The sequence below is a fragment of the Petaurus breviceps genome, unplaced genomic scaffold, assembly GCF_028583685.1.
Source record: "Petaurus breviceps papuanus isolate PSGF00001 unplaced genomic scaffold, PetGlider_PUasm1.0 216, whole genome shotgun sequence".
Lineage (NCBI taxonomy): Eukaryota > Metazoa > Chordata > Mammalia > Diprotodontia > Petauridae > Petaurus > Petaurus breviceps.
In genome coordinates this window covers 4,254,117-4,308,636 of record NW_027185867.1, presented here as the reverse complement: position 1 = coordinate 4,308,636, position 54,520 = coordinate 4,254,117, and the positions used below count along the sequence as shown (strand labels likewise).

General features: G+C 38.7%; 1 protein-coding gene, 1 long non-coding RNA gene and 1 pseudogene across 2 annotated transcripts in view; 2 read left to right on the top strand and 1 right to left on the bottom strand.

Moving 5' to 3' along the window:
• Positions 1-12,061: 12,061 nt before the first annotated feature.
• On the bottom strand, positions 12,062-12,892 carry LOC138165897 (small ribosomal subunit protein uS11m pseudogene; annotated as a pseudogene).
• Positions 12,893-27,408: 14,516 nt separating this feature from the next.
• On the top strand, positions 27,409-32,027 carry LOC138165898 (uncharacterized). The gene is made up of 2 exons (XR_011169483.1): positions 27,409-27,497; positions 31,652-32,027. It is a non-coding gene; the product is annotated as an uncharacterized lncRNA (long non-coding RNA).
• A 12,327-nt stretch (positions 32,028-44,354) lies between these two features.
• The window catches only part of LOC138165825 (putative aldo-keto reductase family 1 member C8), a 30,625-nt gene continuing 20,459 nt past the window's right edge, over positions 44,355-54,520 (top strand). Inside the window, 4 exon segments of the mRNA XM_069094172.1 lie at positions 44,355-44,504; positions 50,353-50,520; positions 52,656-52,712; positions 52,714-52,777. Of these exon segments, the coding sequence (XP_068950273.1) occupies positions 44,418-44,504; positions 50,353-50,520; positions 52,656-52,712; positions 52,714-52,777 (376 nt within the window). The 5' untranslated portion in view covers positions 44,355-44,417.

Below are 54,520 nucleotides of genomic sequence, written 5' to 3'. Positions count from 1 at the left end.
ACAGAGACAGAGAGACAGAGACAGAGAGAGAGAGACAGAGAGAGAGAGACAGTGACAGAGAGACAGACAGATAGAGAGACAGAGAGAGAAACAGAGAGAGACAGAGAGACAGACAGAGAGACAGAGAAATTCAGCTCTTTTAGTATGTTGTCACACATTTGAGTTAACCTCAATTTTCTTTGGTGCTGGAAGAGTGAGCATAATGGGGTAAGTGAAAATCTTTTATTTGAAGTATCTGGGGGTAGCCTGAGAGGAGACTGGTAAAGGGGAGAGGCAGAAGCAAAAGTGAAAATCTGGAAGATAAGGGGTATTTGAAAAGCAGTAAGATGTGCCTTCAAGCCCATTTGCTCCTTAGATACTCCCTTCCCCCATCCCACTTTAAGGGATTGGGGATGTTAAAAAGATTAGGATCAGGGCTGGAAAGTTAAATTTGTAGCTTGCTTAATTAACTTACTGGCCAAGTTAGGGAAAGATAGAAGGAATATGTCCACAAGCCTTTCAGGATTATACTGTAGGAAGGCCTTATTAAATCTAACACTATGCAAATATCAGCTATGGTAAAGATATTGATTACTGTGTATTTTGATTCCTTAGGTATTTTTTCCTGAGCCAAACCCTTTGGCTAATCTGAATGGAACTTTTTACAAGCCTCTCAGATGAGGGGCAGTGGGGAATTGAATAATCTGAGTTCTAGGTGGGGAGACCAGACTTTAGCTGTTTGAGGGGCTATTTAGAGCTGGAATATACAGCTGAGTGTCTTTTTGGGTAGTCTATAAATTTGTGGATAATATTTCCTTTTAAAAGGCCAAGGGTTTTGGAACTTAGAAATGTATAGTTACATAATTATAAAGAACATGTTGTTATTTGGCATTAAGAGGTTGATTAGCTGGTTAGCACCAAGAAAGTTTTAGTTATCTTAGTTTACAATTCAATAAGGGGATGGTGGTGGAATCCACTTCCTAGAGGATTTTGTGGGAATCACATGATTATAAATGTCCTTGGTACAATGCTTGGCATAAAGCAAATGCTATCTGAATGTTAACTCTTTAAGTTTAAAATTATTTCTTCATGTTTGTTAACTTTATGTGGAGTTTTCCTTAGATGTGAAATTTATGCCAGTGGTTATAAGATGAATGATTTTCTGTGTAAAACAATTTGGAAATGCATTGGACTAAATTAAGGTTATCAGATTGGTAATTAATTGGTTTTGGTTTGCATAATAATTGTTTATGACACTGTTACTTGTAAACAGTTGCATTGGTGTTATAAGAGAAACAATTTCTCTTATAGTCTAAATGTTGTAAAATTAAAAAAAAAAGATGAATGGAGCGTTCAGACCATGTGTTATAGTATTTTGAAATGATGTAATTTAATTGTGTGGTGGTTAATAATATCCAGATAAGGGGGAGGCTAGGTGGCGCAGTGAGTAGAGGGCTGGCCCTTGGAGTCAGGAGAACCTGAGTTCAGATACGGTCTCAGACACTTAACACACACAAACAAAATACCTAGCTGTGTGACCTTGGGCAAGTTACTTAAACCCAACTGCCCTCCAAAAAGCAATAATAATAATAATAATAATAATAATAATAATAATAATATCCAGATAAATTGTAAGCTGTTTCTGAGTAGGGGGAAATACTCTAATGAAGAAATGTTTTGTAAAATCTTTGGCGTGATTTTTAGAGGGCCCATTAAATTTCTATTTGCAAACTAATTAGTTACAGTGATGGATATTGGTGACAATTATTCCCAAAGTGTGAATGTTCTGAATATGCTTATGGGGTAGTTTATACATTTGGAAATTTTGGTATGAGAAAGAGCAACAGATTAGCAGATGAGAAGGCTAAATGGGACCCTGGTATTTGGGAAGTGATGCTTATACAGAAGTTTCAGAATAGTGGAGTAGTTTTAGAAGTTTTGTGGGGGAAGACTGAGAATAGGATGGGAGGCACAGAGGCAAGGAAAGTTTTGTGAGCCAGGATGAGGAAAACAATCTTTTCATTCTCTTCCCTTACTCCCTCCTCTTTAGCCCTGGGAAAAAGGAAGCAAGAGGAGGAACTGCAGGTGGAGTCACCTGCCCATTAGATCAATAATTTTAATATGACCTGGAAATGCTCAAGTTAGTTGTTTGTGTTTTAATTAAAGTGATTTGGTAAAACTGTGAGTTACTGCTTTAATACTAAAACCTAAGATTGTTAATGTGTAAGAAAGGAGGGGTTAGATGGAAAACATTATCCTGATTGGTTCTGCTCATTCAGAACAGTCCTCCTGAATGTTTGGGAGTCCCAGGAAGCGGCATTAGGATCAGCCCCTCCCTGGTTTCTATGTCAATTCTCCTTATTTTATAAACTCACCAAAGCCCCTGGAAGTCATCTGTATGGGCAGGGTCATCAACCCTGGGAAAGGAACTTGTTTTAGTTATGAAGTGCCTAAGCAATGAACTTGATTTTCTGAGGAGCTGCAAGTTCATGTACAATAGATAGAAAGGATTTATATCTATTGGATTTCATACCAGGACAAGTTCAGATTTGAGAAGGGAAAGATGTTAAATGGAATCCCTGAGGCATGTGAGGCCTAGTAAATCTTTATTGCTTATTGAAATTTAATAAGAGTAAAATAACTGTACCTAACTCTAAGTTGTAATTAGTGAAACTTGATGTTTAAGGTAAAGGGTTCTTGGGACCATAACTAATTTTGTTTTGAATTTGAATTTGAGTATGGTTATCTGTATCAAATCAGTATCTGAGAGAAATGCCACAGATAATTCAGGGGGTGTGTGGTTCTCTGTTGTTAACAGGTGGAGGTCTACATTTGGCCTTTGGATGAGAATGTTTTCCATTTGACTATTCCTGAGTATAACTGTAAGGTGAATGTGATACTGCATGTGGACACTTTATCCAATCAGGTTCCCACTTTTCATCTTTATGGCAGAGTTTGATAATCAATGGAAAGTTGGGCATAATTCAAGTATGAAACTTTTCTGTTTTCAATCAAATAATTGAGTAAATTTGTAGCCTTGTATAGTCATGTGGAAGATAAGAACATTCTCTCTGAATGTTAATGGAATGATTAGATACATAAATCCATCAGCCTGAGAGGTTAGCCATTAACTTCTGTGGTTTGTTTAAGTTGGGATGCCTGTACAGAACAGTTATGTTAGTAATAGGATCAGAAGTTTGGGAAGATAAATAAAGATTTGGTTAGAAATATGGAAGGCAGATTAGAAGGTTTGGGGACAATGAGGGTTATCCAAGCCCCTCTTTTCTCTAGACAGTTCCTCTAGATTCCTTTGTGTGTCAGTTTTAGATGGTTTAAGTATGTGGGGAGAGTATGAGGAAGTATTTTAAGAAGACAGACATTAATTAATATCTCAATCAAATTTGAAAAGGAAAAGAAATAAGGATATAAATGCAATGTTGAATCATTATACTATGGGCTGAGGTTGGGATTTAAAGTTATACTAAGAGTGCATCAATATGGAATGGGGTCCTTGTGTATTTCAAAGTGATGTAAAAGCAATTGGGTATTAGTACAATTGACTGAATTAATTACTGGGACTAAATCAGAGACATCTTCAGTTTGGCAAAAGGAATTTCAGTGTAAGTTCAGATCATGGTCAGAGAAATATAGGGAAACTTGGGAAGCAGATGGAAATCTGTTAGAGTAACTTATTATCTCAATGGGAGATTTGATTTTTATGAACAAGAATGAGTTTAGAAATGAATGCAGATTATTTGAGGCGCACTTTAAGGATGTTCCTCAACCAATGTGAAGTTATAGTCATATCTGAATCTGGTTATTGAAACTTGCCATTTAAGATTCAATGGGACTGTTAACTGACTGTTTTCCTGAGTATAAATCCAGGTGTGAATATCAAGAAAGGCTAAAGTCTGTCTGAGTCCCTGTAGGGGCAAGGTAAGCCCCTCTATGAGGAATAAGATTATACAAACCAAGACCCCAATTCAATATAACCTTTCTATTACCCTGAGCTGTTTGGGAACAGGGATCCTGAGAACGTGAGGGCTGGTCCTCTCCTGGGACCCTGGCCAGGTCCTTGAGGAGAGATATGATAACTGCCCAACTCCTGGACCTAGCCATTCCAAGGAAACATTGTTCTTGGGCGTGGAGGAGGGCCCGCCTTGGAGCGATTGGCCTCCATCTCAGGCCTCACACAAGATATGGTGTTTGCTAAAAACACCTGGCAGTATGCCTTCTTTGTTCTCAGCACTACTTAAACTGTAAGATTCAGACCCCAAATTGGAATCTCATCCATGGAGGAGATGTCCTGCTTGAGACCCTCCTGTGTGGGACCCTGACAGCTGTACTGGGATTCCCCAACTTTTGTGGTCAGGTATTGGTGTTTCCCCGAAATGGTGAACCTTGTTAAAAAAAAAAAAAAAATATATATATATATATATATATATATATGTATATATATTATATATATCCACTATTAATCATAGTTGCTCTTATTCTGCTATCTTTAATCCTTTTACTCTGTTATCTCCAGTTTCTTTCTCACTTGCCTATATATACATATATTCTGAATAAATTTTCTAAAGAAATTGCATTGGGTCTTCTTGGAGTGCCAAGTGTTCTGTTCACATGAATCCTGAACCTCCTTAATTGGACAGTCACTGATTCATGATTCCAGAGAAGATGCATGTTATGAATTGCAGAGTGTGATCTCATGGGGAATTTGAGAGAAGAGTTTTTCTGCATGTGCTGAGGTGAGAAAGTTTCGATTTCATTTTCCTTGTTGACATCTGGCAGACACCTGGCTCAATGATGCAGTTTGCAGTTTGCCATACCTTCTGCCTGGAATTTAAATGAAGTTGGGGAGAGATGTTATTCCTTTCCTTTAGTTATGTTGCTATTATCTTAATGGCAAATTTCTATAATCTATATTTTCTATAAATTTCTATAAAAAAAAGTTTTGTAAGCATAGTACCAAATCTATGAACTAATTGATTTTGGAATATTTTAGGTTACTATAAAATTGAGCTATTAGGCTTTGGATTTTAACCCAAACAGCAACAACTAGTTATTTATACTCGGTATCTGTTGTTAGTGTAGGTATTCCTATATAAGTCAGGGACCTTTAATTCTTTGTGATAGTATGGGGACAACTAGGTCAAGGGCTTGTGAGAATATTATTCTGTTACCTAGTTAATACCATACTTGCCTCAGTTTTGTTATGATTAGTTAATGCTAAAAGAATAATGGCTTATGGCCTATTTTGTAAATGCTTTAAAAGACATAACATGACCAGAAGTTGGAAATGCTTTTTTTGTCTGAAAAAGTGATTACTTAATGTAAATTTCCTTGGTGAAATCTCATCCTCCTGGTGGAGGAATTAAAAATGGATTAATGTAAAGTATAAGAAACTGGGTTCTAATGTGAGTTTCTTGAACATAACAATTGGCCAAGGTTCTAGTTTTGATATTGTAAGAACAATAAAGTTATGAAGTTTAGGACTTTTATAAAATCATGCAGAGTGAAGTGAACAGAACCAGGAGAGCATTGTACACAATAACAACAAAATTGTAACAGTGATCAATGTGAGAAACTTGATTACTCTAATCAAGACAATGATCCAAGATGTAAAGCATGATGAAAAAATGCTATTCACCTCTAGAGATTGATAAGAGAGCAGATTGAGGCTTACTTTTTTCCACTTTATGTTTCTTGCTTTTTATTGTTGTTTTGTTTTTTGTTTTATGCAATATGGCTAGCACAGACATAAGTTTTGCATGACTTGTATAATTGGTGTGGTCTCATATTGCTTACTCTCCATATCCCCTTTGTTAGCCAACATTGAGTAAATTAGGAAACATCTATCCCCATATTCTAACCCCACTCCCAACCCTCCAACTAATCACTGTACTCCAAGATTCCTAAGCATAGTTCTGAAAATGTATTCCCCACCAATCACCTGCTGTAATATCTGAAAAAAAGGAGCATTTCCAACATGTTAGAGATGGCACTTTTCCTGTTCAAGAATATAAAGGTGGGATGTAATCTTTTGAGCTGCTATATTATCCTAATCTAGATTCAGGTTGGGAAGACTACAGAATCCCAGTCCCAACTTCAAGCCTCTAGAAGCTTGGGTCAACTGTACAGATATTCTTCTACAAATCTCTTTGGGACACGTAAGTCTCATGGGCCAGTTTTCTCCTTTCCCACCTCCGTAGTGCATTTGCCACATAAAGACTCATAGGAGTGGTCTTTGCCACAAAATATAGGAGCTCACACAGGTAGCCATTAAATCTGGTGAATGGTTCTAATTTAGCTTCTGGGAAAAGAATGAAAGAGGTTAGTATTTAAAATTCTATGAAAATGGAGGTGTTCCCAATAACCTAATGACATCAGGAAGTTACCCAGGAACCAAGAATGTCACTTACCTTGAGTATACTTGTCAACAATGGGTTGGAAGTCATTTGGATATGATTTTCTCTCCACTGGTGTAAGGGGAATGGGAATTTGAAAATCTTCCCTGCTTTGAAAGTAAACTCTGCCTCCTAATAGGCTGAATGTAATCACATGGAGCCTGTGGTAGGTGGAGTTTGCTGAAGGGTAGAGCAGAGGTCACAGGAAGCTGGTTCAGAGCTAGCTAGACATTGGGGGAGAGAGAGGATGCTCATTAAGGAGATGAGAGGTTTGTGAGTAAATATTGATCTTGTATTGGTTTGTAGGAAGACTGAAGGATACTGTGGCTCTCAGCATTATTATGACTTCTGAATATTTTTGGTACTGTGATGGAATTGGCTTACTGGTTTTGGGATTTGGTTTACTGGTTTCTAAATAAATGCTTCAGTTCTGTCCTCTCTCTGGACAACCTGGTATATTTTGCGATTGAACATCATGCTATACTCATAATCATGGTCTTTATCATGATTGTGGGTGCTATAAATCTTGCATTGGTGCTACAACTGGCTTGTATTAGATTAGTAGCAAGGCAATCCATGCTTGTCTTACTCTTAACCTTTCCCATCACCTAGTTAATGCAGGTAACGTCAAATGCCATTTAATTAATTTTCTTGCTCTTGTCAGCAGCATGGTCACTGCCCTGCTCTGGGAATTCTTTGAGTATGGTGTAGTGGCCTACCAGTCAGAAGACACAGGTCTAACTTCCAGCTCTGTTACTCACTGGTTATGTTTCATGGACAAATCGCTTCATCTCTCAGTTTCCTCAATTAAAAATTACAGGATTTGACTAGATGATATCTAGCTCTAATCCTCTGATTCTGTGGTTTTGCAGTCAGGAAATGTCAATTAATTTGGACAGTTTATTATCTGAATATAATTTAAGGAATCAAATATGTTGAAGAATCATGAATATATTTCAAAATTAAATTGTGGCAGAAGATCCTTTTGGTGCCTTTCAAATTGTACTGTGCAGCTGACTGTATATGCTCTCTATTCATAAAGCCAACCTTAATGTTGATGTGCAGACCCTGATAATGGGACAGTAAAGTTATCCATTATGGGAGGATTGTGTATTTTCCTAACCTGGATTTGGTCTGAGTTGGGAAATAACACTTTGGCCTCTTGGTGATCTGTTTTTTTCTTCTCACCAGCTATTTCCTTTTAAGCTATCAGGGTTCTGAGACCACTGACTGCCAGGGTCCTATGATTTCTGAAAGAGGAAATCCAAAAGAGAGAGGCTCAGAAGGTTTTGTCCAAGAACCATTTTTTGCCCTATACTTCATAAGGCAAGTTGCCACTCCAGCTTATATTTAAGACACATTATTTGGGGACAGCTAGGTGGAGCAATGGGATAGAGCACTGACCCTGGAGTCAGGAGAACCTGAGTTCCAATCTGACCTTGGACATTTGATGCTAACAAACTGTGTGACCCTGGGCAAGTTGCTTAATATGGTTTGCCTCCCTGCCCCTACCCCCCACCATAGATAAAGGGCAAACAGCCCCGGTAAACAACCACAAAGAATTTTCATCTGTTTTCTTTGCTTTCCCTCTGGCACACATGATGAAGAATATTTATACAACTATAGGACCAGTTTGAGACCATTAACTTAGAGACTTGGACATTCTTTGCTTTTATATTCTGCCTACTATAGCAGCCTTGGAATGGGAGGGAGATTGATGTCCATCATAGACTTTTTGGCAATAAGTGCTGACATCATGCTCTCATAGCTAAGTTGCTGTGTTTTTCCTGATTATGCCAAGAAAAAATAATGCCCTGAAGAAGTTGCTGAGTCACTATAAGCAACTTTGTGCACTTCCTCTAGTGACTCATAGAGCAAAGGTTGATCTGATAAAGTGGTTGCCACTAACGTTGCCCAAAGCTCACATCCAGGTGTGTACAAAGTTGTTGAGGGAGAGGAGATGTGGGGAACAAGTCCACATCTTGAATCTTGAAAAAGCATGTAGTGTATATGTTTGCATTCAATATGTAATCTCTTTTACAAAAGTTTTTAACACAGCATTTTCTTCTTCTTTTCTTCTTCTCTTCTTCTTCTTCTTCCTCCTCCTCCTCCTCTTCTTCTTCTTCCTCCTCTCTTCCCCCTCCTTCTCCTCCTTCTTCTTCTGTCACTGATGCTTTTTATTATCCTCATTCCTTCTCTCCTGCCCTAGGCACAATCATTAATTGACATAGACCTTCCACACTATAGAGGTACAGCAGAAAGAGGAAAAGCCTGTGAGTTTTAAGGATCTGGGAGGATGAAAACAGGCTTATCAAATTGATTTTCACTACAAGAAATCATAGACATCATCTAGTTCAAACTCTTATAAGGACATGGTCTCTTTGGGAATTTTGTCCTTGCAAAGTCTGTTTAGGGTACACAGGGTGATGAATGATACTACCGAAGTGTGGACTCTGGTTGGAAGGGGCCCTTTTGCAGTACATATGGTAAGAGGCCAGCCATTAACTCCATGGGCAAAAAAAAGTTCTGGAGGACTCAAATGGGAGAGGTATGAGGGAACTGGAGAACAAGCAAAAGCATCCCTTGATTTTTTTAGAACTTTAGTTGAAGGGAAGGGTAGAAATTAGACTGGATTTAGACCCATAAGATGTTGATTTGAATCCAGGTCCTGTCGCTTCCTGGGTGATCTGAGCTAAGAAGGCTCTGGCTGACTGATATATAATGGGGTAATTAGGGGAACCTATACCCTGGACCCTTCTTAGTGGGCTACATGTTTCTTGTTAAAGAGCATACATGATTCTTGTTGGTCCACATGACCCGGGATTGGGGCGGGGTGGGGTACTATGCCAAAGAGAATTGGTGTCTGATCCAGGGAGCTTCCCACTTAATAAATTTAAAAATGAAGTCAGAGATTGTCTATTTGTCTCTTACACCCCAAATCCCCACGGTGTTGTCTCTCCCTTTCCCCTACCCAGGGTCAGCTAGTACAGTTATTTGCACAGGATAGTGAGTACAAGTGTTTTACACATGGTACCTGTTCCAATGAGGTAACAATCCCTTACTGCTTCTTCTGCTTTGTTTCTCTTCCTGAGCACAAGTGGTTGAAAGCAACGCTGAGATGAATGTTTTTTGAATTGGAGGCTACCTCATAGGTGCTAGAGGTCGGAAGTCCTTGGGTGCTGGCTGGCATCAGGAGGTACACTCTGCAGCTATGTCCTTCTCAGAGGGGATGATACCATTGCCAGGAGAATGAGGCATGCTCTGGCTGACCAGAAGACCTGGATTTTGAGTTACTGCTCAGATAGTACAGATTGAGGTGAAAATAAAAATCTATTTAGTGAAACTCCAAGTATCCTGAGAGTCTTCCTACTCCTGAGAAAGCATATGAGGATTGAAGGGTTATTGTTTTATATTTTCAGTATTTGGCAGTGATTGCTTGTAAGTCTTTTGTTATAAGCATTTCTTTTATAGCAGAGGAAATAGCTCCCTGTACTTGATAATTATTACTTTGTATATGGAATAACTTTTTTAGAAGACACTTGGAAAACAGCTAAACCCAAGCTTTATGAAATTTTCCTTTGGCACTCTAGTATGTGGGAATAAGGAAGCACAGAATGCAAAAAAAAAAAACCCTTAAGTTTTTTTTCTCCCTTGGGGCTCAGGCTCACCCAAGATAGAATCTGGTTCATAGAAGTCCTGAGCAGGAGCCCCTTATGGGAAGGAGGTGCCCACTGAGCTTCAGGTATCTTCCCCTCAACCCCTCTCAGAATTTCCAAGGTGGAGCTTTTGGAATATAAAACTCCATGGTCAACTGAGCAGCTCCTCCTGCACAGATGTCAGTCATCTTTGACATAGGCTCCAGTGACAGAGACCATGGGGACCAACCAATAGCTTCTGGTCAAGCATTCTTTAGGAAAATGCCAAGGTAAAGGCTCAGCTTCATATGAAGTACTCCCACGACTTCCTGGGGGACTCTCCTTTTGCCTTAATTAAAAATAGATACTTTGAGAATTACCTTGAAAGTGATTGCTTTTGGATTATATAAAAAAGCCTCCATTCAATTTAGTACTCAAACTTTTAAAAAAATTTATTGATGTTTTTGGTTTTTCTGTTGCTTATAGTAGCACAATCTATCCCCCTCCACCTTTCAGAGAACCATTTCCTATAGCAAATTTCATGTAAAAATAATATTTAACATTATTTTTGAAGCTTTTGAATTCCAAATTCTCTTCCTCTCCTCCCCTCCTCCATTGGGAAGGCAAATTATGCAAAACATATTTCCATATTAGTCATTTGTAAAAGAAAACAGAGACCTCAACCCACCCCCCCCCACCCCCCCAAAAAGAAAAATTAAGTTAAAAAAACTATGCTTCTGATCTGCACTCAGATTCCATCACTTCTTTCTCTGTAAGGGTGTTAACATGTTACTGCATGAGTCCTTTGGAATTGTCTTGGATCACTGTATTTCTGAGAATAAGTAATTCATTCATAGTTGCTATTACTGTGTATAATGTTCTGATTCTGCTCACTTCAATTTGCATCAGTTTAAATAATTCTTTCCAGATTTTTCTGAAACCATTCTACTCTTTGTTTCTTATTGCACACTACTATTCTACATTCCCCTCAATTTCTAATTTTTTTCCTCCACAAAAACAGCTACCAGAAATATTTTTGTCCACATAGATCCTTTTCCTTTTTAAAAATCTCTTTGGGATATAGACCTAGTAGTGGTATTTCTGGATCAAAGAGTATGCACCATTTTATAGCCCTTTGGACATAGATCCAACTTGTTCTACAGAACTGTTGAATCAGTTCACAACTCCATCAACAATGTATCAATGTACCAATTTTCTCACATTATCTCCAGAATTAGTAATTTCTGGTAGGTATGAGTGATACCTCAGAATTACTTTAATTTGCATTTCTCTTATCAATAGTGATTTAGAGTATTTTTTTCATTACTGTAGATAGCTTTGAATTTTCATCTGAAAACTGCCTGTTCATGGTCTTTGATCATTTATCAATTGAGGAGTGACTTGTCTTATAAATATGACTCTGTTTTTCTATATATTTGAGAAATGAAGCCTTTATCAGAGTAACTTGCTTTAAAATTTACATACTATTTTTCTCTTCTTTATCCTTATCACTCTCTCTCTCCTTTCACCATGTCCCTCCTCAAAATTTTTGCTTCTGACCTCCACTTTCCCCAATCCACCCTCCTTTTTATCTGTCTTCCCACCTCCCTTTTCCCTCTTAATTGTTATGTTTCTGCTGTTTCACTAACAACACTGTACACTCCTTGAGGTATGGGACCCTCGCTTTTATCTCTTCCTCAGAGGGTCTCTTTCTTCCTGAAGATGCAGCTCAAGTACCATCTTCTGCATGAAGCCTTTCCTGATTCCCCTTAGCTGCTAGTGCCCTTCCTCCCAAACTACCTTGTTTTACTGGTTTCAATACTAACAAACTTTTTCTGAATCTTCTTTCAAATGAAATATTAAATTATGAAATAACAACTTTCCTGAAAATTTAAACACATTTTAGTTTGCTTAATGGCGTCATTCCATCAATGAAATGAGATGACTTAATAAAACCGACTCTACTCATTCTATCTTGTAGTTTTGTTTTTTTTTTTTTTTTTTTTAAGGTGAGAGTTTATTTTGTCAGGGAAAGACAAGCTGAGACACTTGCCACAAGTGTACCTGCAGCACCCCCTCCTGTCCAAAAGAGGCACTGCTTCACAGTGATGAGCACTGCAGTTTCTGCATATGTTCAAATGTACTTGTATGTATCATTGGAAAATCACCTCATTTTTGCTCATCAATCAAGTCTCTGAGTTCTGTCCTGTGGGGAACAGTTCTGCATTGTTCTGAAGTCAATCTAAAGGTGAAAACTGGAACTAGGTCTCAAGACGGGAACGATTTTCTTCACAGCCTCCGATCTCTTTTGGGGCGGCAACCATTGTGTGGGATGGGGGTATTGTCTGTGATTGAGATGACCTCCAGGCCCCCCATGGTCAACCCCTTGATGGCAGATAAGCGCCCTGGTCCCAGGCCTTTCACCACCACTCTGACATGGATCACTCCCTTTGCCGTGGCTTTCGCTGCTGCAGCAATGCCTGCAGTTTGTGCTGCAATCCCTGTGGCCTTTTTTGCATTTTTGAACCCTTCGGTGCCACAAGAAGTTCTGGCAAGTGGCACATTCTTGGAAGAGACCACCTGGATATGTGTGTTGTTATATGTTGCTTTAATGTGAGCTATTGGGATTTCTTCATATGTCTTGCCTCCCCATGTCAAGGAACTCTCCTGACCGGGAAGCGGAGGAAAGATGCTGAACCTGCTGGGTTTCTGGGCATCCCCAGGCTCTGCTTCTGTTTCCACCTCTCTCTTCTCCACCGCCTCCTGGGGCCTCCGCGCGCCAGTGTGGAGAGCACTGCCAGGAGCATCGTCCTGGGCGCCCAAGGTGTGGGCCAAGAGACGCTGGGCCGCGGTCCTCAGAACTTGCATGGCAGGACAGGTGTAGTTTTTCTTTATTGATAGATATCAGTTGGTATTTTGTTTATAGTTCAGGTATTACCATTTTTCTTTTTGTAGTGACTCTTGGGGCACCTCTATATTTCATGGCGGGTTCCTTAGAATATACCTACTCCAAGCTCAAGGTACTCTGTGCAAAGTAATATGACACTATAGACTGAAGTTCTAAAAGAAATTAGAACAAGACTAATGTAAATTGAAGAAAACTGTTCAGAAATTTTCATGAAAATTGTAAATATGGCTTTCCAGTGTTGACTATCAAACATATTAATTCTCTAATGTCCTAAGAGTGAAGTATCAGGGAGAAAATTCTTGTGTACTAATTTGCCTTATAACACACTTCATAGGGGACCCCTCTCCAAAAACTATAACTCATAAGCTCTCACTGATATATTTACCTTTCAGAAGTCACACAATTAGCTCAAGAAAAAGGCTTATAATTGGACAGCATGGTTGTAAAGCCAATCATGAGCAGCTCTACTGAGGATTGCTGCTGTGAATAACTTTAAGGATCTAATCCCTTATTACAGTGAACTCTCTATTTGTTCAGCAATAAATTAAAGTAAAATATTCAAGAAGCTAAAGCACAACCATTCACAACAATATAACATAATAGTTTATTACTAAGGCGGCCACATGGTTTTAAAGAAAACATACCATTCAGTAAGTCACAATCTCCTCAATCAATATAAAGTACCCATGTAAAGTCTTCTTTCATGCTAATTAGAGACTGACTTCCAATCATCCTTAAGTCAATCATCTTTAAGGGGTAATCATACTCAAGCAATCATCCTTATGGGGTAGTGGAAAGTACAAAGGCCATCCACCCCTAGGTCACAGTAAGTTAAAATATCATCAGTCACTACTGAGCACCCAAGTAAAGTTCTCTTTCATCCTGACTCAAGGTTGGCTTCTAAACCCCAGAGCTCCTCCTCCATGGCTGGCTGCTCCTAGCATTTGCTTGTATTCACCCAATTCTTGTCTGAATTCACGGGTAGACAGCTCTCCCAGCTCTTGCCTGGATTCACACACAGGCAGCTCTCTGCTCCTGTTTCATATAGACTGCCCCCCTTCAAGACCTTTACAATTTCTGTTTCTAGGAAAGCAAAGCTCAACAGGGCTACAACAATATTTACACACATTGCCAGTACTATCATCTCAAATCACTTTCTGTCTGAGAAATCAACACAAATAAACAGAGTGCTTCTGTCTAACAAAGTAACACCAACACAGAACAACAGATAGAACAATAGAGTGCTGACATAACAAACATTCTCTCAATTAGCTCTGCTTGGTCCCGACTCATGCTCAAGCATTTATCTACTCTGTTCCTTCCTCCTCCACCCTTCCTGTTCTGCTCTTCTAGTAAGTTCCTCCCATTGTTGGTTCCATGTGATGACATTAGGCATATTAAGGGCAGGGAAGGTCTCTAAACTACCTTAGCCCTATTAAGGGTAACACAAGGTATACTATTTCCAACAAAAGCTTGACACAACCAGAGGCAAGACTCAAAGGCATCTGAATAGCTGAAAAAAGGAGCAAAGTACTACTTTACTTGCCATTACAATGGTGTGAGATCCAGAATGACCCTGGCTGGTGAACTCTGTACCTTCCACGTGACCATGGGGTGTTCTTTTGATGCCAAAAGAAGAGGCCAAGTATCTCCAGGTTGATTACAGGTAGTAGTTTAAGCAATCGTTATGAATACTTAAAAAACAGGGGCAATTTTCAGTCTTGGGTTGCAGTCAGCAGTTTAGTAGATCTCCACAAAGAACCCCCAATTTCCCATGGTAATTATAGAAAATAGACAAAGGGAGGAGGAGCTGGAAAGTGCATGACTACTGATTGGTGGATATTTTTGGTTTTCTGCTTAGTAATGAGCTTGGGAGTTAAGCCAATGATATGCTTAAACAAAAGTTTGCATATTCATCATGTCCTGGTCACACATAGGCTACAATATTCTTGTTATGAGTTTCATTGGTTGTAGTGTCTTATGTTATGACTGATATCTAATATATGATTCAATATCTAAATTACAATTATTAATATGTCACCATGTTCAGGCTTCCACCTTTCACATAATTAAGTTTTTATGGCTTTTCACTTATTGCTGTATTTTATGGCTTTTCTCCAGTAGGAACTCTATATCATACCCCTGAAAAATCACCTATATATTCTTTCCAAATATCTTCTACAATTTCCTTTCCTACAATACTAGGGTTTTTAGAGCCCTTTTGGGTACAGCCAGGATGGTCTCATTTATAAGCATAAACCAAATAAGCAATACTAGTACAGATAGGAAAACAACATGTTACCAATGAGAAAATTACCACAATTGTTACCGTTTTCTTCCAGCCTACTCCTGGGGAGATGAAGGAACAACCAATGACATTTGGGGATTAATGAGAGAGCTGAATTTCTGATCTTAACAATACAAGCCAACCAAGTTTATCAACTAGGTTCAGAGATAAATAAACATGGTTTGGACAGTTTTACAACATATGGAGGGTGGGTGTGGTAGAGAATATAATCAGGTACAAAATGGGATCAGGACTATTTGATTTTCTCAATTTCTCTCTTTTTGTTAGGGGAGCCTTCTACAATGATGATCATCAATCCACCTCCACGTTCATTTAATTAGAGATTTCATCTTGGGATGCATATGTCTCATGTAATTGTCTGGTCTCTGGAGCATCTTTTCTTGGAGCAATCTGGAAAATATCTTGTCCTTAGGAGCAACTCTTGGGTAGAATTGTTTTTCTGGTTCAAGGATGATTATAGAAACTCCTTAGATGTTCCTCCTAAAATCTTTTACAAAACAGATCTCAGTACAAGCTAAGTATAGCTCAGAGAGGGGAAGCTGTGACCTCAAGGCTGCATGTGACCCTCTAGGTCCTCAAGTGTGGCCCTTTGACTGAATCCAAACTTTGCAGAACAAATCCCCTTAATAAAAAGATTTGTTCTGTGAAGTTTGAATTCAGTCAAACAGCCCCACTTGATGACCTAGAGGGCCACATGTGGACTTGAGGTGTCAGTTTCCCCACCCCTGCTATAGCCTCTTAAATGTTCCTTCTCCAGTAACAAGTTCATATTGTGAAAACCAGCTCAAATATTAAAGTTCTCATCTTAACAATAGAACTATAAGGGGGAACATCAAAATAGGAACCCAGAGTTTGCTTAAAGCTTCTGAAAATGTAGGTGTTTTCTTTTTCACATGCCACATTAGAATAATTTTCATTTGACATACAGGATTATCTGATCTTTTTACTTTCTCAAACCTTTCCACTCTGATTCCAATTCTGTTAGGTGGATCAGATGCTATTGAAGATTTAATCCTGTATATGAAAACATAAGTAACAACACTCTTACCTACAGGTAGAAGCTTTCCTGCCCCTGAGTTCAATGGTTACACAAAAGAATTTACTTATAAAAGACTGACTTTCCTCCAATTATAATAAAAGACTTAGGAGGATACTTGAATAATTAATTCCAAAACAGTGCATGTTAAAAAAGTGTTTACAATAAAATGTATTTGTACCACAGGACACACAGTACACATAGGTATTATTTCCTCATTAGCCATAAACTTGAATGAAATTGATTTTTCCATTAATGTAACACAAAATATTCCAAAATTGCCTCCCTCTAAAAAAGTTGATTTCACTGAAATTCTCTTCCCTAACCAAACTGAAGATGTTTCTGATTTCTACCCCCAAAATTAATAGATTCATATGTTTGCTTCACATTTTGCTTTTGTCCAGTTATTCCCATAGCACTCTTAAAGAATAAGCTATTTCAGGAATTTAATCTTTCAAATGACTATGCAGGCAGTCAGATGACAATCCCGAGTACTATTTTGACTAATTGTTTGAGATATGGAATGACTATGCATTCAGAATGAAAACAGCAAATTCTCACATTTCATTCATATCTTCTACTGACCATTCTCTGATTATAGAAATTTGCTAGAAAATAAAAAATTCTAGACATGATTATAACAGCATCAAACTGGTCCTTCAGGCTTAAGCCTAAGGCTACCTACATGACAAGATAAAGCATCCTTAACTCTGTTTGATTTCTGGGAAAAGTCACAGTTTGGCAACCAACCATGCAGTAACAATTCCACCTCATAGCCAGACTCAGGAATAGGAGATGGTATAGAGAAAAACAGATAGAGAAAAACAATTCTGCCCAAGAGTTGCCCCTAAGGAAAAGATATTTTCCAGATTTCCCCAAGAAAAGACACTCCAGAGGCCAGACGATTACATGGAACATATGCATCCCAAGATGAAATTCTACTTAAATGAACGTGGAGGGGATTGACGATCATCATGGTAGAAGGCTCCCCTAACTAAAAGGGAGAAATTGAGAAAATCAAATAGTTCTGATCCCATTTTGTACTTGATTATATTCTCTACCACACCCACCCTCCATATGTCATAAAACTGTCCAAACCATGTTTATTTATCTCTGAACCTAGTTGAGAAACTCAGTTATCTCGTATTGTTTAGATCAGAAATTCAGCTCTTTCATTAATCCCCAAATGTCATTGGTTGTTTCTTCATCTCCCCAGATGAATAGGTGGCAAACATTCTTTTTCAAAGGAACACAATGAGGAAACTGAACCATGGGAATCCCACCTTAGGTTGATGCCATGGCTGTGCTCTCAGGTTTTTCCCAGATGCACACCTCCACCTGTAACACTTCAGGATCACATTCCCTCTGAGTAGCTTGTGACATTTCTCTCAAAATGGTGGATTACTGACTTAATGACTCATCATACCTAAATTCAACTTCAGAATAAAATCAGTTACAGTACCAAAAGCTTTTACCTCAAATGGCAAGTTTCACTAATAACAGCTTAGGGTTAGATACAATTATTTTTACTCTTATAGATTTGCAATAACCAGTCAAAATTTACCAGGACTCACATACATATGATTTCACTTAATGTTTTTTCACTTTTTTTTCTTTCCTTCTCAAGTTTCAATTTTGTCTTGGTGTAAAGATCATTCATTAGAAATCATTACTGTGTTATATATGAACTTGCAAATCTTCAACAAGCCAAGGTCATTGTTGAGGAACTCCATAACTCAAACAAACTCTTTTCCCAGGGCTGATGACCTTGTCCACACAGGGTTTCCACAAACCTGACAAATTTACAAAATAAGGGGAATCAATATAGACCCCCGAGAAGGGGCTGATACTAATGCCCCAACCTATGCACACCATGATATATTCTTTCTCCTGACTGATGTAAACCACATACTCTCTGGGTGGCAAGTCTACTTTTTTCAGTCTTAATTTAGTTTATTTTTCAAGTTAGCTGAGACTTCCTCTCGCTGTATACATCCTGTGACATCATATTCCCATGGAACAGAAATTCTCTGGTTGTTTGGTCGTGAGTTACAGTCTGTATTTCTACAAGGGTAAATTCTACATATGATCATCAAGCATTGGCAAGTGTTTAAGTATTGATCATGTGCCATGAGTGTGGGGGAAAAAATACAGTGAATGAAATAACCCCTACTGTGTCCAGGCATGGAGAAGGGCCAGTGCAAAAGCATGGTGATGGGTGCTAGAGTGTCCTCTGTGAGGATCAACAAGCAGACCAGCATGGCTAGAGAGGGTACATGGAAAGAAGTGATATGTGAAAAGCCTAGATAGGAAGGAGCCAAGTTGGATGAGCCTTAAATGCCACACAGAGATTTGATCCTAGAGGTAAGAGGGAACTAAAGAATTTATATACAGGTGATGTAGTTAATCCTGTGCTTTAAGAAAATCACTTTGGCAGCATTGTGGAAGGTGGCTTGTAATGGGGAGATAAGAGGCAGGGAATCTAATTAAACAGCTACTGCAATAGTCAGGCAAAAAGCAGTGAAGGCCAGAACTGGGGTGGTGACTGTGAGTGCAAGCAGAGAGAAGGGAACATATATATATGAGAGATGTTGTGGAGACAGAAATGACAGAATTTGGCAACAGGTGAGATGCAGAATAACCAGAGGAGTCTGTGACCCCAGTTTCCCAGACTCCTGTTATACAATGCCAGTATCTTAAGCCTTTCATTGTACCCAGTTCTAATTAGAACTGGCTGCTGAAAGACTCGCTCTAACTTGCTAATGAGTCACAACTATAATTCCACTTCTCTCATTCTGAATACACCTTTTTGTTGTTGTTGTTAATTTTTAGAGATCCCCTTCTGCTCCTGGTCCATGTTTCCTAAACCCACTGCCCCCATATGACAGCTACCACAGCTACTGATGCTTGTCTGCAAATCTGTGTAAACTAGGGACATGAGCAACTCTGTGCCTTCTACTGTAGTTCATGCATTTACTACTGAGAGTCTAGACTATCACCTTGCTGCTGTCCCATGGAATAGCATGTGAAGGAGGCTGCATACTCTGTCTCTGACAAAAATTGCTATTCATCTCCTCATGCACTACTATGCTGGACTCGGCCATGATAAAAAGTCTAGTGTTTATCAATCCTCGTCTTCCTCCATGCCATCCACCTAAACACCACCCTAACTTTACATGACATATATGTAGAATGGGGGAAAATGAGTTGAGGATGATATTGAAGTTGCTAATCTGGGTGACCAGAGAATGGGGATGAAGGCACCATGGAAATTTTCAGAAGATGGATGGCTTTAGGAGGGAGCTTTGTCTTAGACACATTGAAAATACCTCTGGGATATTTTGTCCAGAAGTCCAATGGGCAAAAGGTGATATGGGTTTGTAGTTCAAGAGAGACTAAAGCTGAATAAATATATCTGGATACCATCTGCATAGAAATAAGAATTTAATCCCTAAACTTATAAAGTCAACAAGTGAAAAAATATAGAAAGACAAAGAACAGGGCCTGGGGTGGGAGTGGGTGGGCATATTTAGTGGGTGTGGCATGGATGGAAATCCAGTAGAAGGGACTGAGAAACCATTGTGAGGTTGACAAATAGGAGAACCAGGAAAGAGCAATAATCCTGAAGATACTGGGTGGAGAAAGGGATCCAGGAGAAGAGAATGATCCACAGTGGCAAAGAATGGAGAGGAATCAAGAAGGATGAGGATTAAGAAAACACCACTGGATTTGACAATTAAGAGATCATTGGTAACTTGGGAGAGAAGTTTCCTTTGAATGATGAGGTCAGAAGCCAGACTGCAGAGGGTTTAGGAGTTAAACAAGGTGGAAGCATTGATAGTCAATAGCTTTTTAAAAGCAGTTTTGCTGAGAAAAGACTTTCCATAGGACAATAATGAACAGGCATGGTAAGATCCAAAGAGTTGGTCTTTTTTAAATGAATAGGGAGGCATTAGGGAGAGGCTGATGATTAGAGAGGGGATGAATGTGGAGGTAATTTAGAGAACAGAGGAGGGGGTGGAATAAAGGATATATGTAGAGGGACTGGTCTTTAGGTACTGATACAGAGTGATATAAGTGAACTGATACAGAGTGAAGTAAGAAGAACCAAAAAAATGATGTACATAAGCAAAAAGAAAAAAAATAAGCTAGATACTATTGAATTATAATGATAAAGCCTGGTCTCAAAGAAGAGGTGAGAAGATGCACCTGTCTGTTTTCATTGCAGAAGTAATTATGAGAGTAAGGGTGTGAAATACTGTATTTTCTGTCAGACACAGTCCATGTTTTGGTTAGTTATTTTGGAACACTTTTTCTCCCACTTTTTTTTAACCCATTGCCAGGTTTGGGGGGAGATATATATTCAAGAATAAAAACAATGTTAAAAACAAAAGGTATAAATAAAAGTAAGATACAATTCTTTAAAATAATCAGACCCACCCAAAAATATTATCTTTGAGCCTTCTTTTTTGATAGAAGTTGGGTAATTTCCACAGGGGTGGGCACTAGAAATCTGGGAGATCAGGAGAGGAGATCTGGGACATCAGGAGTGGAGATCTAGGAGATCAGGAATGGCCTTGTGCAGCAGGGACACATGAGCTGAGCTTTGAAGGGACCCGGGGATTACCCAGGGTGGAGGAGCAGAAGACAGGCCAGATTTGGAGGATAATCCATACAGTAACAGAAAGGTAGGATATTGTGTATGTAGGACAAGTAGGCCAGTGTGGTGAGAATGTGCAGTGTGTGAAGTAGGGTAGTGAACAGTCAGCTTAGAAAGGTAGGAGCCAGATGGTGAAGGCTTTAAATATGACACAAGGAGTTTGTATCCTGAGGCCACTGAAGCTTTTTGTGTGGGGGAGTGACAATGCTGAGCCCTTGTTTTAATAAAACTGACTCGACAGTCACTTGGATAGACAGGAGAAGGGAGAATGTGGATGCAGGGAGACCTATGGAATGTTCTCCTTCGGCAGGACTCCAGAGGAATGGTAAGGCAGGAGAGAAGGGCTGGGCTGGGTATTCAGTCTTCTCTTTAACTCTCTTGTGTTCCCTCTCTTTAGGGATGTCTTCAATGAACCCATTATTAAGAATATTGCTGAAAAATACAAGAAATCTGAAGCTCAGGTACAGGGATGCAAAGTTCCCCCGTACTTGCTGGATGATATTCAAGAGACTTACAAATGTTTGTTGAGGGCCTTCCGTGTAAAATACACTCTGCTAGACTCTGTGGGAGAGCCAAAGATAAATATGACCCAATCCCTCCCTGCTTTCAGGGATGTTAGAGTATGACAGAAGACATACATGTGCTGGAGGTACAGCTCTAATATCAGCAGTTACTTATTTCAGGTTCATTTGGGAGGAAATGAGTCACTCAGGAGTTATTGAACGTTTACAAAAGAAAGTTTGTCTGAAAACAAAAAGAAGGTGCAACCAGTATACATGATACTTAACTACTTTAGGCAAGGTCTCCCTTGTCTCCTTATTGGAAATGTGTATGATTGGCAGGTCCTCAGAGTGGCTTGTGTGGTCTTGGACACCCTCCATGTCTGAGAGACTTGGACTCCATGTGACTGGGACTTTTTATGCCTGTACATGATCAGGAAGCTGGGGGCAATCAGGTCCAGGGGCAGCTTTGTCCTGGGCCTGCCCAGTGTTGACTGAGCAAAGAGGGCTGGGGAGAAAGGAAACTACATTAAGAAAGGTAAAACCAGTTACGCCCTAGTGGTAGCTTTGTTTTCTTTTAGGTAAGACCTTCCCATCTTGTAAATGGAAAGAAATTGTATTAGGGAAATGCTGGCCTGATCACATACTGCCCATTAGTTGCAAGGTCTTAAGGATCTTCTAGAGGATTTTTAACTATTTAAATGCTTATTTTTTGCTATACAGTTCTCCTAGCATAGGCCTTACTAAGGGAAAAAGGGGAAAAAAAAATACAAATGTGGAGCAGAATAAAATCCAGAAATTCTAACCCTTTTCTTCCCCCTTCTAAAGACCACCTCTGTAGTCTGAGTCTGGTCCATGTGGTGAGTGATGACAAATCTCTACAGGCATGGGCCTTTCAAGGTTTTAAGAGCCTAAGGAGAGAGACTGTTGGACAGGCCACTTTAGGTATTTCAGGATTGTTATGGATCCCAATCGAGAGAGATATACTTGCAGATGAATCAGTAAATGAAAGCCATCAGGATACCCAGGTGGGGAATGTGTATTCCTTTAAAACCTAGAGTCCAATAAATCTCTGGACTTCCTTCTTAGATCACGGGAAAGCTGGGGTAATAACTTATTCTGAGTATTTCCTGAAATCCTCTGGGTTTTCTTTATCATTTCCTTATCCTTATTCCCTAAAACTTGACTGAGTGGACCCTGGATATTCTTAAGGATGAATATTACCCTTGTCCTCCTAAGCAGGCCTGATCTAAGGCCTCATCTGGCCCAGTTGACATTATGCAAATAATGCAGCGGTGTACATTAGTGTACCACTACAGGGAAGGCGTCTTCTTTCAGGTCTCTGTCTAGCATAATGTGAATAATCACATGAAGGAGCGTTCAGGAAGCCCCTAACAAGGATAATAAAGGTGTATCAGACTCCTTCCTAGGTGAAAACAAATGGTTCCACAGGAATAGTGAAAAAAGCATTGGCAAGAGTAACAGCCCAGTACCATCCATTCTTCCATAGAAATGACAAATTAATGAAGAGCTGCGGACACAGGCATGATGACTTTGTTCTGCTCCTGTAGTCCCTTCTAAGCTGCCAGGAGCCACTGGCCTTCCTCACAGGTAACAGGGGATTGTTGTAAAGGGAGGTGGTATAACAAGAGAAGAAATCTCTTTCACCCTCCTGGGGATCTGATATTTTATGACGTTAAATACTAAAAAATAGAATGGTTCAGGGAACTAAATGTTTCCATTTGGCCCTATGCTAGATGTTGCCAAAAGGACTCACAGACACTGAGTCCGCAATACTCCTTTCTTCCCTAGATTGCTCTCGTTACCCTGCCCTGAATGACCCAAATGGGGTTTCTTGTGTTAAATCTTGAAGAATGACTCCCATGTGTAATAGTGACCCCCAGTCTCCACCTGGGTATCCTGAGGATACTGCCCATGATTATGATAAAGACAATTAGTGCAGGAAAAGACATGAATAAAAGTGCAAAGGAGGGAAAGCATGAGATGTTTTCATGTGATGGTAACTAGTCTAATTTGACTAGAGAATGTGGAAGATGGTAAGTGATATGAGATGCATTTAGAAAGACAGTTTGGAGCCAGGTTATAGAGAGCTTAAAAAACTAGCCCTTAGCCTGAAACCAGCCTTAAGAAGAGGGAAACATGTAATTTCCTAGCCCTGTGGTCAGTTACCCTAGGTTCCCTCTACACACTAGAAGTTCCTGCTGTTAGATATTAACTTCTCCAAAAAATGAGATTTATTTCCTTACAGGATGAGGAAGATATTAACAAATCTTGATTGTAACGATGATGAAGAAGATGATGATGATGGTCCATATAAATGTTCAACAATTCACAAAATCTATAGTATTGCCAGTTCCATGAATATTTCCTTGTTTAACCCCTTTCCTAAAAATTGGAATGAGAGGTATTTGTAGCATTCCCCAGGAAACTAATCCCTATAGTTTTTTATAACTATATAAATAACTATATTTAATATAAAGAAAAGTATTAGAAGACAGAATTTATTAGTAAAACTCATTTTGGTGTGCTATCATAATTGCTAGAATGCTGAGGCTCATTGACCTGCCATGTGACATGATGACAAAATCTGGCTGATTAATTTCAGTCTTTTGTCATGATATAATAAAAACTACCTATTAGAATGATTATTTTGGGGGTGGGGATATACTAAAGTAAGCACAATTACAGTCTTTGTCAGGAAAAAACTACAGTTAGCTGACTCCACAAATCTCCTTATGTGGGTCTTTTCCACAGGTTTTGATCTGATTTCAGATACAGAGAAATGTGGCAATAATCCCTAAGTCTGTCATACCAAGTCGAATAGAAGAGAACTTCCAGGTAAGTACTGCTGGTTGGTGGGAGACTTGGGCCAACAATTTCCAGGTGATCAGGTCAGAAGGTGTGAAGGGAATGTCCTGCAATCTCCTTCAGGATCAGGGAACTAGATATTAATAGGAGCATGGAGTGGACCGGCCCTAGATTTGTAGTCAGAAGAGCTGGGTTCAGATCCTGACTCTACTACTTACTACGCACAGTGGATAGAGTGACAGGCCTGGAGTCAGAAGGCTCATCTTCCTGCAGTCAAATCTGGACTCAGACACTTAGGATCTGTGACCCTGGGCATGTCACTTAATCCTGCTTGCCTCAGTTTCCTCATCTGTAAAATGAGCTGGAGTAGGAAGTGGCAAACCACTCCCAGATCTTTGCCAAGAAAACCCCAAGTGAGGTCAGGAAGAATTGGAAATGAATGAACAATATCAAAAACAAGAAATTGAACTTTACACTTATTTTGCTTCCAAAGAAGTATATACTATTTAATAAGAAAGTAACAAAAGTGCCCTGTTTATGAGTTTCTTTTTTTTCTTGGCATTGAAAAATGTGTTATTGATGTTTTTTTTCTCTTATATCTATCACTTTCCACTAATCTACCACCATCATTCCCTTTTCCCAATTCAGAGAAGCTTATAGGGACTCACAAGGTCATATGCTCATTATAAAATATGCCAGCTTTTAGAGCAGTTAGGATTCTTTGTAAGCGCTCTAACAGGCAGAATGCAACCTGGGACCTTTGTGACACTGGCTGAGACTCCACGTCCAACAGACAGAAATTCTCAGTCAGCACTTTTATTTGTATTTTTATATATTCAGATTTTAATGGGAAATTGTATCCAAATACTAGGGATAAAATATATCTATGAATTCATTGATATCTGCTATCAATCATTTTTGTCAACATGCAGAGACATTTTAATATCTCATTTTAACATGCTCTGAGCAGAGTCTCATGGTACACAATAACCAATTTAGAAATGAGTAACATTTCTGTAAGTCTTACATAGGAAAAATGAGGATGGTTATATTAGGAATTTTATAGATTGAAGGGGGAAGACAGGGCAATTGGGGTTAAGTGACTTGCTGTAATGGGAATGTAAATTTGAAGATCTTCCCTGCCCCTAGGCTAAAGTGCACCTGGAGCCTGGGGTGGGAGGCTTGTTTTTCAGTAGATACTTCTTGATTAGCCAGTGAGTCAATAAGGTTGTTACATTCTCTGAGCCAGGAGAAGGCTATATAAGCCCTGATGTGTAGCTTTGTTTTGGGGCTCACTTTGAGAAGTGTTCTGTGATTTGATCTGGATTCTGGGAAGCTGTTGTTGAGAGCCCCCCACCCCCCACCTCGGCTTTGAAAAACCCAGCTGTTGAAACCCAGATGTTGATTGGGTATGGATGTAATGGTTGGACAGTTTGAAATCTGTCTACTTGATCTGTTTCTGTCTTGATAATTCTGTCTGTATATTCTTAAGTTCAGGGTGCTGACCTCTTTCCCCTGAACTAGGTAAACGACATGTTTGACTGATTAAAGTAAGCTTGTTACCCCATTTTGAGTTGCTTTCCTTTATCAAAGCAGATCCAAGAACCTATGGTGGCATCAACCCTGGGGACGCTGGGGTGCTTGCCACTACAGTTGCCCAAGGTCACACACCTCGTAAATGTTAAATTCTGAGGTCACATTTGAACTCACATCCTCTGACTCCAGATCCCGGCTCTATTCACTGTGCCACCTAGCTGCCCCTGAAAGTAAGTATTTATATACCAAAGAATGGATAGGAAAAGGTGAAGATACACATCGAATAAATTAACAAACTGATCAACAAATACTGGAATAAAGCAAATGTCTTAAGCTGGAATTTTTAAAACAGAGCTAGAACTGACCAGATAATGTCAAGGATGTAATTGAAGTCTGAGCTTAATTAAATAAGTATACCAAAGTTGAGCCAGAAATTCTTGTATTATTAACCTGAGCCAAAGTTTCACATCTCAGCTAAATTCTTCAAGCTTCAGCTTGTTATGTGACTGTTTCAGGTAAAATGGCAGCTATATTAAAGGTCTCTTAGGACACTCCTTATGGAATGGTGACTTCAGGGAGACTACTTCCTACTTGTGATGGATGTTTGGATATCAATGTGACCTCTGTCGTGAAAGGCAAAAATTCAAGCTAATTCTTCTTAGGGGTGGCATGTTTTTCTATCCTGTATGAAATAGAATGTTAGACTGGGTCAGGTCAAGTCATGTCAGAACTTAACCATTCTTGTGCAGAAGTTGCAACACAAAACCGATAGTTGTTTTTCATAAAAGTTCACAAGGCAATAGAACAGGATTGAAGTAAGTTTCTACGTATTTAGATATGTAATATTTTGGAGTTGGTTCTGAGAGGGGTCATCAGATGGAAGACAGACTAGTTTCTTGGATTATTTTACTTTGAACTGTTATCATTAGTTTGTATTCATTACAATTTAACCTCATCAGCATTTGTAACCAGTTTTTTTTTTTCCTGACTTTAAATCCTCTCTTAGCAATATGTATAATGCTAAAAAAAAATCCAGATTTGGAGTCAAAAGACTTGAGTTCAAGTCTTAGGTCTTCTGCTTACCACCCTACTAACCTTTGATAATTCCCTTAGTCTGTCTATACCTCACCACGTCTTCAAAATGAGGAGTGTGGACCATGTGGTGGTGGATGATTTTGATGATGACAATTGCTTTAATGCTTTACGGTTTGTAAATCCTTTACAAGCATGATCTCACTGTATCTTCTCAGCAAAGCTTTGAGGAATGTAGTGTCATTCGTTTGAAGAGAATCATTTAACATGAAGGGAGATGTCCTACCCTAAGCATGAATTGGATTTTAAAAGAGAGGCAGAGTGGTACATAGTCATCAGCTTCACTTTAATTTCTAGAGTCATACAAGTCCAGTGACAAGACTATTATTTTTCCTATTAAGTGGATGAGGTTACTGAAGCTCAGAGAGTGACTTTCCTAAGGTGACACAGCTAGTGTTTGAGGCAAGATTCCAACCTAGGCTTCCTAACTTCAAGTCCATGCACTACACCATGCTTCTTCTACAGAGATTATGTCTAAGGTCTTTTTCAGGAACAAATTTGATGATGTCCTATGGTTCTAGGTGTTTGATTTTGAACTCGCAAAAGAAGACATGGATGCCCTCCTCAGCCTGAACAGGAATCTTCGATTGGCTGAATTTCCCAAGTAAGTTTGGCTTCCCTTCCTTCTGCTTTAAACAGGGCATGTTCTGTTAATGATAATCATTGGACATGACTGCTTGTAGCAGGCAGGAGGATATTCCTGGTTTCATTGCTACAACAAAAGCCATTTAAATTGAGGATCAGCTTTGAAATGCTTCAAAGAAGACAGCTCTTACCCAAGATGCTAAATGCCTGATGTCGGGCAAGGTAATTCACTGGAATATTGCATGCTGCTGCTCACTCCAAGTTCATTTCCATTTTCAGAGTCAAATGCTAGGGAGAAGATGTGGGACAGATCCTTCACAAAGCCTTTTCAAGTTCCCCTCAAGTGTTAATGCCCCCTTCCTCCAATTTTTGTATGTATTTGTATGTACTGTGCATGTTGCATCCCTTTAGTAGAGTTGTGAGAGTGGAGAGTGCTGTATTTTTCCGTGGGGGCAGAAATTCTCTTCCTTTTATCTTCATAATCTCAGTACCTCACACGATGTCTGGCAACTAGTAAATCCTTAATGAATGATTATTCATTGATTTGCCAGAAACTCTCCTGCCTATTTTTTAAACATGCATCTCAGAAATGTATAAACATTTACTTTGCCAATGTGGATATGACATGGAGTGGGGTTAAATGTGTTTATAGATATTGAAAAACCATGAGTTCTTGTCCATTTGAAAAGTTCGAGCATTTTAAAGCAAGTCAAAAGGCATATTCCTTCAGGTTCTACTTTGAGGCTTTGGAAATGTCTTGGAGGGCAGTGATGGTGGGGATAGTATTAACAGGCTCTTCTGATAATCCGTTATACCCTATAATGGGGGGGAAATGTCAGAGCAGGGAGATTTTCCAGGTCCAGCTAGAATCAAGAATCATGGATTCACCCTAACCAGATCCTGAAGCAGGATTCACACTCATGCTTTAATGGTGGATGCCTCTGACTGTGGATCAGTCAGAATCAAATAGAATGGTAGGTATATACCCCTCTCCCTCCTGGTCAAAATTGTTCTGGCCTCTTATCCTTTTTCAATGGTTAAATCAAGGTAGGGATTGATGATATGGTTGAAACAAATGACAACATTTGGTCTAGAAGCTGAGAACTAAAGTAGGAACTTAATTTACATCAAGAACAGACAGAGAGACCAATTACTAAAATATAGGTCAAATGCTTGCACAAATGTAATAGATGTGAGAGAAGTAACTCACTTATAAATTTACTTAGTTTAATTTAAAAGAGGCCAAGGAAGAGACATTGATAAAAGTCATAGCTGATCTCAAAATGATTGATTATATTTTGTGTTTTCTGGATATTCTCTATGTTACCAAGTTTAGGCATATCATATACCTGTTTGGGACACACATACTTTCTTTCAGGAAGAATCTCTGATTCCATCAGCATGGAGAAGTCGTGGCACACAAACTTCCTGCACCAAAGAAAACATTATTAACATTTTTGTTCTTATATAACCTGCAATTTTCAACATTTCTAGCCCCACTATTTTTTGGAGGGGGGAAGGCATGGCAATTGGGGTTAAGTGACTTGCCCAAGGTCACACAGTAAGTGTTAAGTGTCTGAAGCTGGATTTGAGCTCAGGTCCTCCTGACTCCAGGACCAGTGCCACCTAGCTTTTCACATTCACTGGTGCCACCTAGCTGCTCCTATCTCCACTTTCCACCAAAGAGTTATCTCATAATAAAAATTTATATAAGAGAAAACAGTTTAATAAAGGCAATGTATAGAAAAAGTCCAATGTTATCTGCAGTGTTCCATATCTTAGACCCCTATTTCATTGTAATTTCATAATGTTTAGTTTTAGTTATTCTGTTATTTTTGTTCTTTCCACTTATACTTTTGTAGTCATTGTATATGTTGTTTTCATAGTCGGGCATCTGCTGTGTTTCCAATTTATTGCTATTAATAAAAAGTACTGGTATACCTAATTTGTCATATATAAAACCTTTGTTTTTGTGATTGACTCTTTTGGGAATTGGTATATATATAGCAATGGGAATTGAGGGCAACTGTCTCCTTTTTTTCTCCAGAATTTATTTACTTTTGTTTTTCAACATTCATTGCCACAAAATTTTGTTACATATTTTCTCCCCATCTCTCCTCTACTCCCCACCTCAAGATGGCAAGCATATTAAATATGCCTTCCCCTAGTCTGCCCTCTATTATGTCCCCTCTTTTCTCTTACTTTCTTGTAGGGTAAGATGGATTTCTATACCCCTTGGTTGCATGGAAAACAAATTTTTTTTAGTATTTGTTTTTCAAACTTTGAACTCCAGTTTCTCTTCCTTCTTCCCTCCTTACCCACCCCTACTGGGAAGACAAGCAATTCCATATAGCTTATACATGTGTAGTTATGCAAAACATTTCCATAGTATTCATATTGTGAAAGACTAACTATATTTCCCTCCATCTTATCCCGCCTCCCCCACTTATTCTATTTTCTCCTTTTACCCTGTCCCTTTTCAAAAGTGTTTGCTTCTGACTCCCCTCTCCCACAATGCACCCTCCCTTCTTTCATCCCCACCTCTTATCCCCTTACCCCCTACTTTCCTTTAGGTAAGATATCCAATTGAGTGTATATGTTATTCTCTCCTTAAACCAAGTCCAATAACCAACTATCTGTTTAAAAAAATCATTCCAAATTGCATTACAGAAGGTTTGGACCAATTTGCAGCCCTAAATACCACAATACCAATTCTTCCGATTTTTTGTCATTTTTGCCAGCTTGCTAGTGTAAGGGTCAAACGTCTGAGATTTCATTTTGCTTATTATTTTGATCTGGATTGTTCTTTCATATCATAGCTTTCAATTCTTCTCTTTAGAAATATTTTCTGGTATTCTTTTCACATTTTTACTGCAGGTATTGGCTTTTGTCTTTGGTTATCTACATATCTTGGATATCAAATCCTTATCAATAATACTTGAGAAGTTTTTTCCTAGGTCACTTCCATTCTTATCCTAATTGCCTTAATTTTGTTAATCCAAAAACTTTTGAATTTCATGCAATAAAATCATCTGCCATCTCCTCTATCCATGGTTTGGGGACCTGGGATCTGCTCATCTGACTTAATAAAGAAATGAATATTGAAGAATTGCTTAAAGAGGTTAAGTAATTTGACCTGAGTCACTTATCTTCTTGCATGTCTTCAGGACTCCAAGCCAATATTTTACCTGTCACATGCCATGCTGTCTCTTAGTCTTTTTTGTAAGCTTTTTGTGCTTTAAAAACTTTTTAAAGAGCTTTATAGTGATGAAATTGTTCATATTTATATTTAACTATTGGGGTCACTCCCACACAAGATTTTATTGTCACAGAAGTAAAGCAGTTTCACAAAATCATAAATTATGACCACATGCCACTGGGGCATTATTCAGCTCACTGCCAATTTTGTGGCAGTGTTTATCTGGAACCAGCTGTCCCAGTAGCATCAATGTTGTGGTCTTGCAGAACTAATTAATAACAACAGTGAAAATAACAACATACATTTCTTAAGTTGGGAATGTTTATAAATAACCTCCAAAGGTATGCCAAGGAATGCTTTGTAACCATCTGTACTATGCTTTGCAAACTGTCACGTGGAATTAGGGTCTTAATACATGCTTTTCATATAATGATTAGGACTGATTCACTGTTTTAAGAGGCCATGTGGTGTAGTGGATAGAGGGATGTGAAAGCCAGGAAGAGCCAGGTTCAAGTTCTGGCTCTAACAAATACCAGTTATGTGACCTGGGGCAAGTCACTTAATCTCTGAGGGGCTGCGGCAGGGCAGAGGGTGAGGTGGAAGGCAAACTTGGGCTCTGGGGACCAAAACTCGTCTCCTATCTGTTTTACTTGACTTGAACTAATAAAGTTTTTTACCTTATTAAGTTGTTTTATAACCAGTCAGGGGACCCCTGCTCTATGTCTCTAAATCACAGAGAAGTGCTGGGTAGAGGGTGTTTCCTCTCCTGGAGGTTCCCTATATCAGTGAAATCACTAGTCATCCTTAGGGTCCTCTTCCCCACCTCCTCCCTCACTTGTGTTAAATCCTGTGTAAGCCACCAAGTGGGGTTAAGACTAACTTTATGGCAACAAGAAGAAACAATTCATGTTACTCAGTTCAAATGTTTATTTCTTAAATTTATAACAGGATCTTTTTTCTCTCTCCTTTTGTAGTGCTAAAAATCACAAATACTATCCTTTCAACATCGAATACTGAGGAGGGTCTGGACTGATCTTCTTCCCATCTGAGTACAGAGACAGCAGTCTCAACCTCTAGAAAACTTTCTCTACTACCCCAATGCTAGAAAGTGTTTTGTGGCTTAAAAAATGTTTGTAGTAGCAGCTTTGATTGGGTGGGGGTTAAATGATCTGGAGGTTGGTCAGACTTTCCATTTTTTGCAGTCAGGAAAAACAGGGTATTGGGGGATTTTAGAATACTGACCAATTGCTAATGTCAACCTGTGTGCTGAAGTGCCTTAATTTACCTTATCCGATTAATTCACTGTGGAGAAATGCATGACTGTTAATAAAGTAATGGTAAGTGAAATAATGTGGGTGCCATTTTATTGTGGTGGCTTAGTGCCATGTTTATTGATTGGACTTTGATGTATATATGTGTTAAAAAGTGTTGTTTGCTGGGGAATTTCTTAGCCAAGAGGGAGTGTTTTTCCAGCCAGATAACTCTGGCAGGTTTTATTTTACCTGGAAGGAAGTGTTGATGTCTTAGGAGTGTTGGGACCTCAAAATTCAAGGGCAAGTGATGCAGGTCCTGCCTCACATGAATTCAACCCATGCCTTCTTTTAGCCAAGGACAAGGTTTATTAGAACATGGTTGGGGTGGGTGAGATTTTAAGAATCAGCACTATTGTGACACTTGTATTGACGAGCAGGCCAGACTGAATCTGAGTATTGGCCAGACTCTTAAGCAATCTGAGCATTTAATGGAGGCAAGATGGACCTTATGGAAGACTGGGAAGATCTGGATGTGATCTAAGAGTGGCCAAGTAGTCTGGGGTGACTGGTAGGTAACAGAGAAGGCATGGGAAGAGTTGGTTGTCCCAGATGAACACCAGGTCCCTGGGCCACATGGAAGGGGTCTAGAAGGAATTAAGGAATGGTGGGCTGGGGTAGGGATAGGTGTAGACAATGAGGGCCACCAGGAAAGAGCAGTGACAAGGATTATACTGAAAGGAGCCTCAAGTGAACGCCAGGGTCATGTGGGAGAGTTCAGGGAAAGTTGGGGGCAAAGAGGAGGTTTCCCAGGGCCTGTACCTCATCAGAAGTAAACCCTTTAGTTGACATGGTGGTAATTCTGAGTCACTGGATGAAAGTGAGGGAGAGTCTTTAGTTAGCCACTGTGGGAGAGGGGGACAGCTACTTCACAGAGACTTCTCAAGGGGCAAGGATTTTGTATCATTCCCCCAAAATGCCTTTTGGGGAGTTTTTGGCAAGTGGGCCAGAGAATGCTGAGTGGGTGGAGGTAGAAAGAGAAACAGTATCAAGTTTATGAAAGAGTCATATGACCTCTTAGCCAGTTTAATACTAATGACCCTGGTGCCTGATGTAGAATTGTTCACTGTACAAGAAGTGACTGTGCTGTAAGCCTGATGCTCCTGGAAATGTCCCTGCTTGTCATCACCACCCCACATCAGAAGAAATCTGGGACTATATTGGAGATCTCATCACCTCACTTCATCATCACCGTCTTACATTCAGAGACCTACAATGAATTACAACAATTTAGCATCACCTGCCACATGAGATTTGTCCTGAAGGAAGAAGGAAAGGCTAAGAATTTCGGGCTTTTTTCCCTTTTCCACATTTTTGTTTGTTTTGTTTATTTCCATTTTCCCCCTAGTACTGCCCATGCTTGGAGAGCTGTCCAGTAATAGTATTGTGAAGAAAATAAGAGCCAGCTGAGGCCTGGGTGCAGGGTAACTTTGGGTGTGGATTTATTGATCAATCGCTCGACTGCCCAGAGTATACACTCAAATCAGGTAGCCCTGTATTGGGGTACAGACTGAGTTTATAAAGGTAAAAACCACAATTGGGGAGGGGAGCTAGCGTAAGCAATGACATACAGAAGCCAAGAACAGCCATTGGTTGGAAACATAGTTCAGGGCTAATTTGGAAAACAAGGGTACAATGATGTGACCAGGGTCCTTCCTAGAACAGGGTGGAGGGTACAGGGGCAGTGGGATTCCCCAAACAGGCTAGGGTCATGGAACAGGTCAGGGTCATGTTCTGGGTGAAGGGTGTGGGGGACCTTGCTTGGTCAGCATCCTGGAACAGGGTAGTCTCTTGCATGGGATAGACTTGCCCCATGATCTCTATGCAGGCTTATACCATAATCCTTATACATGCTGCTGTTTCAAGGCTTACTGATTTAGGGAAGTTCTAACTTAAGAAAAGATAAGGGGCCAGGACTATGCCTTGGGTAACTCTTACCCAGGACTACGCCTTTAAGCTGTTACAAGCAGTTACAGGGTTTATGACAAAATCAAAGACAAATATAAAGGGGCTTAATGGTGGGCTCCAAATCAGGTGGCATGTGATTTGGGTTACTTTACAACAGTATAAGCATTTAAACGGTAAAAGGCCCTCTATAGAAGTGTTAAATTCATGGCCCACAAAGCTCCAAATCAAAATGTAATTGGGAAATGTATAACAAAGTAAATAAAAATACAACATCATGTTAATCTGTAGTTCTCTAATTCAATATGTGACTCCTAGAGTTCTTTTTCTATTCAAGTTTGACACCACTGCTCTAGAAAATCCTTAGGATCTTACTACCAAAGAATGGTATGTGATAGGACAAAGCTGCCAGTATGACCTGATTGGTCCCAGCTTCCCTGATGTAGCTTCTTAGTCATCTACTGACATAAAAAATCCCAGTCATGAAGAGTCTAGGTCTTTCAGACTTGGTTAGTACCTTAAGACCACAAGTGACCATACCCTGATGACCTACTGATCAAACGAGTTTCCAGATGGAGACGAAGGGGGCTGTGTCCAGAGATGTTAGGTGCTTCTGTGTCCTTGATGTATAGTCTTGCTCTGTTGGGGCAAAGTAAACCTCTTTTGTTAAATTGCAATGACTTGCAAGTGTCTTATTTTGCCTCAATATGGAATCTGAATAAGAAGGTGCTGGTATTAGAGCTGCATCTGTCCTTTCCTATTTTTATGAACAGTTTACACAATAATTTTTCTTTGAGAGAATTCACTTTGTAAATGCATTTGTTCTGGCTTTCTTTCTTTCTCTTTTATTCTCTTTCCTTTAAGTCTTCATGTATGGCACATTCAATTAATTTTTCCAAGTATTGAATTATTTAAATTACCTATATGTTATTCTATTAATCTGAAATATTTGTATTCCTGTATATATTTATCCATTTCATTTAGTGTGTAAATTGTAATGACATATAATTAGTCAAAATAACTTCTAATAATAACCTTTATTTCTTCTCCATTTGTTGTGAATTCTTCCTTTTTGTTTTGATACCACCAATTTGGTTTTCCTTTCTTTTTTTCTAACCAGACTCCTAATGGTTCATCTATTTTATTGTAGTTTTAAAATGTTTCTTCCTTGTTTTATATGTTAATTTAGTGATTTTCTGCTTCCAAACTTGTTAGCTCCTTCTTTGGTTTTTCTATTTTGGTGTGTGATTGGAATTTTCAAATTTGTTGCATTTCTGGTTGTTTTTCATGCCAAATTTTATTGAGTAGTTCTTTCTTTTGTTGATGAAAGATGTTTTTCTCTTAAGGTCTGTTTTTCATGCATACCAAAATAGTTGGTCTGTTGTTTCATCATTTTCTTTGATGAAATTCTCTAGTATTTCTGTTTTATTCTTGATTAGCCAATTCTTTAAGTTTAAATTATTTAGTTTCCAAATGATTTTTGATTCTTTCTTCAACAGTCTTTTATTTGAATAGAAATGTTCAGGAAGCTCCAGGGTGTTTAATTTAAAAAATTAGCCCCAAGGTGAGGAGGATTTTAAAAGTCTGGGGACACAGTAGTGGACACAAGACAATAGTGTGGTGCCACAATGGTCAGCCCAGGGCAAATCATCTATCCTGAGATACCAAAAGTAGGGGGGAGGAAGGGGCTAAAGATGCAGCACTTTGAACTTCAGAGTTACAGAGGGGCATAACCCCAAGAGTGACAATGCAAAGAGACCCAGGGTGAGACCAAGCAGGGTAAAAAATCACCTTACCCACACGGGGAAGCAGAGGGCAGAGTCTGTCCCTAGTACAAAGCATCCTTTAAAAAATTTAATCTGAAGAGATGAGTAAATTAAAGAAAACACTGATTGATAGAATAACAACTATAAGACCCAAAGGGGAAAAAATGGAATTTCCACAAAGACTACATGAATACCTAGAAAATATTTTTAAAAGCAGAAAAAAAGAGAAATAAAATCTCTGAAGGAAGAAATTGGTAGGCAAATAAGTAGTTTAACTTATCCAAAACTTATCCAGGAAATGGACTTTGGGTTTCATGACAAACAGGACAGAGGCCTAGACATTTTCTAGCAATTTCAAATAAGAATTATGCAAAAAGCTAAAGTATTTTCCACTGTGTGCACATGCTAAGACACCAAGAATCTTAAGGAAACAACAATCTGAAACAATTAATAGCAGAGAAAGCTAATTCCTAATCAAATCTCTCATCATTTAATAGGGGAAGATAAAACATAAAAGGGAGATGAAAATCAGGGAGGAGGGCAGAGAGTTAAGCAGGGAGTAAATATGGCTAGGGCCTCTCACAAAATAACAATTCCATCTAGGGAGTGAAGATCTTGAGGGAAGATCCACGAGGAAGGAGTTTGAGATTGGCAAGGTCAAGAGGTGGAGTGATCCAGAGTGTGAATTGAACTGGGAGTGAATTGAGTATGACGGGTCAGTCACTCAGTCCACAAGCATCATTATGTTCCTTCCACATGCCAGGCAGGCACTGTACTGAGAGCCAAAACTACAAAGGAAGGTGAAAAACAAAACCCCAAACCAAAAGAACCAACCTCTAAAACTAGTCCCTTCTCTCAGAGGAGCTCACAGTGTAACAACATGCGATAATTATGAACAAGATATACATAGTAGAAATCGGAGATAATTTCAGACAAAAGGTATGAAAATTAAGGACTGGGTGAGGCTTTTTATAGAAGGAGGGACTTTAGCTGAAACTTCAAGGAAGCCAGGAGATGGGAGATAAGGAGGGAGAGAATTCTAGGCAAGGCAGACAGCCAATGAAAATGCCTGGGAAGGAGTTAGGAGATGGAATTTTGTGTGCAAGGAATAGAAAGGAGACAAGTGTCACTGGATTAAAAAGTAGGTGGGTGGAAGTAGAGTTAGGTGTAAGAAGCCTAGAAAGGTCTGAAGGGCCCAGGTTATGAAGAGATTTGATTTCCATGTAGAGGATTTTATATTAGATCTTAGAGGTCACAGGGAGCTATTGGAGTTGATAGGAGGAATGATATGGTCAGATCTACATTTTAGCAAGATCATTTTTATCTCTGTGTAGAAAATGGATTGAAGGAGGAAGAGACTTGAGGCAGGGTAAACCAGAAGATATTGCAATAGTCCAGGCATGAGGCAGTGAGGGCTTGCACTAGGTAGGAGTATGGGGCATATAGTTAAGAGCATTCTGTATGTTAACAAAGCAAAATTGGGGCAGAGTCAAGATGGCGGAGTAGAAGCATGACCTCTAAGCCACTCCGGCTTCCACCTTCCCCAATCAATGTAAAAAGGGAACTCTGAACAAATTTTGAAGCTGCAGTACACAAAAAATGACACAGAGAAGCTAACTTCCCACTGAAGAGAGCCCAGCAGGGTGGCAGGAATTGGCCAGTGCAGTGCTCTGGGAGCCAAGCCCAGGCCCATTGTGAGCCAGAGGTTTTAGCCCCAGGGCCAGTCTGACCAGCCCCTGGCAGGAGGGACCCCAGATCAGCAGCAGCTGTGGCCCTTTCCAGATTTATCAACACACAGATGTGAAGGACAAAGAGAAAGGTCAGTGCAGTCTGGATTTTGGGACCCAGTAAGAGGGAGTACATTGGCTTTTGCCCCTGGAGGGAGAAGCTGCTGAGATGCTGGCACAGCCAGTCAGCGCCACATGGCAGCTTCAGCTCCTGACCTGCAGAGTGTAGGGGGACCAAGCGACCAGTCTGAGGGGTAATCGCTCTTGCTTTAACCTGCTTGGATCTGGATTGCAGTCTAGGGTGGAGGTCCTGGGGTGTGTGTCCAGCTTGCCAGAGTGTGGAGGCCTCAGAAAGAGCACCCATCTAATACCTCTGGCAGCTAAGAAAACCCCAGCATTTGGGATGAAACTTCCCCTGTCTGGTGGCAGAGTCCTACTGTGGCAAAAAGCCCAGGGGTCAAGTGACTGAGGGGCCACATGACCAGGCAAAGGAAACAAAGCAGACAGAAGATTCCAACATTACACTCCTATTTTGGGGACAAAAAGGAGCAAAGCATGAAACAGGAGGAAGACAGTGAAGTCAGAACTCCTGCACCAAAAGCTTCAAAGGAAAATATGAGCTGGTTACAGGCCATAGAGGACCTTAAGAATCAGATAAGAGAAGTGGAGGGAAAATTGGGAAGGGAAATGAGAATGATGCAAGAAAATTATGAAATAAGAGCCAACAGGCTGACTGAGGAAAATAACACCTTAAAAAACAGACTAACTCAAATGGCAAAAGAGGCTCAAAAAGGCAATGAGGAGAAGAATGCCTTAAAAAGCTGAATTTGCCAGATGGAAAAAGAATCTCAAAAGCTCACTGAGGAGAATCATTGCTTCAGAATTAGATTGGAGCAAATGGAAGCTAATGACTTTATGAGAAATCAAGATGCTGTTAAATTTAGATCCAAACAAATGAAAGAATAGAAGGCAATGTGAAATATCTCATGGGAAAAACCACTGACCTGGAAAATAGATCCAGGAGAGATAATTAAAAAATTGTTGGATTACCTGAAAGTCATGATCAAAGTAAGAACCTAGAAATCATCCTCCAGGAAGTTCTCAAAGAAAACTGCCTTGATATTTTAGAACCAGAGGGCAAAATAGAGGTTAAAAGAATCCACCGATGACCTCCTGAAAAAGATCCCAAAAAGAAAACTCCTAGGAATATTATAGCCAGGTTCCGGAATTCCCAGATTAAGGAGAGAATATTACAAGCAGCCAGGAAGAAACAACTTGAATATTGTGGAAACACAATCAGGATAACCCAGGATCTGGCAGCTTCTACACTGAGGGATCGAAGGGCTTGGAATATGATATTCCGGAGGGCAAAGGAGCTGGGATTAAAACCAAGAATCACCTAGCCAGCAAAACTGAGTATCATGTTTCAGGGGAAAATATGGTCATTCAGTGGAATAGAGGACTTTCAAGCATTCTTGCTGAAAAAACTAGAGTTGAACAGAAAATTTGACATTCAGATACAAAAAGCAAGAGAAGCATGAGAAGGTAAACAGGGAAAAGAAATCATAAGGAACTTAATCAAAGTTGAACTATTAACATTCCTACATAGAAAAACAGTAATTGTAACTGATGAAACTTTTCTCAGTATGAAAATAGTTGAAGCGAATAGAAATATATATGTATGTCTATATATGAGGGTATATGGGCATATGAATACATATGTGATGTGTGTAGAGGGCACAGGACCAATTTAACAGGAAGGGATGATACTTAAAAGGTGAAATTAAGAGGTGAGAGAGGAATATAATGAGAGGCGATGGGGAGAGACAGAATGGGATAAACTATCTCATATAGAAGAGGCAAGGGAAAATGGTTACAATGGAGGGGAAGAAGAGGAAGGCAAAAGGGAATGGGTCAACCTTATTCCCGTTAAATTTGGCTTGAGGAGGGAATGAAATACACACTAAATAGGGTATCTCACCCTCCAGGAGAGTAGGGGAGAAGGGGATGAGAAGGGGAATGATGGAAGGGAGGGCAGGCTGGGGGGGTAGGGAAGTTGGAAGCACCCACTTTTGAAAAGGGACGGGATTAAAGTAGAGAATAGAACAAATGGGAGGTGGGATAGGAGGGAGGGAAATACAGTCAGTCTTTTACAATATATCTACTGTGTTATTGTTTTGCATTAGCCACACATGTACAACCTATACTAAACTATTTATCCTCCCAGTAAGGGTGGGTGACTAGGGAGGAAGGGAATGAATCTGGAATTCAGTTTTAAAATCAAATGTTTAAATATATATATATACACACACACACACTATTATTAATTCTATTTTACATGTAATTGGGAAATAAGATATACAGGCACTGGGGCATAGAGATCCACCATGCCCTACTGGAAAAGTCGAAAGGGGTATGGGAGAGAACAGATTTGAGGAGGGGATATCCTGCGGGACTGCTATTTTGGGGCAGTGAGTAGGGGAAAAAAGGGGAGAAAATTTGTAACTCAAAATCTGGCGGAAACAAATGATGTAAATCAGAAGTTATTAAGCATATGAAAAATGAAAAAAACAAAGAAAAATTGACAGGCCTTGACAAACACAAGCACAGACAAACAGGGTAGATTTGAAAGTATTGTGTGGAATTTATCATATGGGTTTTTAAAAAAGAGTTGTATGCTCTGGAGATTTCATGGTTCCATATAGAGCCCTCCTTTTTGTTTTCTGCTATGTGAAAGGAAGGAAGGAATGAACATTTAAGTCCCTACTATGTGCCAGGCACTGTGCTCAGCACTTTTTTTCTTTTGCTTTTTGAAGGGCAGTTGGGGTTAAGTGACTTGCCCATGATCACACAGCTAGTAAGTGTCCCAAGTGTCTGAGGTCAAATTTGAACTCATGTCCTCCTGACTCCAGGGCCAGTGCTCGATTCACTGCACCACCTAGCTGCCCCAACATGAATTTCTTTTAAGAACACTACCGTGTTTCCCCAATAATAAGACCTATCCCGAAAATAAGCCCTCCCCTTACTGTGTAAGATTCCTCTAAAATAAACCCTCCCCGAAAATAAGCCCTATTGAGATTGCTACTGTAGTGAAGGTGATCCCCTGAGCTACATGCTACATTACGGTACCCTCTGTATGCACTGTCCCCCCGCCCCCCGAGAAACGCACACCGCGCTCCGAGCTGCATCCAATCAGAGCTGCAGCAATGAGTGCGTCATCCTGTTCTTCCCCAGTGATTTGCTTATTGAATAAAGGTACATTTTTTTGTTCACATTTACCTGTTTATTAAAATTGCTGTCAATGTTCATTAAAATAAGCCCTCCCCTGAAAATAAGCCCCCTGGTGTTTTTCTGTCCAAAAAAATTAATAAGACAGTGTCTTATTATCGGGGAAACACAGTAGGAAGCATAGGAATAAAGAAATCTTTCCCTAATATGGTAAGTAGTTATATAAATATAATAAAATTGATAGTATGGTAAAAAGTATCTATCTAAAACCAAGAGTGAGCATGACATTTGATGAGAATAAAATGGTTGTCTTTACATTAAGATCAGAGGTAATGCAAAGATGTCCATTGTGTTAGATATGAAACATAACAAAAAGAGACAAAAAGAAATTCAAGGAATAAGCATATTCAAAGAGGAAACAGAACAAATGCCCTTTTGCAGATGATATGATGATTACTTAGAGATGATATTTAGAAAACCTTAGAGAGTCAAATAAATATTATTTGAAACAATGATTTAATAAAATTGTGAAATATAAAATGTAATCACATAAACCGTCAGCCTATCTATATATTAATATCAAAACCTAGCAGGAAGATATAAGAAAGAGAAATCATTTAAAATACTTCCATTCATTTTTTTCTCCACTTAAGAGTATCTTATTTTTTCCAGTTACATGTGAAGATAGTTTTCCACATTCACTTCTGTAAGATTTTGAGTTCCATAATTTTTTCTCCCTCCGTCTCTCTCCTCCCCACTCCCCAAGATGGCAAACAATCTGATATAGGATATAAATGTACAAACATATTTACACATTAGTCATGTGGTAAAAGAAGAATCAAAACAAAAGGGGAAAACCACGAGAAAGAAGAAAGAGAGAAAATATCATGACCCAATCTGCATTCAGACTCTATAGTTCTTTCTCAGGATGTGAATAGCATTTTCCATCACAAGTCTTTGGAATTGTCTTGGATCATTGTGTCAAAGAGTATCAAAACTGATTATTGTACAATGTTGCTGTTACCATGTACAATGTTTTCGTGGCTCCACTCATGTCAGTCAGCATCATTTCATCTAAGTTTTTCCAGGTTTTTCTGAAATCTACTTACTTATGATTTGTTATAGTACAACAGTATTCCATTACCTTCATATACCACAACTTTTTCAGCCATTCTCCAATTGATGGACATTTCTTCAATTTCCAATTCTTTGTCACTACAAAAAGAGCTTTTGTATTTTTGTACATTGTAGGTCCTTTATCTTTTTTAGTGACCTGTTTGGTACATTGACCTAGTAGTGGCATTGCTAGATAGTTTTATAGCCCTTTGAGCAAAGTTCCAAATTGTTTTCCAGAATGGTTGGATCAGTTCACAACTCTACCAACAATGTATTAGTGTCCCAATTTTTGCACCTCTCCAACATTTATCATTTTCCTTTTTAGTCATATTAGCCAATCTTATAGGTATGAGGTGGAACCTCAGAGTTGTTTTAATTTGCCTAAATGCTTCTATTTAAAATAATTTTTTAGAAAGTATAAAATACTTGGGAGTTTAACTACCAAGACATACAGAACTAGATGAATATAACTACAAAATAAATTTTTTTAAAAATGAAGATTTATTTATTTATTTGCTTTTTGGAGGGGGAAGGGCAGGGCAATTGGGGGTTAAGTGACTTGCCCAAGGTCACACACCTAGTAAGTGTTAAGTTGCTGAGGCTGACTTTGAACTCAGGTCTTCTTTACTCCGGGGCCAGTGCTCTATTCACTATGCCACCTAGCCAGCCTTCAAAACAATCTTTATGAAAATAAAGTAGACCTAAATAATTGGAGAAGTATTAATTGTTTGGGTATTCTGAATCAATATAATTAAACTAATAATACTATTTAAAGTAATTTACTCATTCCATGCCATACCAATCAAACTGGAGCAGGGGTTTGTAACCTTTTTAGTCATCATGGCAAAACCTGTGGACACTCTGGTAAAACCTGTGAAATTTTTCTCAAAATAATGTTTTTAAATGCATAAGATAAATAGATAGGATTATAAAAGAAATCAATTACGTACAAATAAATATATAAGTTTTCCCATCCAAGTTTATAGACCACTTTGAAAACTATGGACATCTTGAGGTCCATGTATTGAGATTTAGAACCTCCTAATCAGACGGAAAAAGGTCAAGAGTGTCAAAATGGAAGGAAGGAAAGGAAAGCACTAGCAGATCTCAAACTGTAAGAACAATTTGAAACTAAATTTAAACAATTTAAACTAGCTATATGAAAAATGCTCCAAATCATTAATAATTAGAGAAATGCAAATTAAAGTAACTTTGAAATTTCATCTATTGAAATTCTACATATTAGAGTGACAAAAATAGCAAAAAAGGAAAATAGTAAATGTTGAAGGGGATGCTTTAGCAGGCCTGAGACTGAATCTTAAAATTACATGCATATGCCTACAAGTGGTTATACCATTAAATGTAACATCCAAAAGGCAGCCATGTGACCCAGTGGACAGAGACATTTCACTGCCATTTCACCTCTATCTCAACTCTCTGGACAACTTCATCAAGGTCTTATCTCTTGGCAAACCAGGACATGGCTTGGGGCTCTGCCAGTCAACTGCTCCTGTGTCTTTGCCAAGGAAACCCCAAACAGGGTCACAGAGAGTTGGATATGAATGAAATCACTCAACAATAACACAGCACCCAAAACAGTATCATTGGAATATGTGAATTCCAATGCATAGTATAAATAATCTCAGCATAACATTATTTGTGGCATTTTAGTAGAAGCTGAATGGCAGACTTTTAAAAAAATATCATTTGTGATATAAATCCTGTAAATCAACCCAATAGAGGAAAATGTTCCTGAGAAACAAAATCAATGTTAAAAAAAATAACAAATTAGAAACTAGATTTAAAAAGAAATCAAGGTGTAAAACCAGTGGAAGTATTTAAAAAATATATACTACACATTATAATAAGAAAGAAAATTTTCCAAAAATATATTTTAAATGCTGAGCTGAAATCATCTCAAAACTCAGAAGTACCAAAGGCAAAGAAAAAAAAAACATTTTCAGTGATGATATTACTATGGCTAGAATAATAGATAAACCTATTTGAAGCACACACACACACACACACACACACACACACACACACACAAAACCCAGAAAAAAATCAATTCCTTTTACCCAATATATCTAACCACAAGGAATTTCTGGCAGGCAAGGCAGATCTAACTATCAGTACACAAGCTTGAAGAACTCATTGTCTACCAGGGCAATTTCACTTTCCTTTGCGGGCATTGCTTCCTTTCAAATGCAATATGTATAGCCTTCCAGGTAAAAAGGACAAAAAGACTGCCCATATCAGCTCAACCTACTCAGCTTTCCTCTCTCTTGCCCCTTCCCATTACTCTCCTCCCTTTTAGTGTCCCTTCTTCCCTCCTCTTGCCCTGCCCCCTCCCTTCTCCATCCTCCCATTCTGACCCCCCCCCCCTATTCTTTAGGAATAACTATTGAAAAAAGTAGATAGCAGTCAAATTTAAGTCAAATGAAAACTTTATTTGCTCAAACATTTCAATGTAGTTACTTTTCTAAGGATGCTTTAAAGAGCTGATTTATGACTTGCTGTTCTCTTCACCCCATCCTGTGCAAGGTTTTTCATGCCACTTCCTTTGAGCTTTCTTGGGCCATAGAGTATAAATAGAAATAGCCAAGGCTTCAGTCAATTAGTTTTTACTATGGTGTGGGAGTTTTCTGATTTTGCAGAGAATTGGACAGACCTGTGATGTGAAAAGAAATGGCTCTTTCCAAATCTCATAGGGTGACAATGAATGATGGGAATACCATCCCAGTGCTGGGACTTGGTACTTACAGACTTAAAAGTGTAAGTATAGAAAGGACTAGGGTTTCTGGGTGAGGGTGAGTGGAATGCTGGGAGGGGATATGAAGTGCGTCATCCTAATTCCCTTCCCATGCCACCAGGTATGATGTTAAAGACTCTTTGGGGTAGAAATACACAATAACGTATCAAATGCAGGATAGTGAATTTCTGTATAAACCTGACACTGTGATAAATGTATATCACTTCTCCAATCTAGCCACATAGACCCTGGGAGTGGTAGTTCTTCCCTGGCTGGGAAAAGAAAGCTAATGTGAGATCAGCCCTCAGATGGGAGGGAGGAAGGGTTTTTTGTTTTTGTTTTTTTACTAAGCCCAGAGTTTGAAAAAGTCCTTAGGAGTGTATGAGCAGAGGAGATGAGCATCGGTGGCAGACAGTGTACTGTATCTGCCTTTCCCATCTTTGAGACTGTGAAAGATGATATTTATATGTATGTGCAGAGAGATGTGGGGCTGTGTATTATTATGCACGCTGGAGCCTGGAGCTAGAGTGCTAAGAGAAAAACATGTCTCCTTCCTTCTGCTTTGTTGTGCTTTAAAAAAATTCTGTTAAAGAATATTTGTCAGATTTTATATTATTTTTAATTATATTAAAAATATATATGTCATGTTATTACTTTTCACCTGTGGTTGACTTGGTCCTTAATGTTGCCCTGTATTCCTTGGCGACTTGAGGGCAAAATGGGAACTACACTAAAGAGAGGTACCCTGCCCAAGGCAAGACAAGGAACCCTTTGCTCTGGGAGCATAGGCACAGAAGCACGAACTATTTCCTAATGCACCTCGGAGGGACGTGGATGTTGGAAGATGGGCAGATGGATTCCCCTGACTTCCTGGGGGTGAGGAGAAGTGAATCGGTTTTATTTCAAATTAAGCTTCAGGAAATGCAGGGCCATCATGATGGCATCTGGATATTGAAGCAATTTGAGCATTGGGGAAGAAAGTGCACAGCAAAAAAAAAGCTGTACTTGGGGAATATTCTTGCTGCCCTGTGAATATTGCAGCTAGTAAAGGGAGAAAAAGACAGAAAGGTAATAATGGGTGGTGGGGAGAGGGCATTTTGCTTAACATCTGAATCCAGATGGGAGCCAGCCATGAGAAAAAAGTTTCCTCCAGACCCTTCCCTCTCTGCTTCCACGTGGTGGTCTCCAGAAAGCAGGCATGAAGTCTGCTTACATTAGCTTCTTTTCCCAGCCTGGGAAGAACTACAACTCCCAGCGTCTCTGTGGTCTGCCAGTGGCTAAATTGGAGAAGTGAGATATATTTACTACAGTGTAAGGTTTATACAGAAATTAACTATCCAGCATTTGATAGTAATTGTGTATTTCTACCCCAAAGAGCACCATACTGGATGGCCTGTGAAGGGAATTAGGATAACTCCTTTCATTCAGCATGGCAGAGCTCTTGAAGTAGTTCAGGGTTTTTGGGGAAATAGCCCAGCTGAGGAGAGACCAACAGCCACTGTTGAGAATCCATTCTCTCCCTAGGTGTCACTATCTCACTGTCAGACTTGCTTTGTCTGCCTCTTCCCTTTTCTGAGGTGAAATGGGACTTTTCAAAAAGTGGAGGGGTAGGGCTAGGGAGTTATTGAAGGGTGCAGTTATCTACATTAAATTTTATGATTGTTGAGGTTACATAGGGTGAAGGTCTGGGCTTGTTGATTGAGTAGCTGGGGGGTACAAGCCTAAGCAGGGCTAGGCTGATAAGAAAACAGAACATGGTATTTGGGGACTTTCAAGCTAGGGAGTACAAAATGGAATCATGTTCATACTTTCTGGTCTGTTAGCTAAGACCCTGACCCTAATTTTAAGAAACCCACAACCTAAAAGAAAAATAAGACAAAAACACAGAAAATCATAAATATGCATTATATGATCATTACATCAGAGAGTTATACCACAAAGAATTATAAGAAGTTTGAAGTAGGGAGTAATAACCAAGAGGGGAGAGGAAGAGATGGAATAAGGGAATTTTCTGGAAAAAATAATAATTTAAGCTGTGTGGTATGGGTTTATTTTTAATGCTTTTTTCAGTGGCCTTTTTTTTAAATAACACAACTTCATTGAATTTTGATAAGTAAAATAAATATGTATACACACACACACACACATATATATATACATATATATATATATAATATTTATGCTTTGCTGCATTTGTTCTTTTGTTCCTAAGGCATAATCAGTTTTTGTGAAGGAATCATAATCAACTGAGAAATGGGGATACTTATTTCTATTTCCTTTCAATGATCATTACAAGTCTGTCATATATAATTTAGCTAAGATTCTATTCATGTTCTTAATTTTTCATTTATTTTTATAATTCTTATTGTCCCTACTATGATATGCATTCATATGGCCAGTAGCAAATAGGTCCATCAGCACATATCCCTTATTATTATTATTATTATTTGCCTTTAGGAGGGCAATTGGGGTTGTGACTTGCCCAAGGTCACACAGCTAGTTTTTGTTTTAAGTGCCTGAATTTGGATATGAACTCAGGTACTCCTGACTCCAGGGCCAGTGCTCTATTCACTGTGCCACCTAGCTGCCCCCATTTATTTTTTGTTATATTTATCTAGGGTTGATGGGGGTAAATTGAAGTCCCTCATTACTATAGTTTTATGGTTTGTTTCTCCTTGTAATTCATTTAGTTTTTCGTTTGTTTTTAATAGTCATGCCATTGAAAGTATGAAATCAATTATTGTATTACCTTTCAGGAAAATATAGTTTTCTACTTCTCTCTTTTAAGTTAAGTCATTTTTTGCTATTGTCTTGACTAAAATAATAATTTTATAATAAATAATAAATAGATTTTGTCCTGATTCCTTATTTTAACTCATTGTGGGTCTGTTTCAAGTATATTTCTTGTAAACAATATATTGTTGGATTTTGTTTTCCAAATTAATTCCAACTTCTATTTTATAGATGAATTAATTCCATTCACATTCACTTTATTTCCTCATTTTGCTATTTCTTTTGACCTTGTTTTATGAATTGTGCTGTCTCCTAGAATCATTCATTTCTGTTTGGTCCAATCTGATTTTTAGTGAGTTTGTTACTAAAGTTTTGTACCTCTTCTGTTAAGCTATTGCTTCTTTCTGTTCTCTTCTCCATGAAGCTGATTTCTTTTATAATACCTTTTTTTAAAAACTCTTATCATTATTTAAAAAATTAGAAGTTTTTTTGAGGGCAAGCTTTGTTTCTTTGTGTTTTTTATTATAGAAGTCTTTGCATTATTTTCTTCTGGTTTGTGCCTTTGTGATTCTGCATTCATAAAAGTTTTTTGTTTAATTCATTTTTTGTTTCTGAGGCCTTAGGGGTTGAGTTTTTGGTCCCCTCTACTCTGAGGGATCAGATCAAGTTGAGTACTTTTCCTTTATAAGCTCCGTTGTCTTTCTTTAGGCCTTTTTCTTCACTGTGGATTCCAAAGTTCTCCTCACTTGTGGTCAGCCTTAGTTAATAGCTTTTCCTTTGAGCAGACAGAGAGAAGAAGCTTTTTCTTAAATTCTTTGTTATTCTATGTATGCCCTCCTCTGGTGGGAGAAACCTAGTTGAAGACTAATTCTTAAGGAGAAGGAAGGAGGTTAATGTTCTTTTTTGCCAGAATCTTTTTTCTTCTTCTTTCTATTCTTCCTTAAAAATATAGTAATAGTATCTATAGTCTTTGGGAAAAGCTGCTGAACCTGGTGCTATATTCCTTGTAAACTATAATTTTATTTCCTGAAAATCATTTCGGGATATATAACATTTACCTTAATGTCACATATGTAATGGGAATGTAAATTTTGAAGATCTGCCCTGCCCCTAGGCTAAAGTGCACCTGGAGCCTGGGGTGGGAGGCTTGTTTTTCAGTAGATACTTCTTGATTGGCCAGTGGGTCAATAAGGTTGTTACATTCTCTGAGCCAGGAGAAGGGTATATAAACCCTGATTTGAGGCTTTGTTTTGGGGCTCACTTTGAGAAGTGTTCTGTGATTTGATGAAACTCTGGGCTAGCCGTTGTCCAGAGCCCCCCGGCTTTGAAACCCAGATGTTGTTTGGTATGGATGTAATGGTTGCACAGTTTGGAAAGCTGTGTACTTGATCTGTTTCTGTCTTGATAATACTGTCTGTATATTCTGAAGTTCGGGGTGCTGACCTTTTTCCCCTGAACGAGGTAAACGATACATATCTGACTGATTAAAGTAAACTTGTTAACCCATTTTGAGTTGCTTTCCTTTATCAAAGCGGATCCTAGAACCTGTGGTGGCAGCAAACCCTGAGGACCCTTGGGGTGCTTGCTGCTACAACATATAATGTTTGTTGCTGTTCGGTCGTGCCTGACTCCTTGTGATCCCATAGCACAACAGGCCCTTCACTATCTCTCAGTCTCTACAAGTTCATGTTCATTGTTTCCATGACACTATCCATCTCCTCTTTTGCTGTCCCCCTTTCCTTTTACTTTTAATCTTTCCCACCATCAGGGTCTTTTCCATTGTGTCCCATCTTCTCATTATGTGGTCAAAGTATTTCAGCTTCAGTATTTGACCTTCCAGTGAATAGGCTGAATTAATTTCTTTAAGTATTGACTGATGTGATCTCTCTCCTTGCTGTCTAAGGGACTCTCAAAAGTCTTCTCCAGCACCACAATTTGAAAGCATCCATTCTGTGGTGCTCAGCTTTCCTGATAGTACAACTCTCACAGTCATACATAAAATATAAGTATCAATTCAAAGCATCACTTAACAAGCTGCTTCAAATCAGGCAAACTCTAGCAACAGTAAAAAACAAACAAACAAAATAATTACATGCATACAATATTACATATACTTGTTAAAAGGTACAAAACTTTTGTACTTTTTAGATACAATTAAAAAATAAGTTCCATTGAGCTGAGTAAGAAGCCAGTTATACTGCAAAATCATTCTTTAGACTATTGATTGGTTGGATGGTTCTAATTCTTTTGTGATTAATGGGTCTTTCCGTATCTATACCTAAAGCAGTTGTTGGCAAAATCTCACTACCATTATTTCTGAACTCTATGGTTTTGTCCTCTTATCCTTATCAATATGACAGCTGAGTTTATAGGTATAGACTCCCTAACAGTAATTCTAAACTGTCTTGTCTTTGCCCTTTTTTATGATTCTAGAATTTTAGTTTAAATGTGTGGTCATGGATAGTGGACATCAAGTTAATTTTCTTTTTTTTTTTTCTCCCAAATCCATGACTGGTAGTGATTCCCTTCAGTTTATCTTTTTTCATTTTTTTTTCTCCCTAATTCACTAAAAGTCTTCTCCCAAACTTTTCATTGTTGAAAGCTTTTCACTTTTTCCATTAGGCCTTACTGACTTTGCGGTGTGAATTAGTATTGCTTAGTTTTCTGGCACAGTGTTCTGCTGTCTTGTAGTGACCTGAAACTCAATATATACTTAAAACAAAACATTCTGTGGGCTGTGGGAGGAGGAAAGGCATGGAATATAGCAGCAGAATCTAAAACTGAAGTCTAAAGACTAAAGTCTAAGCCAAACAACTCAGCTGACATGGGCAACTGTGTTTTCTTGGAAAATGTTTAATTCTCTCTATTGCTTAACAGTCCCATACTTCTTAGAATGGCCAAATGGAAAAATAAACAAGCATCAAGATCTAAAGAAAACAAATGATAAGATGCAGCTGTGAATGAGAGAACTTGAGGAGTATTTGACCAAGAAAAAGTCAAGCAAGGGAGAAAGTTGAGCTGGAGAGGTAGAGTAGAGGGAAGGAGAAACAATAGTTAAAGTACCACATTCAGGGAAGGAGGTCCATTGGGCTAAGCTGTCTTGTTCCAGGTTGAAATTCTCTTCCTTTGAATCTCTAGGTTCCCAAAAGTGAAAGTGAGATGGCCACAAAAGTGGCTATTGAAGTGGGTTTCCAACATTTTGATGGGGCTTTCCTATATGATAATGAAAAAGAAGTTGGACAGGCAATCCGGGTGAAGATTGCAGATGGGACAGTGACCAGAGAGGACATATTCTATATGGGGAAGGTATTGTCGGGAAGAAATCAGTGACTGTGGAATTCTTTTTTCATGGTAAAAAATGTGATGAACTATAAGCAATATCCCATGTGGAACAAAGAGGAATCCTCCCAAACAAGGCAATTTAAACAACAACAACAACAAAAAATCTTGCTGCATAAAGGAAAAGAGGAAGGCTAGCTAGTGTTGATGAGAAACAATGGAATTTAACTCCCAGTCATTTTAATTTCAAAAGTAGAGTGGCCATTCAATTAATAAGCAAGATGAACTCTTGGGCAGGGATATTCATTAAAGAACAGACACTGTCTTTGTTCTTTAGGAGCTTACACTCCTATGAGGCAGTATAAAATAGGTAGACATTTAATTTTCCCAAATAAAAAATTTAAAAATCACCTCAGGGACAATGAGAGAAATGAGCATGTTCAGGAAAAATTATTAAGGAGGTGTAGTGATCATATTCTCTGAATGAGCAGCAATGAGATTATTCCACTTATTACAACATGCCAAATTCAATTTTTCTGGTATTCGGTGAACATGATATTTTGCAGTTTAAATTTAGTCTTAAAGACTAAAATCTAAATTATTCCTACTTTCAGTCAAGGATGTTAGTTCCTTGACTAAAATGTGAGAAGAATGTGTGGGATGATCACTCAGTGGATTTTTTTAAACTAATGGATCAAAAGTGGTTTTAATTTGGAGGAAAATAATATTCTTATAGTGGAATTTAGTGTTTGAGCAACCTGTATTTTTTATTTTTGTAAATTAGAAAGAAAATTGTCTAACAGGAAGTTAGATTTAATGCAAAGGATACAAACCATAAATATCTGGTTGATTATTGGTCATTCTTTAAAAGTACCTTATTGGGAAAACAGAACATGCCCTAAAGAAAAGACAAAAAATATATCATAACTTCTTTTTAAGGAAGATTACACAGGCTTAACTCTTGCTGAATGGCAATAATGTGCACTCAAGTCTGGTAGAAATTCAGCAACATAATGTTTAATTAAAAAAATCTCATGGGCTTGATTTAAAGGTTTTCTCATATTCTTGTCTTCCATAATTAACTGGATTTTCAGAAGAAAGGGATTAAAATACATTTTTTTTCTAGCTCATTCTTATTCTTTTCCTTTGGTCCCCAATGGTGGCTGGTTTCTAGCACTTAGACCTTGAAACTTGCAGAAGATGTTATTCATTACATTAATTTGTTGGAGGCAGGGTTTTGAAGTAGAACAATCCAAAGCCCTTGTTCCAATTAATTAAATCATATTAAGGTTTCTAAAGTGAAACAGAAAGAAAAGTAAATAATAAGGGATAAAAGAGTGTTGGTTACCATTTCCTAAAAGCGCCTCCCAAATTAGAGGCATACAAAGTTGTTAGTCTAGTCCATTGTCTATTGTGTGCTACTAAATCATCTTTGTGTTCAATCTTAGGAAACAATGTAGGGAAAATTAGGCACTTACCCAACTGATAAGGTGAAGGTGAAGGTGTTGTATCTCAATGCCTGCTTCCCTATCATCTCTTTTGACATTTTATTCTGTAGCTTGAAATTCCTTGCAAAGGTGGAAGAAAATTTCTAAAGGTTACCAAAACTCAATTTCATGAATATTCAAAATTCTGGCATTGACCTGAGTTGGAAGGATACTTCATTTTTCACTAGGTCTGGTGGGTTTGGTCAAGAGAAAACATCTCACTCCATGACTATTTCTTGTCTTTTTTACCTTTCTACCTCCATGTTTTTTTTAGTACTTCTTTAAAACCCCCTGATTCAGAGATGTCTCCATATTGGGTGTACATTCACTCAGAACCTCCTTCAACAGGCAGTTCAGGACCCTTGCTCTAGTGGGTAAATTTCTCTAGTTCCCTTTTGCAGTTCACAAAGCATGTGACATCTCTTTTGACCCTCAGAAGAACTCTTGGAGGTAGATAGAATTTATTCATTATCCCTTATTTTACAAACAAAGAGATAGGCACAGAGAGATTAAGTGACAAGGAAGAACTTCAGCTACTTCACATTTTATCTGTAAATTGGCCATTCTGGGAACTCAGTCTGCTGTCCTGTTATCGCCACAATTTGGTAGCCTTCTTGGAATTGATTTGATAAAGAATACTCAACGTTACTTTGAATATTCCTTCACTCCTTTTAGCTTTCTAGTACATGCCACCGCCCAGAACTGGTCAGGCCTGCCCTTGGAAGAGATCTGGAAGAGCCTCCAGCTTGATTACCTTGACCTTTATATTATCCATTGGCCTGTCTTTCTTAAAGATAGTGCTAGAACCCCCTCTTGGTATTCAAAGACCTTTTTTTGCCACATTTCTGTCTTTTCTGCCTTAGTATTTCTTAGACCTGCTTTTATAAGAAGTGAAGGAATGGTTTGTCTTTATTCAGGCTTTGTCTAGAGGACTTTAGATAAATGTTGATCAGGTTGTGTGTCAGTGTCCTAGTATTTAAAGTAGATGCCTACAAGTAAACATTTCCAAGGATATCCTGATTTGGCCTTAATGGCTGGTCATGGTGGTGAATGCCTATAGTCACTGTGTTGGGTAATTCTCTTGACTTCTTGGGAGAGACATACCTGTCAGCAGGGTCCAATGATTGTGGGTGAAAGACAGCAGAAAAAAAAAAAACTTAGAGCTTAATTAGAGTGGTAAGGAATCTGCTCTTGGTGATAACAAATTCATATTCCTATGATTTAATGTAGGTCTGGTTTTTATGACCTTCAGACTGCTTAGGATGTACAGCCAGTCAGCAGAGCTGTGTAGCAACTTAGGATAGAAAAGCAAGCATTTCACAGAAAAGTCTTGGGGTATCAGTCAAAGAAGAAAAAAGGAGTATTTGAAAGGCAAGTGGTAGGATTTCCTGTCAGAATAAAAAGAGAATTTCTGGAGCAGGGGACAAATGGAACAATGTTTTACTATTAGTCTTTGACTGTTGTGAAAGTCATTGTTTTAGAAAAAACTTCAGTATCTGTCATCTAGGGAGAGTAAGAAGCTACAACTGTGGGATAAAGCCATCCTTAGGCTCCTACTCTCATTGCACAGAGGTGAGGGACTCTCTAATGTTAGACTGCCAGGAAGTTTAGGGATTTCTTCATTTTTAGCCCATCAAGATGTCACATAATATTTATGTTGCCTATTTTTTTTTCCCATACCTGCTCCTGGGTATACTAAGGCTGGTAGATTGCTTGAGTTAGAAAGTTCTGGGCTATAGTAGTGCTACCTATCCATCCTTCCCACCAAAGCCAGTACAGATGTGGTGAGGCCCCCTGGTTGCCTCAGGTGGAGCAAACCTGCCTATGTTAGAAGCAGAGCAAGATTGTTTAATTAATTTATGATGTTGTCTTTTACATAGAGGCCACATACACATTTGGAGCTTATCTTTACAAAAGTCATAAGGTATTGATCTAAATCTAATTTCTTCCATACCACTATCCAATTTTCCCAGTAATTTTTGTTCAATAGTGAGTACTATGTGAGATGAAGGAGTTTGGAGTTTGAATCCGAGATCAGAAAAGAGCTTTATTCTTTCTCATGAGAAAGGGAACTATTCCTCTTACTCAAATGGTGTCTGCCAGGGAGAGTGCAACAAGTGTGAAGCTTTTGGGCTTCTCTTGTCCTGATCTTAACTCCACCCCTAACACCTGTCCTATCTCACTGCTGGCTGGTGAGGCAAGATCACAATCTTTCTAATTGGCGCAAAGCAGTTTTAATCCTTCATTATGTATTTCCTTTCACCAGATTTGGAAGTGTCTAATCAGAAGTATACTAGTATGGTTTTCTTTCAAATTACCTAGTTTCTGGGAAATCATGAGTTACTCACCAGACAGAACTGGTTTACAAAGTATGGAGAAGAGAGAAATATAACAGGGAGTAAAAAGAAATGAGGAAACTTTACTGTGAGTCATCTCTCACAATCCCCCAGTTTTTTCTTATCCCCCTTGAAGTTTCCTCATACCATTCCTAATAGACCTCCTCTTGTTTTTAATTAGGATTGTTTTCCCACTTTTCTTTT